Here is a 72,089-nt window from a genome sequence, read left to right as displayed (position 1 = left end):
TAAAATCTTAAAATATATATTCTAGTTGAAGTTTTTAGATTAACATATATATTTTTTAATTTAAAAAGGTACTTTTTTGACATTTTATTTTATTATAACTTTTTGCATGGTAGCATTAATAAAACATCAAATATTTTTTACTGTTTGTGACATTTCGTAAATCTTTCTTTAAAACATAGAATTAACTTAATAATTTTAGCATTGTTTAAAACTTTGTTCAAATTAGATATGCATAACATGGATTCATTTCGGATTTATTAATCTACTGTTTTGTTTAAGGATACTATTTAAGGGTACTAAGTGTTTTTAAGTTTATTTCTGTTGGGGAGCTTTTCACTGTGTTTACTTTTTATTTTTTATTTACTGAATAATATTCCATTGACAATTAAAAAAAGTTTTACTTAAAGTGTGATTTTTTTCCTTTTGAGAAATAATTTATAATTGTATTAGTACATAATAAAAATTTTTTACAACGTTAACTTATCACATTCTAAATTCAAACTCTAAATAAAAAATTATAAACAAAGGAGCTTTTGATAAAAGGTTATTATGATCGTATCGCCAGAGAATTTTATCAAAAATATATATTTTAAGTTTAAAAACGAAGTTGATTCATTAATTCGGTATTCAGTTCTTTATTTGTATTCTCCAAAAAATGAAAAAATTACTCTCCTGTGCTTAATACAAGGGTGTTGGGTGTCTGGGAAAAAAAAGGGTGGGGTTGGGAAAATTGGTTCAGATCTAATAAACGGGGTTTATAGGATCTGAACTGAAGTAAAAAAGGGGGGAAACGGGCATTAATAATGGCCGTTTTCCACAAGACGAAATATTAGCGCGAAGTGTATTTTTTCGCTATATGAAAACACCGTTTTTCATTCTCAACAAAAAAAAATGGCAGCAATAAGTTTACGCCGTATGTTTAACTAAAAACAATTATTAATCTTTTAGCATAATTTCTATTTTGAAGCATCTGGAGATTTCTTTCCATGCATTTATTTTAACATTTCTGTGTTTGTAAGTAAAATGTGATACTATTTTGTAATATAATAATATAAAGGTTTTTTATATGATAGTAAGTTTTAATAAGAAGGTAAATACTAAACTCTGATATGAACATTTTTGTTAAAAAACTTTTACTGCTAGAACGAACAGCAGGTTTAACTCTATGGGTTTTTCACAAAAAGGTTTATCTTCGTGTGGTCACTTGAAGATAAACCTTCTTATGAAGTGTAACTTTCAGAATTGAGAATGTGCAAATTTCATAGGTCATCCAGGTCATATTTTAAAAATCCGAAAAATTTTTTGGGTAAAAAATCTGGAATATATTTTCCCTTATATTCCTCCTAATTTTGCTTTTAGTTGAGTTGTTTTCAATTTTTTTGAACATTTCTAAATTTTTGTATGAGTAATGAGTGAAAAAGCTTTAAAACAAATATATCACAAAAATATATACAAAAACTTGTGTGTATGAAAATCATTTTGGATATCCGGAAATACTAAAAATTGAGAAAAATATCCGGAAAAAAATAATCCCTGAAATTTACATTTGTAAATTCTTGATTTAAGTGTTGCTCCTTATTTAATGAGTTTACTAATGCTTGCCAATGTTCAGAGTGGACTCATAGGAAATCAATAAGAACGCCAAATCAAGAACTTTGTTTCTTTGCCATAAAAACAAAGTGCTTTCGCTTTTTTTACTGCTGTCATCACGGGATATAATATTCAAAACTTGATTGGTTTTCGCCTTTGGCAATTCTCAAAAAGTCGAAATGAATCCGACATTTTATTTCGTTGCAGCAAAACGCTGTATCAGCATAGTTGCCAGAAAAGTTGTGTCTGCGCATGCTTATCGACAAAAAAATTCGCTTCGCGCGAATATTTTGTCTTGTGGAAAACGGCCTAAAAAAGAGTGGTTGGGAATTCTTTAAAGAACGCGGATTTAACAATTTAACTCTAATGTGGCTTGTAGCTTATTTTGTAATCCGAGCACTTTTGCAGTCGTATGCGCATATTAAATCAATACCCAGCAAACAAATGGTCTTATTTTTGAATGAAAAAAATGGTCTCATTTTTGAATGACGTCTTTAAGAAGTTTTAAAGACATTTTTTTACGCCACTATTTTTTTGGCGCTAGTCATAGCTATCATATATACGTCTTTAAGACATCTTCAGAAAAACTGTAAACAATTTTGAGTCTTTGTAAGACGTCTTTAGCACTTTTATTTTTTGACATAATTAAGATTTTGAATGATTCTTTAAATCGTCTTTAAAAAGACTGTTTCGGCTTCAAAATATTTTTGTCTTTTTATATAAAGTTAAGTTTTCTCCGACTTAATTTTGAAACCATTATTCCAGCAAGTTTTATATAGTATTATTATGAAAATTGAAAATCAAATAAAACTTCACCTCAATAAAAATATGTTAGATTTTATTAAAACGTTTGAAGATGAAGGTTTTAGTAAAAATGATTTAAATCCTAAATTTAATGATACTTTACTGAGTCTGAAAGTTTAAAGCCATTTCAAGCCTCAATTAGCTTTTTAAAGAGATTTTTTTGTCTAGAAAACAATTTATTTTCGAGTTGATAAGAATATTGAGTTAATAACAATTTAGTTTTGAAGCTTTATTTAAGTCATTTATATAAATTAAAAAAAGGAGAGGTCCAAGAATTAAACCTTGTGGGACTCAACAGGTTATATTAGGAAAAGTGGGTTGGTATTTATTGTTAAATGGTACAAATTGTTTTTCGATTAGATTCTGTAGTATTTGAGTTTATAAATCAAGATATGGTGATCGACCGTATCAAAAGCTTTTGATACGGTCGATCACCATATCTTTTTGATGTATATTGTGGTATATTTATTTGCCGTTATGGAGATCTAAGTTTTAGCTACAATGATTTTTTGTCTGCGTTAGCTGAAAAAATCCTACTTAGAAATGTTTGGGGTGTAACTAGGCACTATTCCAACAAGCTTTTCGAGTTTGATGTAATCAACAGCTCCTCAGTTGCATCCTTCCTGGAAACCGATTGCGTTCTACGTTTTTGAACAAAAAAATATTTCTAGGGTCCACGTTCTGGCACAAAATATTTCATATACTTTTTTTTTTGCAAAACCAAAACTACTTCATAACATTTAAAAAAATGTCTATTGTTGTATTTTTAACATTTTTACGATATCAAAGAAAAGCGATGAAAAATTTGAATAAAACAGTATTTATTTTTCAACAATTGAAGTTGTAACACTTCAACTTATAATGCACTTACACTTCAAGTTATATTTAAATAAGGTACGAAGTATTTTTTTTTTTTAAGATTGTAACTCAATGAAATTCTTATGAACTAGTTTCTTGTTTAGAAAACAAAGGCGTGTTTATGACTATTTTAAATAAATAAATGACAAATGATTTTTACTATTTTAAATGAAATTATTTTTATTAGCTACAATGGTCGACAGGGTCAAGAGGACAAGCTCTTTAGATGACTATTTTGTCAAAAGAATTAAAATACAGAACCATGCTGGTCCTATCATTTTGCCTTTCTCTTCGTTGTCATCATCCGAACAATTTAGTTGTGCATTTGTTGGCGGGGCTGAAAATAATCAAATTACAATAAAACTTGGTCCTTTTTCTCTAGAAGCTGGACTTGGTATGGAAGCTGCTAATTTTACAAGTAAAACTAACGCAGAAATTAATAAAAAAGAGTCAATATCTGCGACCTAAGATAATAGATGTGTGCCGATAGACATTGGGGCAGTTTTAACACGTCAGGTAACTGAACAAGATAAATACTGAATACTGAAATGCAATTGGTTTCCTGGTCCAAATTACAAATACCCATATTCTGTTCATTTAAAGAAGGGTAAAAATGTTAATTGCTTTTTTTCCGAGAAACATATACACAAATTTCCGTGGATAATGATGTCAGAATGCCTTTCTGAAATTTTTTGTAAGTGTTTTTTTTGTGTGCAAAAGTTTGGGGAGTACACATTTAAGTGCAATTACTCAAGCTAGTTACCTTACCTCTTAAAAGTTATTTAAAGCTTTTGGGTAGGAGTGGAGACTTATAATTACATAATTGTAATGCGTATCACAAAGTTGCTATGTTGGCAGCATCAGATTTTATCAGAACATATGAATGTCCGTCTACAGATGTACGTAATTTAATTAACAAAAGAAGACTTAAACATGCTAAAAAAATCAAGAACGATTAAAGCCTATAATTGAATCCTATAATATGAAATCCTATAGTTGAAAGCCTACAATATGAAATAATTGAACTATACGCTAAACAAGTTCAGGACTTAATAAAAACAAGAGTTTTTAAAGGAAAATTTTATAGCGTTATGTTTGATAAAACAACGGATACCAGTCATAATTCTCAAATGACAGTCGTATTAAGATATATTGATATTAATACCTAAAATCCGTGAAAATTTTAATGGTTTTGTAAACTGCCGTATTGAAGTATATTCTGATTTTACTTATGAACGTGTATTACCTGGAGAATCGCTACCAAACACAGTTGCAAACACATTGACAATATTTGGCTTTAATTTAAAGGATGGTGTTGATATAGATACTGATGGATGCAGCCTTTTGTTAGGTAAAAACTACGGAGCAGTTGCAAAATTACAGAAGATCTTTCCAAACGCAATAAAAAATATATATGACAACCATGCTTTAAACTTTTCAAATCCAAATGTTCGTCTGTGCGAGCTGTAAGAAATACAATTGGCACAATGAAAGAAGTAATATCATTTTTTAAAGTTTTACCAAAGCGAAGTAACGTTCTTAAATATATAAATAAGAAAATACTTACAAGCTTATGCGAAACGAGATGGATTGAACGGCATGATTCTGTGCTAGATCTTGTTTAATAAATATAGTAGAAACACTTGATTTGATATCTCAGTGAAATGAGCGGGATTCTTCAACAAAGGCCGCATTACTAAAAAATACTATATCTGAGCCCTTATTTGTAATAACACTTTGTTTATTAGCCAATGTGTTAAATACCACAGTCTCTTTTTGAGTAAAGATCTTCAAAAAAAATTATTGGATACGGAATATGCCAAAACTATTTTTAAACATACCATAAAGATATTAATCAAAAGACGACAGAATGAAAAAAACTTCAATGTTATGTTTATGACTGCATTAAAGTTACTAAAAGACTTAGGTTTAAAATTCAAGATTTAATGTTTATTTACTTGATAGCATACTTCTAGATAGTTCACAATTCCTGATGAAACCTTGAGCTCTTTTGAGTTAAATGTAGCAATACCTAGAAATTTATTCAATAAAACAAAGACCGAGTTAACAGTATCCATAACTAACTAGCAGAAAGCAACCCGTAATACGGGTTACGGTCGGTCTGTTAATTTATAGTTGCTGTTTTCCACAATTTAAAGTTGCGATACCTTAACTAATACCCTGTAAGAAAAACTCTTTCAAATTAAAAAATTAAACTATCTGTAAAATTAAAATAAATTAATTTACCGATTATTTAACGTTATTTGAGTAATTTACAACTGACATAGGTCATATCAGTGTATGGCCGAACCATTTTCCTAGACATTACTAAGTTCAACCCAATACGTTTTTAGTTACTGACACAAAATAATAACACTTCATCATGCCTTAAATTGACGAAAGATTAAAGCTAAATTCTGGTTATATTTTTTATAACATGAACTTTAATTAATAAGAATATGAAGTGAAGTAATTTATTTATGAGTTATTAATTTTTTGGTATCCCCTTGATACATGTTTCTTTAAAAAAGGAAATTGTCTTTAAAACGATAAATGCACACAACTAAATAAATTTATTATAAATAACTAAGCAATTGAGTACAAATACGTTTCAAACAAAAAAAAGTCGATTTACAATCAAACATGTGTATTAGGGTGGGGCGATTTTCATAGCAAAAAAAAAAGAGTTTAAAAACCAATATTACTGAGACACGAATCAATGTCTATTGATTATAAGATAAAAGTAAAAACAATTTTTTGATTTTGATGAGAGACCTTGAGGGTCCTGTTTGGAATTTAAATTCTTGACAGGTCCTAATATTTTTGAATTTTTTTTTTCTAAACCATATCAACCTTGGACTCAAAAAAAGCAGAAAAAAATGCTTGTTTCATAAATAATAATTTTATTAGAAAAATTTTTTAGTAAAAAAATACTTGCAAAAATATACCTTAAAACCCCCGTTTTGTTGAGAACGGGGGTTTTTAATGAAAAAAACAACTCTACCTTTTTTTTTTACTCTACTTTTTAATTTTAATTTTTTAATAAAAACAAATATTATTTTCAAAATCAGTATATTATTTTGCTTCTTTTAAGTATCAAGTTAATATAGTTTAGAAAAAATAAATTTAAACAATGTTAGGACCCATCAAAAATTTAGAATCCAAAGGGGAACCTCAAGAACTTATCTAAACTATAAAAAAAAAAGAGTAAGGTTCTTTTTTCACCAAAAGATATTGATTTGCTGTTCAGGCAAATCAAATTTCAAAAATTTTCAAAATCACTCTACCCTAATGTGTATTACAAATTGTAAAAAATATGTAAACTTTGATCTTTTATATTGCATTAATGCGTCATATGACAAACCTAAAATAAAAATTGTAACAGATAAGTAGACATAAAAGAAAAACAAAACAAACAAACTGGAAAACAATTTACCTGCTTTTTGGTAGCCTGTTGTCATACTTAAACTGCTGTCATGATGCAACTTGTCGGTGTTGTTTTATGACGTTATTTCACGTTGGCTTTTAGTAAACTTTAGTTATTTTTAAAAGACATTACAATAGATTTAAAATATTTTAATTAAAAAGAAAAAAAAAATGCTTCAAGGAGCCAAACTAAAAACATTAAAGATAAAAAATCAAATAGAGATATAAATAAATTGCATTTATATAGCTGAATAGTCTTGGCTTAGAGTAAATTTTAAAAGCAGTGTTTTCAATAAATTAAACTACCAATTAATTATTTTTAACAAATAGAATGTAGCATCCTATTATGATGATTGGGTAGTGAATCAATTTAACTATATTTAAGTTTAATTGGTGAAAAACAAATAAAATTTCAATTAAAAAAGACAAAAACAAACCAAATACAAACAATAGTATATTATAAAAAATAAAAAATTACAAATTAAAAAAAAAATTACAAAATATCTTCACTGATAGAAGACATTTATAACCTTTTGGTTGCTGTTTTTTCTTCGGTGTCTCCCAACACCCCGGTATGGATGAGCCCTCCATTTGAAGGATGGCTCATCCATACCGCCATTACTTCGCCACTTATTGAAGGACCTCTCCGAGAGAGGCCCTGGGTGTTGGGAGCGATATCTTTCATATTCCTCAAATGTTAACGACTCTAAAATTACAAATAGAAGGATATAATAAAATTTAAAAACATTTGCAATTTTTTTAAATCAAAATGTAAAGCATAACCTCACCATTTTCACAGGATGAAGAGGATGCTAAAAATAAATTAAAAAAAAGTAAATTAAAAAAAGTTAAACTTGTGAGAAATTTAATTTTAATAAAAATATGAGTAAAATACAAACAGTTTAAAAATGTCATATTTATAATAAATAATTCTTTCACCTATTGCACATATTTCTCCGTAAAAAATATATCAAATTTAAAACACAGCCCTACCAGTTATGCTTCCACCAGACACTAAAGACAAAAAATATACCTCAGAATAATTGATAGAATTATATTTACGTATAAATAAATATTTAACTATAATTTTTTTTACCTATTCCCCTCATTTCATCCATGAAGTTGTTAGTTTCTTTCTATTGTATAAAAATATAAAAACCTACTGTTTTACTTTTAAGTCAACAACAATATTTTAAAAAAACATTTTAGTTACTTTATAAAAAAATAAAAATCCTTTTAAATATACTACCTCTCTCTTCATTGTTGTCAACTAAACAGAAAAACAAACAAACAACTGATAGTAAATTTTCCCTTTGATAGTAGGTTATTAAATATATTAAATAGATCAAAGATCTATAATCTGCTCTAACAGTCTACAACATCATTAAACTATAACTATTTTCGACAACCTGGTGTAATTTAACATTGATATATTTTTTTTCAAATGACAAAAATTATTAAAGTACATTATATAAACATAGAACAAATGTAGTGATAGTGGATTTATTCCAAAAATAGAAAGAACCTTTAGAAAAAAGCTTACTGCTTTTAAATCTACAAAAATTTCCAACTTACAATTTTTTATCTGCATTTATATATAATAAAATATGAATTAATGAGTTACCATTATTTAAAGTTGATCCAGAAGCAACTAAAATAAATTATCAAATAAAAAGTTTATTTATATAATCTTGACGATAATGTTGAAATAAACAATATTTATTGCTTGAAAAGTTAAGTAACAAATGTAATTCAAGTATATTAAAATAAATGTACGAAGTTACCTGTTGTGGCTGGTGCAACTGAAGTTATAACTAAATAAAAAAATATTAAATAAAAAAGCTATTTTATCTATCTTATCTATTTTATCCTGATGATTATGTTTAAATAAACAATATTTATTAATTCCTTTTAAAATAAATTAAAAAACATTACTATTTGCTGTAAAATAAAATAAAAGACATTACTACCACTTGCACCAACTGATGATGCTACCACACCTAAATAACAAAATTTATTAAAATATTTAAAACATATTCAATGCTTTAAAAGAATATTCAAAAGAAGTTTTTAAATCTACAAAATCTAAGTCCTTACTGAGTTCTACCTGTCTGTCTAAAAATAAAAGTTGAGATAAAATTATATGCAATAAAATTGCTAATGCTACATTTGTACTCAAATAAAATCTAAATGATAAAACTTACTTAAGTTGCTGTCAGCTACCCTGTCTAAAAAAAAAATTTGTATTCTCATTAATCCTAATCTATAATCTATAAATAAACTTACTAATATAAACGATAAATAAACTTGAACTAATATAAACTATAAATAAACTACTATATACTATATAAACTAATATAAACTATAAATAAACTAATATAACTATGTTACTAATATAAAAACCATAAATAAACTACTATACACTATATACTTACTAAAAAGGCCTTCAGCTCCTTCTAACTGCTCTAAAAAAATGAAAAATACTTGCTTAAAATGATCTAAAAAGACTGAAGACAAAACTGAAACACTTTTATAAAAAAGAAACATTGTACTAAAAAAAATTTTTTTACCGGTCATTTTAGTTTTAACTTCTTCTAAAAAAAAACACAGAAAAATGAAAACAACGAACAACAAACAAATCTTAGTTTTTAAACAATGAACAACATCAGTTCCACTTGAAACTAAAAATTTATCAGCTCTAATCGACTGGAAGACCTTGCTTGAAAGAAACGCTTAAGTAAAGAAACGCTTTTAGAAAAGCCTAGAAAGTTCTTTATTAAAAAAGAAAGTGAAAAGACACTAACACTATTGAATTACAGTATTCATATTTAGATGATTAGATAAATTACAGCATTCATGTTTAGATTGTATTATAAAAACTATTTTACCAGACATTTTACCTCTAACTTCTTCTAAAAAATGAAAACAGGCTATAAAAATTAGAATAATAAAAACAACCAACACGGTTATTTAAATTTTTGTTTTAAACAATGAACAACATCAACTCTTCTTGAGAATAAAAGTACATCATCTCGAATTCGTTAGCTGACTTAACTTGAAAGACCGCATGGAAAAAGAAACCGCGCATAAAAAAGTCTAGAAATTTCTTAAAAACTAAGAAATAGTGTATTTTACAGAATACAGAACCGTAAATAACAATACGAACAATAGGCGAAACATTAGGCGTAACTATGCGCACTATTCATTACCGTATTCATATATAAGATATACTGAGTTTTATAAAAGGGCTGCCCAACATAAATACTGTTGATGAGAATGTCCAATTAATGAAAGTTTTTTCAGAATTTGAATTTACTATAATGTGCAACAAAAGACAAAATGATATCTTTAGTATATCCTTTTTTTAAATAAAGACATGAATTTAACAAACTACAATATAAAATTAAGCTTTCTAGTCTTCGAAAAAGTTAGCTTTTGCAAAACTATCAATAATCTTTTCGACATTTATGATGCAATCTCTAAGGATATGCATCATAGCTAAGCCATTTAATCGTTCTCGTCCAATATTGGATCTTAACCAAGTTTTAAGTCTTCTTTATTTGACCGTTATAAAACCGTTTTCCCGAAGCGTTGCTTCGGGAAAACGGTATGATGCATATCCTTAGAGATTGCATCATAAATGTCGAAAAGATTATTGATAGTTTTGCAAAAGCTAACTTTTTCGAAGACTAGAAAGCTTAATTTTATATTGTAGTTTGTTAAATTCATGTCTTTATTTAAAAAAAGGATATACTAAAGATATCATTTTGTCTTTTGTTGCACATTATAGACAGGGGATGGTTTACCTTTTGGCAGACAAGACTGCAGCCTGTGCACCATGGTTTTAGCTGGATTTTAAATAGGGTATCGAGGAAAAAAATTGTGGTATTTAGGTGTATTTAGGGCTCCAAAAATATTTTCTGCCTAAAGCCCTCGAGGATATAAATCCGTCCGTTATTACAGACTAAATATTTATTTTCAACATTTTTTTCAAGACTTTATCAAGATATTTATATACATATACATTCAATATATTTATTACTTTTCTAAAAATTTACTAAATAATCAAATAAAAGAGTGGTTTATCTGAAGAAAAAAAAGAGGTTTTTTTTGTTGTTGGTTAAATTCGCCCCCCCCTCCCCTCCCTAGTACAATGACCTGGTCCGCCACTGGTTACTTCAGTTCAAGCAAAAACTCGCGCTCTCCGCACAAGGTTTCAAAATTAAAAAAATCAAATCAAAAAACAGAAAAAATAATAAAAATTATGAAATAATTATTCATGCAAACCAAGAATGCTTATTAAACAAAAAATCCGAATTAATTTCTGAATGTAGGCACGAAAATAAGTTTCTCCTAAAAAACTATAAAAATAAATGAGCTCAAATAATAGTTACATTAAATCCCCCTTTTGAAAATTTTTTTTTTAAAAAAAGTATAAGTAATCATTTCTAAAGAATTCTTTTTATAATAGCGTCAGCAAATTCCACAAATGTGTGAAAATTTACAGAAGTTAAGACCTTTGCGACTTCCTGTAAATTAATTTTTGGAATAAATTGAAGTTTTATTAATTTTATCATTCATTTCTGATGATTTATTTTTGAGAGGGTTTCATGACGTTTCCAATACTATTCGATTCATTAGTTTCCTGAGCTTGAGAAATTCCAAGTTCAGGATTAATTTGGGTTAAAATTTTTGGGTTGAATCAAAACAATTTTGCTTTCCCGAATGATTGGGCTCACAGGGTTAATACCAGATCCGATAAAACCGCCTATTATGTGATAAGATTTGAATGTGACTTCTACAAGTTTCTTGAAAAGACTCGGAAAAATATCTTTATCTACATTTTTAAGACGCGACTCACGGTACCATGTCTTCAATATATTTTTCCAGTCATTTTTTATAACAGCAAATACACCAACGTCCAATGGTTGAAGAGTATTTGACGTATAAGGCGGTAAACATAAAAGTATAATGCCATTATCCCTCACTGCACAGGTTACGTTGTAAGTCAAGTGACTTCCATGGCCGTCAAATAATAGTAAAACTGGCTTTTCAAGGTGTTTTTTTTTCTTGACAAATGCATTTAACCATTTAAAAAAATTATAATCCTGGATCCAACCAGATTCTGTAACCCCACACAGCAGACCTGGTGGTCCTTCTTTTACCTAAGTTGATTGTAACTCTCCTTTTTTTTAATAAATAACACAAGGTGGATAACGTTCACCGTCAGCACTGGCTACAAAAAGAACACTAGACAGGAGTCTCCCGGCACTTTCTGAACGTGAATACGTTATCCTGGCACTTTTAGGAAAAAACACTTTAGCCTTAGAAATAGTCAGTATCTAGACCAGTTTTGCCTAAATTAAATCTTATTTCTGGGCGGCCATTTAAATTGTTTTCATCCAGAACATTTTGATAAATTTTAAAAAAGTCATCTACCACATATTTAGCTGTGCGGTTCTACTTTAATCAGTAATTCAGGATTTCGCCTTGCAAGTTCTTCTTTCCATCTTCTTTCAAAACTTATAATGAAGTCATGACCGGGTATGTTATTTTTAAATGGTGTCTTTCTATCCGCTAATTGTGCATAACTGTGCACAATATATTGCAAATCTTTTCTTTCAAGTGCATATCCACGTTTTGCTGTAAAAATTAAGGCATCTACTATATATTCCTCTTCTTCTTTTGTTAATACTATTCCTCTGCCAGCGCCTTGTTGGGTTAGAGGATACACGCATCATCGTCTCAAAGTTTCATACGGAATATTGTATTTTTTTCCAGCTTATCGATAACATCTTCTCTAGCCCTTTGTAGATCATTGCTATCATACTTAACAGAGTTTTTTTTCACACATGTGCGTGGCATATTCTAAAACAAAAAGTTAGTTAAGTTTTGAAGTTTACGGTAATTATATCCATTTTACCCCAAACTTTTAAATAATTAATAACAAAACAAATAATATATCTCAGTAGCCCAAATAAATAAAATATTAAAGTAATAATATGTAATATATAAGTGCCTAAAATAGATAAAAATATTTCAATAGAATAACAAATGACAATGCTTTAATGTTTTTATTTTATTTCATTGACGTTTGTATATAACCTATAAAGTTTTTAAAAGAGTCGTGGTCAGTGTTGCTAATATAATTTTGTTTTTATGTTATAGTTTTTTATATGTCTTTTATAAGTACATGTGCAACACAGTTATGATAATATTTATCTGAGTATATAATAACTAATTTTCATATAGAAAGTAAAATTTATACCCAAATTACCTCATTATGCCCAAATTACTCCGACAGACCCTACTGAAACTATTTAGCCGTGCCTGTGTTTTTATTATGATTAAAAACTTATAATACAAATATTATAATGTGGAAAGTATTTTGAAAGGGGCGAAAAGTTATACCGGTGCTCTTTCTTCTTCTGTCAATTCAACCAATCAAGTGATAACCCTTCCCAGCAAGCATTTCAACGTTGATTCAACGTCGATAACTCTTTTTCTTTTTCGAAACTACTTCCGCTTTCACTTGACTCAACGTTATCGTCTACTACGAATTCATCTGGATTTTTTTCTTTATCACTTTCGTGTCTTCATCGTCTATTTCGTGGTTGTCAGATTTCCGTTTACCTCCATTCAAACGATAAGGTGCATACTTTAGGCAAGAGGCTATAAATAATCTAGTTTCTTTGTCTGTTGCCTTAGGCTCAAAGCGCTTAATCGATTCTAAAAAATAAATGCAAAAACATTCAAATTTGGTCAAGTGAATAAAATTGCATGGAAAGGAGGAAAGAATATCTTCAATTTACATTATTTCATAAGAATACATGAAGTTTACAATTTTAATGTAAACTAATATATTTTATTTTTTGAGTTTTTATATCTATTTTTTGTAAATTCAACTAAATTCATTTATTTTTAACAGGCAGCCATTAAAAAGAAATGTAGATATATAAAAATATATAGATCAACATCTTTTCCAATTTTCAACACTTAAAATTAAAATTACAGCTACCAATTACTGTTTTGTAAACATTTAACCATTCTGGTTCCATTAATTGTGTGTAACTTTTTAGATATTTCGCTTATTTGCAAAGTTATTTGGACCAACCTCCGTAATACTATATGTTGAAATCCTGAGTTTGAAAACAGAAAGTACTTTATAAATATAACTAACATATATATATATAAATATATATATATATATATATATATATATATATATATATATATATTATATATATACATAAAATATAGTATATATATATACATAAAATATAGTATATATATATATATATTTTATATGTATATATATATATATATATATACATATATTATAGTATATATTACATATATATACATAATATATACTATATTATATATATATAATATATATACTATATTAAATGATTTACTTGAATGAATGTTGCATACAAAACAACAGCAAGTTAAAGGACAGCTAAAACTCACAAATGATATAGTAAAGAAACCTACCATTATCTTTTATTATTAAATATTCACTGTATATGACACAAAGTCAGCCATGCTATACATACAGTCTGTTCAACTGACTAGAGGCTACCTGCTAACTGTTTTAGAAAACAAATAATTTTACTTCACTTCAGATACTCCTGATAACATTACAGTCACATGACATATTCACAGCTAATCTTATAACTTATTCAACAAAATACAAAATTCCATATAATTTTGGAATATGAGTTGTGAAATATATATACAGATTATAAGTTTGTTAACTAAATATACAAGTTATTGTTACTATATTGGTGTAATTCTATTTAAATTTTCCAGATTATCAAGTTGCAATAGTTTGTTATTTTTAAAATATATGTTATCAGACTTCTAGTATTCACGTCTAGCTTATGTTACACTAGTTTTAATGACTTTCAACCAATTTTATACTAACAACTCATACCATCAAGACATTATAATACAGTAGACACACACAAGAACACTGCATTGACTGTCTACATTACATACACATCTATAAGACTCAAAACAGTTCACAACTCTCACTGACCCTCGTTAAACTGCAACAAAGCACTGCACTTATTGACACTTATGTCAAAAAAGTGACTTACAATTGTATGCAAGTTGTACTGAGCCCCACTAAGTGTCCTCTGGTCCCAGTGTCAATTCAGAAGTCTGTGGCAATTGCCCTGACAGGATACTCCAAGAATAGTCCTTTTGGGATAACAGAATGGGATACCTTAACAAAATACCCTGGTGTAGACCCAGAGTGGAACTTCTTTTGGGATGTCGGTTTTAGGCAAAAGCTGGAGGTCTTCTTGTGTTCATACTGTACCATAAGGCGCAAACCCATAAGGTACTCGAGACGTCTATGACACACTTATATCAATAATGTATGTTTACTACCCTAATAATACAGACCACATAATAACTACTTATAAAACGAATAACTCTACCCCATCACTGATACTGTCTACACTCATACTTATGCTGGACACTAACGAAAACTTAGGAGAACAACAGAAAATGACTCTTACATATCTCGACAATTGTTTATTGTTATTTTTTGTTTTTACAACATTTTACTTATCAATTTTTTATTATTTTTCTACTTTGAGGCTCTTTTTTTCCACTGGACATCTGTTCTTTTGTACTTTTATCTCACTCTGCTAAACTCTTTTTAACTTATTATTCATCTCTAAGGCGTTCACTGCTTGGTGCAGCTTCACAAAAATGCATTGCATTTACAACATAATGTTTGTCAGGAGTTTTGATTTCATTTTGTAATAAAATTGATAATTCGTTTACAAAATCAAACATAAAGCTCTCTTCAGAAGAAGGTTTGCTCTTTCAAAATGGTTGAATACTTGAAAATGAGCAAAGTATGGGCCATAAAGCGACTGAAGTACTTTTAAATAATGGCATCCCATCAACATTCACAACTAATTCAATTTTCTCCAGATCTGGAAATTTACTTTAATGTTTTAAAATATTAGTATCCAAACCATAATAAATGTAATCGCCACCACACTTATTCTGCAGAGGAATGTTACATGGAGTTTTCAATAATTGGAAGTTCCGCATGGCCATTGTTTCTCAAAATAAAAAAGAGTTGATTCGATGCAGAATAAAAAGTTTGGTTCACAACAACCCATTCCGCTAATTTTTCACGAAGATTTCCATTTACTGTTTTTTCTATGTCATCTATGTCTGATTCTGATTCTTGTGTCTTGAATCATGGAAACATTTATATCTATACGTTTCCATGATTCAAGACACAAGAATCAGAACTACCCGAGTCAAGATTGGAATCTGAGTCAAAATCTGTTTCTTCAACACCTTTAAGTTTTTCCACAATTGATTCTTCTGAAACAACTCTATAATCTGAAATAAATATTTATTGTTTATTTGTTTTTGTTGTATTATCTGTCTCAGTAAATAAATCAATTACTATTTTATTCATTTTTCTCCATTACATATTCTGTGATGACATATCAACTGAATACTTTTATTTCTATAAATAAATATATTATCAGGTTAGCCAGGAATATATTTTATATAGCGTTTTTGCTATATTGGGAATAATATTGTTATTGTTCTACTAAATATTAAAATTTTTTTTAAAAATTGTCATATATAAATTATATATATATATATATATATATATATATATATATATATATATATATATATATATAAATATAAGTAAAAATTTTACGTTCATATATTCATCAGTGCTCGATGAATGATTTCAGAGCTATATAACTTATATAGCAAACTTATATTATTAATATAAGTTTATTTTATATTATTAATATAAGTTTATTAATATAAATACAAACTTATATTATTAATATAAGTTTGTATAAGAGATTAAATAAAAATAACTACATAACTTTTTTACAACTTAAAGTTGTAAGCAGAGTCTTAAATGTAATTTACAAATGTATAGTGTCAGCCCCAAACAAAAGTATATATTGGACTATTAGAAAGAGAATGGAAAAAGAGATGGGCAAACCACAAACAATCATTTGTAAACAGAAAACTACAAAACTCAACCACCCTTTCCAAATACAAATGGAACTTAAAAGAAATCCTTAAAATAACACCCAGTTTATTTTTGTAACTAATTAGTTACAAAAAAATAAAAAAATGTATTCTTGTAATTGAAGCTGTGTAAAACAATGTTTCGTAAGAAAAAGAGAATTCTTTTCAATAATCATTAATAATATTAAAATTGAAACATTTTTACTTCCAACCAGGAGAATAAAAAACGAAAATTATAAACTAAAAAATCTTTAATTATTACCCATAAATGAAAAACATATATGTAATGTTGTAAATACTACCACTTTTAAATAAAATACAATTAAACATAGCACATTTCTGCGAGTGATTAGCCATCTTTATTTTAATAAGAAGTCTTATTTGTCTCGATATCAAAACGAAAGTAAAAAGACATGTTGATTTAACGTTGATTAAATCAACATTAGTTTATTAACAATAAATCAACGTGGAATAAACGTTGAAATTTTCTGACGTTGAGGTTTCCACCTCGATAAGACGTTGAATTAACGACTTTTTCTTCAACGTTAGTTTATCAACTACAAATCAACGTGAAATAGACGTTGAAACTTCTGACGTTAACATTTCAACCACCCTAAGACGTTGACATGACGTCGTTTGCTTGCTGGGTTGATATTTTCGATTCAAAATCCTCGATTGATAATCCATGTGCTAATTTGCAGATACGGCAATCTTAACTTTAGTGTCAACGATTTCCTTTCTGCCTTATCCAAACAAAACTTACTCGGAAATATTTGGTGAGTAACTAGACATTATTCTAACAAACTATTCGAGTTGATATTATCAAAAACTCTTTAGTTACATGTCTTTTAGATACCGAAATTAAAGGTTGCGTTTTACGCTTTTAACTAAAATATGTTCGTAAGGCACTTTTCAAAATATACCCAGCACAATTAGAAATGGGTGCCAAACCCAGCGGGCACACGACGTTAGAATAACGTTGATTGACGTTGATCGACGTTGATCGACGTTGATCGACGTTGATCGACGTTGATCGACGTTGATCGACGTTGATCGACGTTGATCGACGTTGATCGACGTTGATCGACGTTGATCGACGTTGATCAACGTTATTTCAACGTTATTCCAACGTCGTGTGCCCGTTGGGAAGAGCAATCATTCTGCAAGGTAAAAGCCTAGCTGCAGAAAGAGGTGAATGTGATTCGTTTTACTTGCAAAAATGTAAAGTCCACGGTGGAGACATTTTTATTGGCAAAGTAATTATAATACACGATAACCAACTTAGTGCGGAAAAGAATTCGTAATTTTTTTTTTCACTTAATTTCTTTTTATTAGTTTCAAATTCCTTTTTTTTACTTTATTCTCATTTCTGACTTTTATTTCGAACTTTTTTATACTAAACTCTTATTTTTTCTTTTCGTAATCTTATTTATTCTATTTCACTTTGCTCAATAATAATGCATGTCACATTTTTGTTTCAGCGCTTAAGCTGTCGAAATCATAGTTTATAGGCTTTTGACACAAAAATAGAGCGTAAATTAAGCGTGACCGTGCACACAAACTTTTTAATGGTGTTAATTGCTAAGTAATATTGTAAATAGATCAATTATTTATTTCACAGATTAGGGGAGAGTGTGTATGAAAGAGCCAGTTTTAAAATGGCGTGAAAAAAACTCAATTGTAATAACTTTTTTACTTTTTTTTTTTTTTTAATTCAATAATTACATTATTGGGTAATATTTTAAAACTAAAATAAATCGGATAACAATGCTAATAATCTATCATACACCTGTTTTAAAAAAAGAAAGAAAACAGCTCTTTCATAACATTGTGTCAATGAAAGAGCCACCTCAGTGCCATGAATAAGCCGAAACTTTTTTCGAACGACTATCAGCCGTAACTTTTTTTTGAACACTATTAAGTCTTTTAAAAATATTAAACTGTTAAATAGACTTCTCAAAATCAGATTGTACTTAAAGTTTTATAACTCTATGATAATCAATGATAAAACAAATGATAAAAACAGCTTTAATAATAGTTTTACGAATTATTCAAAATCAAAAAATTAAATGAGAATGAGAACAATGAAATAACATAATAATAAAAATACATAATAACATAATAAATACATTATAGAATATAATAAAATGAATCGAGCAATACAAAAAAAATTTTAAAAAATTATTTACACTTTTAAAAAAAAAAATGACTTTTTCAGATTTTTGACTTTTAAAAATGTTATTAAATATTATTTTAAATTTAAACGGAGCTATGTTTTAGAACTTCAGGAAAAGTCATTAAAACAACTAATTTCGATAGAATAAGCTCAATGAAGCATTACGAAAAATATATGAAGTCGTTAAAGCGCAAAACGATTATTTTTAAGTATAAAAAAAAAGTATATAAATAACTTGGCTTATTCATAGCACACACAGTCGGCTCTTTCAAAAAATTGTTTGCTTAAAACATAACCTTAAATTAAACAATTTTGACAAAAGCTTTAATCTAATATTTTTTGTGTAAATGAAGGGCAAATATATATATAAGAATGCAGCATGTTTCTTTTATCAAATAAAACATTACACTTAATCTTAAAAATAAATAAGTAAACCTACAAAAAATTACTTTTCATTTTCAAAATCTTTAGTGCTCCCTTACGACGCTATTTATTTTAGTAGAACTGTACATTTTTTGTGGGTTACAGGTATCCAGTGTTGTTACACAATGAGTTAAATACAATAAGGATCGGATGCCAGTAAGTTAGAAATAATGGTATTGGCTCCTTCTAAACCTGGCTTTTTCATGCACACTCCCCCCTATCTGTAGTGATTGTTTATAAGTGAACTTTTTTGTTTATCTATAAATGTTTCTAAATTTAACGCTTTCACTTCGTTTTTTGGCAAACTATTTTCTTATTTTTCATTCTAATTAAATATTCTTTTTTTCTGTATTTTATTATGTCTGGTTCGAGAGATTTAAATCCTTAATATTTTCAATAATATCTTGAATAAATTAAATTAAAATTAAAAAATTAAATTTTAAATTTGAATTTAAAAATTTAGATTCAAATCCTTAATAATTTAAATAAAATCTCAAATATTGTCAGAAAAAAAACTCAATTGTAATTTTAAATACTTTCTGTAGTTTAAAACAATAAATTTGTATGTCATATATAGATACATCTACTTTGTAGCAGATCCGCCACACCTGATGAAAACTGCTTAAAATTGCTTATTAAACTCTGGCGCAGGAAAATGTACACGCTACTTGTGGAACAATGGAAAATACTTATTGTGGCAGCACATTACTCAATTATATTATGAAGATTTAGACAATGGTTTAAAACTTATGCCTAAATTAACTAATGAGCACATACACATGAAATTGTGTATGTGCTCACAAAAACTCTGAAATTGTAAAAAATTCCGTTTCATAAGATAAAAGATACTAAACTTAAATTGATAGTATACTACTATGATTATATGAGTTCTTTAAAAAAATAAATATTGCCTTAATAGAAAAACATACACGGCTATAACAATGTTTCAAAGACTTTGCTCTACTCCGTCATGTTTCAAAACGCGGCTATTAATAAGGATTCTTTTTTAAAGTAAACGGAACCGAAAGAACCCTTTTAATCAATCGTTATTGCAATGTATTTATAATTAAGGCTAAAAAAATCCCTATTGTTTCACGATTCATTTGACCCGAATTTTCGGTAAACAACAATAAAAAGTTGCAGTAACGTTTGATTAAAAGGGTTCTCTCGGTTCCGTTTTAATATAAAAATGAATCCTTAATTATTCTAATAACACCCTATTTATTCGAATAAAGCCTTAAGTATTCGAATAAATTGAAGATTACCAAAAATTAGCTTAAAGTTATTTTTTAATACAAATTTTATTTTTGTTTGCAATTATGGATTTGTTGCTATCCAATGCTATTAAAGTTAAGCATTTGCCTAATAATATTAGGCAAATGCTTTTTGCATAGGAATTCCATTTCAGAGTTTCTTAAAGAAAGAAAATCTTTGTTTACAACAGGAAACTTTGAATTTAATTCTTTGAGATTATTACGAAGCTTTGCTTTGTAAGTTGTAATATTAGTAAATTTACGACTTACAAAGCTTTGTAATAATCTCAAAGCAAATCTCAAAGCAATCTCAAAGCAAAGCTTTTTAATAATCTCAAAGAATTAAATTCAAAGTTTTCTGTTGTAAAAAGTGATCTTCTTTCTTTAAGAAATTCTGAAATGGAATTCCTATGCAAAAAGAAAATGAAGATTATATTGTTTTAAAGTAGGAGTTTAAATACGTTTTTTTTTATGTTTTATTTTGTTTATAAAACAATAATTCTTGACAAATAATCTTTAGTTAAATATGGTTTTTTTAGTTATATTTAGTTTATTTATGTCATGACTTTACAGTTCAATGGAAAATGGTAAATGTCTTTACAACTCTGCTGCTTTAGTGATAAATCAGATAAAACACATGAAGTTCTTCGACTATTAACTTCTGTTGAGTTGTTTGAGAAAGCAACTTTCTATTCAAGATACCCAATAATCTTAAACCAAGTGGAATCTAAAGGTTTTTCTTCACTCTCTATAGTTTTCATGGCATGTGTTTCATTTGAGTCTTCTGATTCTTTTACAGAACTAAATGATGTAAATATATCTGAACTTATAAAAAAAGAAGCCTATAACAATTGCAGAATTAATAAATTTGCTTCTTTTCTTTGTTTAATTGCATTATCTACAATGTTAAACAAGCAAACTCGATATATTTACCCTTAATTTGGACTTGAAAGATATAAAAAGTTATTTAAAGTAATTATATACCCATGTAGTGATCATAAGACAAATAAAGAAAATCTGAGTATTTTATGGTGTACAGATTGTCGCTTCCAAAGAAAAAGATATGTGGTCACCAAATCATTTTGTCCCTATTGTGAAAAGAGAAGTTTTATGCTCAAAGAAATTTGTCAAAAGTGATTTTAAAAGAGGATCGTGTTCAGTTTTGCCAAGTGCATTCTTCTGTTACCACTAAGGTTCTTAATTTATCTTTATCTAACTTCCTAACAATCTACTTACAAAAAAAATCATTAGTTCAATCTCACATAAAGTTTTGCAAAGATAATGAAACTTAAAGTACAGATGTAAATATTTATATTACTCCTAATCCAATCTTACTTAATTGTATTCCTTGTACATCAGATCAGTCTTCAAGCCTTCCTATTTATGATGTTTCTACTTACTATGAGCACTGTAGACATCTATCTGCTTGCAAAGATGATCCAATGTTATTAGATCTAGTTTTTTAAGTATTTATTCCTTACTTGTCTTTTGTTTTTCCTGTGTCTGATGAAAAAAAGAAACAATTATTTTTACATAAAAGGCTACATAAATATTCCTGGTTAAGCTTACTCACAGATTAAATGGATGGAGCATACTGCCTTCCATTTACACTGTTGGGTAGCAGTATTCCAAACAATACCTCCATAATCAACTTTATTCAAAAACCTTTTACAATATGGGTTAATGAAACTCGTGCTTATATTGATTACAATAATAATTGTCGACTTCATCAAATGTTAATGGACTGTCTTTACGTGCTGCAATCTGCATCTAATTAAAAAAAAAATCTGATTGAAGTTGACATCAATAATCTTAGAAAAAAACTTATTATAAGTAATCGAAATAAATTAATTTCAATTATAAAGAGAATTATTTTTCTTGGCAGCAACCATATTGCTTTTCGAGGTTATCGTGATGACAGTAAGTATCATCCAGAGATCGGAGAAACATGTAAAGACAACATTGGTATAGGTAACTTTGTAGAGCTTTTAAATTTTTGTATTGAAGCAGGTGATAAAGTTCTTGAGCACCATATTCTTGTTGCTCCTAAAAATGCAACCTATATATCTAAAACCGCACAAAACGAACATATTGAATGCTGTAGAAAAACAATTAAAGAAGTTCAAATTAAGAAAATTAAAAAGTCAGAAAATTAAAAAGTTATTTGTGAAGACTTTCTACGGTTTATTGAATGTAAATCTGGTATAACTGGTCTTTGTCTTGCGCAAAATATAATTTCTGCATTTGACGATCTTGGTTTTGATATCCAAAAATGTAGAGGTCAAGCATATGATGGAACTGGGGCAATGTCTGGTAAATTATAAGGTATTTCATCTAGAATTAAACTTATTAATTCATAGGCAGTTTTTGTTCATTGTGCATGCCATAAACTTCATTTAGTTGTTAGTAAATGATACAATTTTCAGAGTGTTAGAAATGTTCTTGATCAATCAAAGATATATGATATTTTTTTAACTTAACACCTAAACGTGTCAGCTGTCTCAATAAATTCATTTTTCCTGATCAAGAAAAATTAATTAACACATGTCGAGCTAAAAGGCTTCAGAAATTTAGAGGTCTGGATGTTTTTTGATAACTACATATCCGTTTTTCATTCAATGGAAGAAATGGCATACAATAAAGATAAGAGTATAGTATTGATATTTCTTCATAAGCTTCATGTTTTTTAAATCTTACAACAAATTTTTCTTTTATTGTAAGTTTAGTTTTAATAAAAACAAATAATGTACTATTTCTATGCCATCACTGTTGTTCTCCAAACTAAAGCGTTTGATATATCACAACAGTGTATTGAAATAAATTGTTTAAAAGCTCAAATATGTATAATTATGATGTCTATCATAACAAACGGTACTTAATTTCTCTTGATCTAGCTAAGACTCTTGATGTTTCAGGATTTAAACCAAGGCTCTGTGGCAGATAAATCAATAGAGATTTTTTTTTTTTGTTTTTGTTTTTTTTTTAAAAAAAATTAAAAAAAAAAAAAAAAAAATTTTTCTTTTTTTTTCTTTTTATATTTGATAACTTTTTTAATGACAAGATTTGATAGCTATATTATTTACGGATTATTGGGAGCTTGGCGATAAGACTATTTTGTCTTCTTCTTGCCCCCGCCATGTGTATATTTTACCAATACAAGAGTTGTAATTATTTTAAATGGCAAACTTATAACTTTAAAAAAAAAAAAAAATTGAGCATGAAGAATTCAACTTTCAGCAAAGAGTTATTAGAAATATTAGTCAAAAGAATAAAGGAAAGAAGAAATCCTGATATAATAAATCTATTGATTTATTTAAACGATTCAGAGGCCTTGGACAAGCAAGGGCAAAGTACGGATGTCTTTGACACTCCACAAATGAACCGAAATGCCCTTGCAAATACTGCTGCCCAATTATTCTGTCGTCTGTTTGAGGAGAGCTACGAAGATGAAGGTAAATCGGAAGAAGAACATTAAGAAATACCCAATATTTATGAAGGACAATCTTCCTTGGCAGAACAATTGGAACAGTCTATTAAGGATGCTCTGAAGTGTCCCTTTAGTTCAAAGAGGATGAGAGTGGGCACCAGTTCCAAATCACTGTTTAAGGAAATGGCCGTTTTTGAGCTGACAAAAACTCGCACAAACAACTTAGAAATGCTGTATTGATTGATGGGTATACCAGTAACTAGTGTTGAAGCTGAACGTTCTTTTTCAGCCAGTGGTCTTTTTGTTACAAAACTCAGATCAAGCTTGAATGATAATACTCTTGATGCCTTATGCATTTTAAGAGCCGTTTTTTCTAAGAATCAGGCAAATTCCTGAAACTGTGGAAGTGACCTCCTCCAAATTGCTTGAATTTTTTATATATTGATCAGAATATAGAGAAAACCTGTTGGGGAAAAAAAAAATTTTCAAAAATGTTTCGTTCACTCGGAATCTGGGCTTAAATTTTTGAGATTTTTTTAAAAATTTTTAGAAATTTAGTTTTTGCCACCTTTGAACCCATTTTTTTGGCAAGGCAAAAAGTTACACATAGCTTTTGTAGTTAATATCAGACGTAACCCAAAAGCCCTCTCCAAAAAATATAAAAAAGTTGCGTGACACTGTGCGGTTGGCTAATTATCATAGTTCAAAAGTACAAAATCAATCACTTTTGTCAATTTTTAATCGGAGTTTATTCTAGCGGCGAAGTATTGCACACAATTTTTATTTTAGGATTTGAAATTATCAAAGGTATTGAGTCTAAAAATGCAAAGAAAGTTATGTGATACCTAAGGCCTATTAATATATTAAGGCTTGAAATTGGAAAAAAATGTTTTAGTATACTTACAAAATGAACCATTACGGCAGAGGCGCTTAGTTTTGTAAAAATGTAAACATATCCAACTGTCAATACAAAAAGGTCCTAACATAATAATAAAAAAAATTCGTGTGATTTTGTCACACGCATGATATAACATGAATTAAAAACTGAACAAAAATCTAACATCAAGATAACTATATTGCTAATTAAATAAAACATAAATTAAACATTTAAATGTTTTTCCATTTAAAAATTAGTTTTTCATTTAGTAATAGAGTCATTTACACACATTATCCACCACATCACACATAATTTCTACTCTGCTGCAGTAAGTTTCTCTAAGAATAATGATATGACTGTATTATAGCCTTCTTCGGATAATGAATAATCGCCACAACCACTGATTAGAAAAGGAGCATTTACTAAACAGATAATTTTATCAGTTTGGTTATTTATCTCCTCGGTAGTAACTGGCCAGCGAAAAGTATTCTTCTCTTGCCCGTTAATCATACAATTAACTCTAATCCCAGTTATAGATACCTAAAAGTATTAGCGCAACATTTAAAATAATATAATAAAGAGTTTATGATTTGTTTAATTTTGCTTACATTCAATAAAACTTGTAAAGTCTTATATAATGTCATTCTGAAATTATTAAAATATTTTAGAGCACTGTTTTGTAAAACAAAATAAAAACTTGAAACTAATATATACTTTGAATAATATTACCTCCACAATATATCCAATATTCCATTGTTTTTCATATGCAACAGCAACCCAATCATTCACTTTCCATACAAGACAAATTTCTTTTGCAAGATTGGCGATGTCTTCCTCATATTTATTATCATCTTCATTGTCTCCTGCCAGATTAAAGTCATCATTTTCGCCATAAACTTCTTTGTTATCGTTAACCTGACTATTTTCATTATTTTCTGTTGTCGGTTCTACCAGCTTACCTTTTCTTTTCAGGTTACTAAATCTATAACAATATCAATTGTACATATTTTTAAACATATGTAAACAAACACACAAAATTATAACTTTTACCTAAATTTTAATTTCATATTTGTAAAAGAACTATTTAACAGTCAGAAACATAATCTAATTTGCAAAAGTTTTGATAGCAACAATGCCTACCTTGAAAATAAAGATCTTATCTGTTGGCTAGTTACATATTGATCAGGCGGAAGTTCTCTCCTCAGCTGCATGTGAACCTGCTCAGGGCTCATTTTATTACCTGATTCTTCTCCACGAATAAAGTATTTATACAACAGTTCTTTCTGCTGATTTGAAAATCTAAAAGAACTTCGAACTGGTAATGCCCAACCTTGCAATACAAAAATGTTCATGCAATGTGGTTTGTCTTTTACGGAAGCACTGTTAGAGGATGAAGAAATTGGCATATTTAGTTGTGAAGTAATTTTCATCTTATGAACAAACGAGTTGCGAACTTTATCCAATGATGTTAATGATTTCGGAACTGTATGAAGACCGGATAGCATGTGTTCTTCTAACTCAGCATCGCTTTCAAATGATAAAGTACAATTCATTTCAGTGCAAAATCTTAATGAATATAATTGCCTGTCACTTCTTTTCTGTTTTTCCTTAAGTGACTTGTTACGCTTAATTGAATTATCTGTTTTGCTAAATGGCAACAACAACTTAATCGAGGGTTGAATTTTAAGATTTCCATACTCTTGTTCAATTCCCTCACCGATATTGAAATAACGCCACATCTTCATACTTTTCTCACCAAACTCAAATGAGTGATAGTTGCTAATGTTCTTAATCTTTGGTCTAGTAACTACAGTTTTATCATTGCTAATTTGAGCAACTGCTACTTTTGCATCTTTAGCGCCAAAACTATAATGCATAGCCTTGTGTATATCTTCAGCAGTCAAAAGATTATTACCAGAGTCAACGTAACTCCTTAAAATTGTCTTTACAACTGCACTCTCCCTGTCACATTGATCTTTTCCACAACAGGGTTCATTATAATCATATCTCAGCAACTTTATATCTCTCTCTTTGCATACATTGTAGATTGCTTCAGCTGAAAGATTTCCCTGATAGCAGCCGGCATTATTAGATTTGGTTAAACATTTTCTTGATATGCGGTTCATCAATTCTGAATTGGTCTAAAACTGCAGTGGCTAACGAAACAACATCACCTATTCCCTGATCACATCTATACATTGAAGTAAAGTAAGCACGTTTGAATAACTTTCCTGCTATTTTTATGAAGAATATATCCACATGTAAACTCATTCCTTTCTTGCCAAAATACTCTCTTTGGCCCTCTCTGTATCGAACCGGAAGAATTTTTTGACAAAAGTCTTTAAGCCAGAAAGCAGTTTCATCGTTTAATTGCTTAAAAGCTTCGATTTTTGCCTTTTTCTGTTGAGAATCTCTCATCAGGTGTTTTATGTAGTTGAATACATCCTTTACAGCAATTTCCAAATCATAAATAGAATCAGCATCGTCAGAATTTTGAATTGTTAGTTCTTTGATCATCTCGATAGCTTTGCACAAATCATAGCAATCGGCACATACCACTTCTGATATCTCTGTGTTGGATTGAAGATTTTTTTCAGATGGATCTGATAAGGCATGTTTTGAGCTATGAGAAGAAATGTTTGAGTCATTGACACTACAATTGGTTTGATAACTTGTTTTCAAATACCTTTTTCCTTTTTCAAGGGCAGCTTCGAGAGATTTAGAACTAAATTTTTGTGCCAATTTTTGTAATGTTTGAAAACCATTCATGCCTGAAGCAGTAACATCATCTAATTCAGCTAAGCTTTTTCGACTTGAAGGTTTTATTGCATCCAATACTTTCCACAAATTTGAATCAGATAATGGTATATAATTGTTTTCACTACAACTTTTTCGATAGAACATGATAGCGTGGCTATATTTTGTCGTCAGTATTGCATGCACTATCTTTTGTTCTTCACCGCTGTCGTATTTTAATTTGGTTATTCCATAAGCAACATCATGCAAAATACCGCTTGTAAATATAAAGTCTAAGAAATGTTCACACTTTGTTTGATCAAGACTAGATCGGACGAATACTTTCTTCTCTGGAAATGCCAACCCTTTATGAGATGCATGCCATTTTCTTGCTGTTTCTATACGATGTTTGGTACACTCAAATGTGTTCATTATAAACTTTTTGGTATACTTGGTATGGTCTAATAATGAGAGGATAACTAACTTTCCCATGGAATCACTTTGCTTATATACTTTCTGAGCACGAATAATTTCAATTGGGAGAGGGCTATTTATTTCATCAACATTTTTACTGTTAAGAAAATCTATAAGTATTTCCTCTTGTCCAGGAGCAACAGCTTCCGCAAATTTTTTCTTTAATAAGTTTTCTAGGCGAACATACTTGCGTTTTAACTTATCTTTAGTAGTATCTTCCCGATATTCGAACTTCCTTTTTAATCTAAATTTTATTGGACTTGCATTAAGAATCTCAGTTACACTCTCACGGCTTCTTAGAGATTCGTCCAAAATCTCCTGTGAAACATTAATTTCACCGGGATCAAATTCTTCATCTGGATTAGCAGGTGTCATATATGTTTGTTCTTGTTGTGTTTGTGTTTCTGTACATAAATTGGTGTTTTCGTTGACTCTAGATAAAGCAGTTTCTTGCTTTAAATGGGTAAAACACAGCCTTGCACCAACTGAAAATACTTCATTGTATCGCTTTGACATTGATATGACGACATGTATTGGTGACGCCCTTAAAGCGGGAGATTTTTTTCCTTTTATATTTAGATGGTGAGGATGAAAGCATGTTTTTGGAGGACTCCATGCTATACCAAACGTGTACCGGTGAAAAGCACGTATTTGTTCATCCTTTTCAAGGTTTCTTTTAAGTCTATTTGCAATAAGTCCATTTTCTTCCCAAATATTATTATCGTTTAATCGCATGACCTAAAAACAATTTTTTAAACAATTATTAAGTGTGTCATTTAAAGCATTGTTTATAATCTGACTCTTCACGAAAAATGTTTACAAGTTTGAAATACATTGTTGTTATTATTAAAATACAATATTGCAAGAGTGTGATTAATTTAGTGATTATTTATTAAAAGAGTGAGGAATTAATTAAAAGAGCTATTTTTTTTTGTTTAAAGAACTTTGTCTCAAAATCTTATTGCAGAGAAGTTATAAAGTATGTAATTATAAAAATTATATTACAGTCTGCGTAAATTTAAAATACATAATTACCTTTAAGTTGATGAGGTGTTTCTTAACATCAACATCTCCCAGCTGATGAATGTAGAACATTTTGTTTATAATTTTATGTTTTTTGAATGATCCACAATTTCCTTTTGAAAAGCAACAACAGTTTTCATAAAAATATTTGTTTTGTTTCATACTCAACTAAAAACAAGTTCTATTTATGCAGTACCTATTTCTCAATAGCAATGATAAAATATCTACTCTATTTATGCAAATTTTAAAGATCGTTAAAATAAAGTTAAGACATTTTTATGGTAAAGTAAACAACCGCCCACTAACTTGTTTCTCCACAATCGTGATATCAGCGATTCTTCTTCCATTCGATCACCACAAGTTATTTGGTTATGACGTAAATTTAAATAATTCATTTCTGATCATGTATTGTTTTTTATTTTTATTTATTTCAATTGTTATGATTTCTATATCATAGTCAGAAACGCTTAAATTTTTTCTTAACATTACGTGCAATGTTTTGTGTAATGCTAAATGCTAATTTTGGATGGTAGAAATTTTATTGTAAGCGAAAACCTCATCTGTGTGTCCAAAAAAATATCTCTTCGTACTTAATCATTTTTAACAATTTGTACCTTTATTTTTAACTTAATATCTAAAGATCACACGAATTTTTTTTATTATTATGTTAGGACCTTTTTGTATTGACAGTTGGATATGTTTACATTTTTACAAAACTAAGCGCCTCTGCCGTAATGGTTCATTTTGTAAGTATACTAAAACATTTTTTTCCAATTTCAAGCCTTAATATATTAATAGGCCTTAGGTATCACATAACTTTCTTTGCATTTTTAGACTCAATACCTTTGATAATTTCAAATCCTAAAAGAAAAATTGTGTGCAATACTTCGCCGCTAGAATTAACTCCGATTAAAAATTGACAAAAGTGATTGATTTTGTACTTTTGAACTATGATAATTAGCCAACCGCACAGTGTCACGCAACTTTTTTATTTTTTTTGGAGAAAGCTTTTGGGTTACGTCTGATATTAACTACAAAAGCTATGTGCAACTTTTTGCCTTGCCAAAAAAATGGGTTCAAAGGTGGCAAAAACTAAATTTCTAAAAATTTTTAAAAAAATCTCAAAAATTTAAGCCCAGATTCCGAGTGAACGAAACATTTTTGAAAATTTTTTTTTTCCCCAACAGGTTTTTTCTATATTCTGATCAATATATAAAAAATTCAAGCAATTTGGAGGAGGTCACTTCCATTGACTGCCTGATTCTTACAAAAAATGACTCTTAAGAGCTTATTTTCTGTTGAAAAAAGCTCAGCAATCAGCAGTAATTTCTGTATTGAATGCCTAACAACTGTGTTAAATTTTATATCAGTCAATCTATAGAATTTGAGTTTATTTAAACTGTTTAAGTTCTTTTTTTGTGATGTTTAACTGTAATATTTGAAAGTGGATGTATTGTCTTGAGCTTAATACGAGATTAACTTTATGTGATATAAATCTGTGTTAATTATAAGTCGGTTTGCTGCATTTCAAGCCTTTTTTTATTCCTTTGAAAAAACTTTAAATTACCAGTTTTACCGGTAATAAAAAAAGCAAACACCGGGGTTTTACCGTTACCGGTAATTATGAAAAACGGAAATAATTCCATGCCCCATCTTTTATCTCTCTAGATTTAAATTAGTAACTTCCATTTTTATATATTTTTGAATAACTTAAAAAAATAAATTATTTTTTGTTTTTTTAATCTCCTGAAAAATGTTTATTTTTTGTCTTAGGACGTTCTTGCTCTCAGGTCTTCATTTGCTTTTTTTATTCACCCGGCCATATACGTTATATATGTGCGGCCGTGGCGCAGTGGTTAGAGCGCTTGCTTTATAAGCAGGAGATCCAGGTTCGAAACGAGCTCTGGACAAATTTTCGCGTCACGGTAAGGAAGGAGGCGTGAACTTCCTGGTTAAATGCACTTCCGCGGTGCTCTGTGACAAGACCGTTAGGACTTCTTGGGGCACCTAAAATAAAAATTGAAAAATATTTAACAAACTTAAGTAATCACTTCTTATAATTTTTGAAAATAATATTAAGAAACTTAAACCAAAAATTTAAAATAGGATCCAGGTAAACATTAATCCTATATCAGCAAATAGAAAATGCAAGGTTGTATTCTGGATAATTTCAGTTATAGGAATGAAGTCTCTAAAATTATCTTCATCAGACTCAAACTGAATTCATTTTTTGGATCCTATTTCTCAAAATGGTTTGATAATATTTGGTTTTAAATCTGTTTCACCTCGACATAATACTTTACTACATGTAGATTTCAAAACGTTAAGGTAACACGAGCATTCTCGAAGCTTAGTTGCTGCGCAAACATTCTTTCCACGTGTACATTTTTCCTTACATTTATAGAATGCCTCAATTTGTTGTTGTTGCTTAGATTTCCTTTCTTTATTAGCTTTCTCCTTTTTGGCTTTGTCTTCTTTGATTGAAGAAACCGTTTCCAATATTTTTTTTCTCTCCATCGAGCCGTGAACATGGGTAACTCTAACATTTTCCTTATTTATTTTAAGCGTTACTTTGATTACTGGCAACATGAAAGGTATTTCTTCCAGTAATATTGATTTTTCAGATATCGTTTGATAAGCTTCCATGGCACTTTCGTATTTTCTTTTGGAGATAAAATTGTCGCTGCTGTTGATAATTGATTATTTTCGGTATTTTTATTAATATACAGTTCAGCTCGCAAAAACTTATCTCCCTGCATCCACTTAACACAGAGTCCTCTATTTGGAATGGCAACTTTTTTACTTGCATTTATGATTGTTTGTTTTTGTTGCAAGTATATTTATGAAACCTTTTCCGTTGATTGTCATAAACGAAGAATAAAGTACAGATTTAGCACTTCTGTACTCAGAGTGCAATTTCTGATTGATTCGATCAAGAAGCTGGGTAACGCCAGTTGTGTTAAGTAGGGTGATAAAAAGTCTAATATTTTTTCTTTTAAAAAATGTCAATACATCCCTGTCAAATCTTGAAGAGTGACCATCAGATAGGACAACAACAGGCCGTTTTATTTTTTTTTTTTCTTAAAAGTTTTTTCTTAAAAACATTTGATATGCACTTAGAAGTGTACTGTGATCCTGACTTCCACTGTCATTTGTGGAGATTAGAAGGTTTGGAATTCGTATAACTGCTTCTTTTAGAGCCATGTGGACACTAATCCCTTTTCCCTTGAATATGACATGGCACATTGCTATATCTCATTCAATAGAAAGAAAAAGATGTATAGTTACGCATTCTCTATTTTCTCTTATCATCTTTTGACGAATTTCCCCTCTCTCAGCTTACACTAAACCATTTGGAGTACCATCAACTCCATAGTTTATAAACTGGGGGTTTCATCATGATTATAAATTCTTGTGGTATCTATATCTCCCTGCCATACACTTGCTTCTAATTAATTTGCATCAATGGAAATATTGCATTCTATAAGTTCTTCCGCTAATTCGTTACATGCCATTTCTTTTGTGCAGTTAAGGGTACAATTTATGGATACAGCTCTTGTCTCTTTTTGAGAATGTGCTTTTGATACTTTGCATCTTAACGCTTTTAAAAAGACTTGCTAAGCTTCTTTGATTAGAGTGCTCGTTGAGCATTTGGTGATATCTTATAAGCAGAAATTCATAATTAACTAATCAATATTGGCGACAATACTACCTATTATTTAACCTGACATTCTGAGGTCTCTAACAAAAAAAGCAAGTCCTAAATATTTATATAAAGACAAATGAAAACTGCATTACAAACTACTAAAACTTTTTGGCAATCAAGCAGGAGTATTTTTTCAACTCTCAAAATTAAAAGCATACTAAATGCTTAAATATTTGGAGCTTGGCAGAATCTTAAAAAACATCTCACATTCTGAGATCCCTTTACATGTGTGTTGTTTTTCTAGTATTTTTTCTAGTATGCGTTATTAATTTTAGCTTTTTTTTTTAACAACTTGCTTTTACTTTAGAACATATATTTGACGTTCTAACAAGGTATTAATTAACCAATTGAAGCATAAATAAAAATTAACCAATTGAAGTATAAATAAAAATTACAAATAACTAGTATGGGTAATTTAATTGAAATTTTTTTCCCATTTTTTTAAGTTTTTTTCAATCTTTTCGTTTTTTCTTTTTTTCTTTTTTATACTAAAAGTTTCCTCTAGCACTTTAAAAAAATTTTAAACTGTCATTTTGCCATGTTAATGCAAAGAATGAAAGCAGAAATAAATACTTTTTACTGCTACCTTACTTTGCAATAAAATTATCCACTACTTCTTATGAACAAATTGCGGGTGCATAACTTTTTAACAAAGTATTTCAAAGAAATTTCTTGTGATAAATACTAATAAGAAGTTATTGAATGTCATCATATTAAATATTAATGTCTATTGCATATAATTTGTTTATTTTAATGTTTCTTATAATTTGAAATAAATTCTTTCCCTCATCTATTAATTAGAAATTAGGCTAAGACAAAAACTATAAAGGCTTTTTTTATAAACTTTTTTATTAATAATATTTTACTATTTCTTTGTTTCTTTGACTTTAGTAATTTCAAATTAAGTATAAAGTGAAGATTTGCTTTAAATTATTTAAAGTTTGAACACTAAATTAAATTTGGTAGAAATATTCTGTTTATTTTAATTAAACTTCAAGCAAAAAAACTTTGAGATAAAATTTTTATTTAACTCTTCTATAAAAGTTTTTATTCCAACTGCATTTTCTGAAGCTTCCATTAAAAATCATACAATAAACTTGTTATTGTTTTTGTCATTGTTTTTTGTTTAAATTTTATTTTAATTTCGGATAAAAAAAAAAGCTTTTACTACGTCCTCAATAACGTCCGCATAAAGAAAAAGTTAGTTGTTGATGAATTTCATGTAGCATGTTTATAAAAGTTAAAGAAATGTGAAAATGAAATGCTGTTTTCGAGCCTTAGCTATAAGTTAAGTATAAGCTTTTCTAGTAATCAGTTACACTCAGCTGAAGAATCTAGATAAAATAATTTAGATAATTAATTTATCATTAGTTTCATATTTGCTACGTTGTCAGAGAGTACAATGGTACACTTTGTTAGTTGGTTACTTGTCAATTATATTAAAGAATTCTTGAAATTCTTTAACGTAATTATAATGTTTGAAAGCCTGTTATGTTAAGTCGAGTTAATCTATTGTACTGCTAATGTATAAAAGAATGCCGTGATTCATCGTCAGAGATAAAATTTTGCTACATCTTTCATAATTTTTATTTCCAATTTTTTTAAAATTATTGGGAAAGCTATTTAATTCATTTATTTTAGAAGGATTGGTGTATCTAAGTTTAAGATGATTAATTAGTTTGTTAAATACTTATTCTGTAACTAAAAAGTAAGGTCAGATACCTTATTATTTCTCCTTAAGCTTTGGTTAACTTTTTTGTCTTATTTAAGTGAAAAAATTATTTTTTTCTTCAATCTCTTTTTACTTTTATGACATTCTATGCTATTTGATAATAAGTAGGAAAAAAAACAAGTTTCTTTTGTGTTAATGTTTTTAAAACTTGAACATCTTTTTTTTTCTTGTAAACTTTTAAATAATTTGCATGCCCTCTAATGTAGGAATTTTTTTTTAACCAGAGGGTTTCTACTTATGATAATTTATATTTTGCAATTTTGAATGCTTTTAAAGCATTATTTTCATCATTATTATTAATTAATTAAATTAATATCAAATTATTGTAAAAATTAATATTAAATGCAACCTTACAACAATAGGAGAGTGGCTTAAGCTTGGTAGAAAAAGCAAGTCTAATTACATTTAAAATGTGTTTTTAGATTTTGTCTGAGAGTAAGAGGGTTGTTATTCATCAAAATAGGAATGCCAATACTATTGCAATATTTTTTTGTAGCAAATAAATGAGTTTCGTTGTCTAACAAAAATTGACGATTTTAAGTCCAGAATTTAAATCCATAAGCCACTGCAAGCCTTAGGCTGTCAAAGAAGAGATTATATTAAAAATTGGCTCCTTGTTCTAAGCAATCAAAAAGTGAAGATTTTTCAAAACAAGAGTATAAAGTTGAGTCGACAGCAAATAGAGCCACTTAAGATGTAAAATTTTTATGAAGATTGATATTGTAGACAAGAAACAATACAGGAGCAAACATCGAACCCTATGGCACTCTTAAAGTTATTTGAATGACAATGAGTTTATATGTTTAACTAGCAGGAAGAATACGGCCATTAGATTCAAGAGTCAAATTAGAGTAAGATTTCTTTGCAATCAACTCTGCTTTATTCTGGGAAGAAGTAAAAATTAGAGCTGGAGTGATACGAACGTCAAGCAATCGATCAACCTGTTTGTTGGCAATATCAAGTAGAACGCAACTGGTGGAATCAAGAGATGATATAGATAAAAAGTTTTAGTAAACAATTCAACTTTGTTTTTAGGTGAGGTGATAAAGTCTGAACCATACAAGAAAGGTGGAATTAAAGATTTGCCCTTATTATTGATACTATAAAAGATTCACCAGAAGTCACGAGAGCCTAATTTTTGAGATGAGATACAAGATTTCATGACCTGAGAATAGCGGGCTTTGGCGCTAATAGGGGAATTCAGGTGATGAAGAAGAATAAGATATTATTTTGAGAGAGATCAAACTGTGATCAAAAGCACCTAAGGATGAATGTGGAGAAACTGAGCACTGACTAGGATGAGAAACAAGACATAAGTCGAGTAGAGAAAGTAAATGATTCGGGTTGTCTGAAAAGCGAGTTAGAAAGTTGACTATTTGAGTTATGGATTGAGAAAGGCAAAAGTTGTCGGCTTTAATGCCTGCAGAATCACTGACACTAGAGCCAAGCCATTCAGAGTGGTAAGCATTAGCGTCACCGACAACAGTTATATTAGCTGATGGATAAAGATTTTGGGCTTAGTTAATCAAAAAGAGTGCAGTCTTGAGATAAAGGAAAGCAATATAAAACAAAGAGAAAGGCGATAGAGTGATGTGGTGCTAAACGAAAGCACATGAAAGAATAGTCTGTGGATTCAAACCTAGTTTCACGACAAATATGTGAATTCTTACGAATATAAATGCCCAGGCCAAGCATGTGACTATTGGAGTCTTTACGAATTAAAGAAAGATAAAATTAACACTAAGATCGCAAGATGATACAACTGAACTCAAATTAGTCTCACAACGAGCAAGTCTAGTGAAATTTGCAAGAGATAAGACTCAACAGAAGAAAAGTTACTTCGAAGACCACGAATATTAGTGAATAAAAGGTTTAGAGAACTTGGTGATGATGATGGTTTTTTGTATTTTATAGTTTTTGGTACTTTTTTGATTTTTAAATTTGATTGAAAAACTTGACTCAAAGCATAGATTGTACTCAGAACACTGTTTAATATCCCAAGCAATTGCTTCATCATTATTAATAAACCCTAAGCTGTAACAAAGGACTCCAATTGTGGCCTTGAGAATGCGCACAAAAAGTACAAACAGGGACACCATTCATGCGCAACATGGCACTGTTAATACTTTGATATTTTTTAGCTGTTGATGGAATCAGCATCTCTGAGAGCTACCACAGAGTTCGGGAAACCTGACTACCAGATGGCCTCAGAACCATAAAACTGAGTTTTAGAGCTGTACCCTCATTAGGAGATAATAGAATGAGTTGCCTAGTCATAAAAACAGAGACGCAAGCAAAACCCATGCATTGAGTCAAGAAGATTCAGCATTCAACATCCTAAACTGGAAACAATGTATTAAAAATACATCTGCGCCAGCCTAATAGATGAAGAAGGGGTCAACGGATAGAATCTGTTTACCCCTTAATTCTTTACGAAGGAGGCCTTCTACAAGACAGTAGCCGGATGCATTTAACATCTACCCAAGATGAGTATTCTTATCGAGACACCATCTCTAGTCTTTACTCAACCAAGACTCTCAAGACAGGAGGTGTTTTAAGTCGGAGTTGCCATCTCCTAGCCTTTGCCTAAAAAGACGTATCCTACAAGGCAGTAGGATATGAAGCAGATTGTACTGGGTTACATGTTACCAGAAGCAGGATAACCTGACCTGACCGATTTTTCTAAATATATATATATATATATATAAAGAAGGATTCTTTATATATATATATATATATATATATATATATATATATATATATATATATATATATATATATATATATATATATATATATATATATATATATATATATATATATATATATATATATATAAAGAAGGATTCTTTATATATATATATATATATTTTTGAAAGATGACATCTTGTATGAGAGTATATTATATATTATTTTAAAACATCAAGAAATACAGTTTCTCTCAATACAAATAATATTATTTTATAAGAAATTTTCGCTGGGTTATAGATACCAGCATCATCAGCTTGTAAAATGTTACAATAATTTTTAATCGTTATAGTTTATATAAAATTGTTACTATTGACGTCAGCGGTTGAATGGCTTCTTTTGATTTTTAAATTTTAAAAATGGCGTCCAAAACATAGTTTTTACATATTGGCCTTCATCAAGGTTAATTCCGCCGTTTCGCGCAGAGCACATGTTGTTTTGTATTTCTAACGCCTCTCTAATTTTTCTTTCAAACTTTTTATTTTCTACTTTTAACGTTCTTGTTTTTTCCCAAATAATATTTTCTTTGCAAAAGGTTTTATGATATGCTAACGCAGATTGATTAGGCTTGTTTTCATTAATACTCTTCTGATGTTGATGCATCCGCGTACTTACCTGCATTTTTGTTTCACCTATGTAGACTTTGGAGCAGTTGCATTTTATTATATACGTTCCAGGTTGGCTGTTACTTGGTAGTTTTGTTTTGTTTTTTGATGTTAATAAAGATCTTAAATTTGGGTTTGATTTAAATACTGCTCTGTACCCTGCTTTTCGGAATATTTTTCGAAGTTTTGGTGAAAGGCCTGGTACCCAAGGTAAAGACACTACAGGAAGATTGTTGCATTCTGATGGAATTTTGTTTTTATTTTGTCTTTTTTGATGGAATTGGTGTGTAATATTCCTCAATAGCTTTTCATCGTACCCATTTTCAATAAACATGTCAATTAAAAAATTTATTTCGTTTTGCAAATGATGTTTACTACAGATGGAGTAAGCTCTGTGGAGAAAACCTTTAAATATAGCTGTTAAAATATTTGGATCGTGATTTGAATGCGGTTTAATTTGAATGTTAGTGATTGCCTCTTTTCGATATACTTTGTACTCATATTTTCCTAGTGTGTTATTTGTAATGGTTATGTCAAGAAAGTTAAGCGTTTTTGTTTCGTTTTCAACTTCAATTGTGTATTGTATTGCAGGATGTTGTTGATTTAAAATATCTTGGAACTGTTTTGCTTGTTTGATGTTAGGAAATCTTGCATGACTATCGTCAACGTATCTTAAAAATGATTTTAGATTAAGTGCCGGATTTTGTGTCAAAGCCATTTTAATTGCATTATTTTCATGGAATTGTAGAAAAGATTCCGCGAGAACAACCATGAAAGAAAGTCCGATTGGTCCTGAGTTTTCCATTACGTGAATCTCATTGTTCCAATGAAAATAACATTGATATAAGCAAAGTTCTATGAGTTGCTTTATTTCAGGTATACTTAGTTTTGTTAAGTTTTTATATGATAAATTGTTACTTAATTGTTCTAAAAGTATAACGGTGGCTTCTTTTAACGGAATTGACGGGTACAAATTTACAACATCATAAGATACTTGAATATCATTGTTGGCGACATTCCAATTTTCAGCTTTTTTTATAAAGTCAAAAGAGTTTTTTAATCGTGTCGGATTTTCATTTAAGACTGGTTGTATTATCTTAACTAAGAATTCTGAAATTCCGTGGTTTGGTGTGCCAATGGTAGAGATAATTATTCTCATAGGGTACGATTTTTCCGGTTTATGAGCTTTTATTACTCCATACATTCGAGGTGGGATAGGATCACTTGGATATATTTTTTCGTATTCCTCTTTAGAAAAACGCTGTTTTTTATTTAGTTTTGAAGGAAATCTTCTAATTTTTGCCGCGTAACTGGCAGTAGGGTCTTCACTAATAATTTTTAAATTAAAAGATTTCCTTCAAAACTAAATAAAAAACAGCGTTTTTCTAAAGAGGAATACGAAAAAATATATCCAAGTGATCCTATCCCACCTCGAATGTATGGAGTAATAAAAGCTCATAAACCGGAAAAATCGTACCCTATGAGAATAATTATCTCTACCATTGGCACACCAAACCACGGAATTTCAGAATTCTTAGTTAAGATAATACAACCAGTCTTAAATGAAAATCCGACACGATTAAAAAACTCTTTTGACTTTATAAAAAAAGCTGAAAATTGGAATGTCGCCAACAATGATATTCAAGTATCTTATGATGTTGTAAATTTGTACCCGTCAATTCCGTTAAAAGAAGCCACCGTTATACTTTTAGAACAATTAAGTAACAATTTATCATATAAAAACTTAACAAAACTAAGTATACCTGAAATAAAGCAACTCATAGAACTTTGCTTATATCAATGTTATTTTCATTGGAACAATGAGATTCACGTAATGGAAAACTCAGGACCAATCGGACTTTCTTTCATGGTTGTTCTCGCGGAATCTTTTCTACAATTCCATGAAAATAATGCAATTAAAATGGCTTTGACACAAAATCCGGCACTTAATCTAAAATCATTTTTAAGATACGTTGACAATAGTCATGCAAGATTTCCTAACATCAAACAAGCAAAACAGTTCCAAGATATTTTAAATCAACAACATCCTGCAATACAATACACAATTGAAGTTGAAAACGAAACAAAAACGCTTAACTTTCTTGACATAACCATTACAAATAACACACTAGGAAAATATGAGTACAAAGTATATCGAAAAGAGGCAATCACTAACATTCAAATTAAACCGCATTCAAATCACGATCCAAATATTTTAACAGCTATATTTAAAGGTTTTCTCCACAGAGCTTACTCCATCTGTAGTAAACATCATTTGCAAAACGAAATAAATTTTTTAATTGACATGTTTATTGAAAATGGGTACGATGAAAAGCTATTGAGGAATATTACACACCAATTCCATCAAAAAAGACAAAATAAAAACAAAATTCCATCAGAATGCAACAATCTTCCTGTAGTGTCTTTACCTTGGGTACCAGGCCTTTCACCAAAACTTCGAAAAATATTCCGAAAAGCAGGGTACAGAGCAGTATTTAAATCAAACCCAAATTTAAGATCTTTATTAACATCAAAAAACAAAACAAAACTACCAAGTAACAGCCAACCTGGAACGTATATAATAAAATGCAACTGCTCCAAAGTCTACATAGGTGAAACAAAAATGCAGGTAAGTACGCGGATGCATCAACATCAGAAGAGTATTAATGAAAACAAGCCTAATCAATCTGCGTTAGCATATCATAAAACCTTTTGCAAAGAAAATATTATTTGGGAAAAAACAAGAACGTTAAAAGTAGAAAATAAAAAGTTTGAAAGAAAAATTAGAGAGGCGTTAGAAATACAAAACAACATGTGCTCTGCGCGAAACGGCGGAATTAACCTTGATGAAGGCCAATATGTAAAAACTATGTTTTGGACGCCATTTTTAAAATTTAAAAATCAAAAGAAGCCATTCAACCGCTGACGTCAATAGTAACAATTTTATATAAACTATAACGATTAAAAATTATTGTAACATTTTACAAGCTGATGATGCTGGTATCTATAACCCAGCGAAAATTTCTTATAAAATAATATTATTTGTATTGAGAGAAACTGTATTTCTTGATGTTTTAAAATAATATATATATATATATATATATATATATATATATATATATATGTATGTATATATATATATATATATATATATATATATATATATATATATATATATATATATATGTATATATATATATATATATATATATATATATATAAAAGGATTCTTTATATATATATATATATATAAATATATATATATATATATATATATATATATATATAAAGAAGGATTCTTTATATATATATATATATATATATATATATATATATATATATATATATATATATATATATATATATATATATATATATATATATATATATATATATATATTCAATCAGAGATAGAATGCAGCCAGGAAATAAAAATGTCATTCGATTGCCATTAGTTGAACGTGATAAAATAATTATGCCACTACTTTATATAAAATCAGGGCTTCTGAAAATTTATGTTAAGGCGCTTCACAATGACTCAGAGTCGTTTATGTACTTACGTAACAAATTTCCCGATTTGAGTGACGCTAAGGTGAAAGAAGGTATATTTATAGGTCCTCAAATAAAAAAGACTTTTACTGACATCCACTTTGAAAATTTACTCGGTGGAATAGAAAAAATTGCATGGATGGCATTTAAATTCGTCGTTGCTAATTTTCTCGGAAATAACAAGTCTGTAAATTTTGAAGATGTGGTTAAAAATTGCATAAATGCCTAAAGAGATATGGGATGCAACATGCCCCTCAAAATTCATCTCCTTGACTCGCATCTTAATTTCTTTCCATAAAACCTTGGTTCTGAAAGCGACAAACATGGTGAATGCTTTCATCAAGATATAATGATAATGGAGTAGCGTTATCAAGGTCGTTGGAGTGCAACAATGTTAGTGGATTACTGCTGGATACTTCAACGCGATATACCGAACGTTCACAAGTGTAAATCCAAAGCCAAAAAATATAAACTAGATAATGTTTATAAGTATCAAACTTTATTTTAAATATAAAAAATTTTTATTTTTACTTGTCTTTATTTGAATTTAAAAATAAAAAAAAGTTTACACATAATATAACTATAGTTAAAAAAACCATTTTTAGGATTTAATTTGCTACGTTTTAAATTTATAATCACGAAGATAAATTAATTATTTAAAACAATTATAATATTTCACTTAACTTACAAAAAACAAAATATAATATTAAAATAATGATATATTAATAACTTAAATTGCTTAAAATTATATTAAATCATACATGTAAATCATTATAGTAATATATCACTTTAAAGATTTCCATGTATTATATTATATTAAAATTGATTTAGCATGCATAAATGCCTTATCTCAAAAACTGAGGGTAATAGAAAGAAATGGCTAGCATATTTGAAATCAGCATATTTAATTTTTCTGTAAAAACTACCTAGTTGACAAGATTTCTACAAAAAAAATTTATTTGTTTATTAGTGTAATTGTTTTTGCTTTTTTTGCCAGTATGTATTTATATATCTTTGCCACAGAGTAAATGATGTGGATTGTGAATCATTAACTATATAAATATCTCATAAAATAAAAAAAAATTTAAAAGTCTTATATAGACCACTAAAAGGTAATTATAATAAATTTAAAAACCAGAAATTATTTATTACCGGAGCTCATTCAAATCACGTTTACTATTATCGAGTAATTTTAGTTTGAATCTTTGAAAATTAAAAGCATTAACCACATTAGGCGTTTTATAAATATACTTTTGCAGTATATTATATTTCTCCTAATTTACAAACTAAAACCTTTTACAAAAAGACCCAGACTATAACTTTCTCTACGGAAATCTTCACCTTAGGCAAATTGATTTTGAAGTAGACGAGCATGTGGACGTTTTCTTCACCTTGGTTTTTTCATTTGGTTAAATTGTGCCTCCTGATAAGAGCTTTTGCTTAGAACATTTTTTTAGCAATTTGAGTCATTTAAAATTAAAGTTATGGACCTTTTTTTTTAAAAAAAAAATAATTTTGTCATCTAACTACTGATAGATACGCATCACAAACCATATATTTTGAGGAGCAACATTTTTTTGAAATCCATTTGCATTTCATTAAAGTATAAGTATGAAATGTGCGAATACACACTCTGTTAAAGTATAGCCTGAAAACAGGAAACCAGCCTTTTCTTTTATACAAGAAAACAAAACTAATTCTGAACAGAAGATATAACACTTTTAACAATTAGTGAATCTGCAAATTTCAAACAAAGATCTAATAAGTAAACAGTACATACCTTGTTTTTGACAAAAGTTCAACTTATTTGTTTAAAAATATTATTGCAAAAGAGAATAAGCTATCAACTGAAAAAAATCATTGTGTCTTTTATCTCAAAAGAAATTTAGAAAACTAGTTGGTTTATTTAAACATTTTAATAAGCTTTTTGCTCATCTAGTTTTGTTAAGTTAAATAACATGAAAATTCACAATCCAGTAGATAAACGTTAGATTGATAACCGAGCAGATAAAATTTCGATTAACAACCTGGTAGATAAATGTTCGATTTACACACTAAAACAAAACGTGTCTACTAGACGGAATTTGAATTTTTGAATATTGTAGTCAGCTTTCAAACTAAGCGGCTTGATCAAAGACATTATAATCAAGTTAGAGAACAAAAATACTAAAGAATTATTAATTAAAAAAACAGAAATTATTGGCGAACAAATTAATTTATTAGAGATGATACATGGTTTTCATATTTTTTGTGCAGATCTCAATATACCATTTAATCTATTATGCTAATAGCTGTTTATAACTTAACTTATTTTTTTGCTAACTTTAAAAGTGAATTGAATAGCCGTACAGTTTTAAATCTTTCTTTCAAGTTTTAAGGCATTTTAATCGGAGACGGGAAAATTTTCCCAATAATGAAAAGTTATATGCAACTTCATTCTTAGATCCAAGAGTTCGCAGTTTCAAGTTTATATCAAACACAACAGCAAATGTTTTCTTACCCTTCCTTCTGTTTATTCTTTCTTCTTTTCCATTTGTCCATGTCTGCATTAAAAGATATTTCTTGAAACGCAGATGAGCCCTGACCATGGTTAGAACAATCATTTATTTATACATATTTATTTATGCAATAAGTGAGTGCCTTTATTAGATATATATATATATATATATATATATATATATATATATATATATATATATATATATATATATATATATATATATATGTATATATATATATATATATATATATATATATATATATATTTAAATAACTTAGAATAAAACTACAATAAATACAACTTATAAACTACAATAAATCTGTTTATCTAATTAGTATTTTACTACTCTACAAAATTAACAAGGGTTAGAAAATGTTAAAGACTCTCTACGTTTTGTCATTATTAGGTAAGTAGCCAGGTATCGCAACATTGGCTAAGGTTCCGCCACCATTTTTTAAATTAATGACTATTATCGCATAAAACAGTTGAGTAACTGCTTTGCCGCCAACTGTATTTTATTGTACAATAGACTTAAACCAGATTTAGCTAAAAATATGTCTTAATACATTATAACGTTATTTTATGATTGTAGTTTCCTTTTTATTTTATTTTATTTTTTTGTCCCATTATAACTCATCAAATATTAATAGCATATGTTATTAAAAAAATTACCTACTACATAGTTTTTTTTTGTTTACTCTCTTGAAATTCTATTTATTCAATTTGTACTGAAAAAAATAAACTGTCCAGTAACATTGTTGTACACGATTATAATTTTAACCCTATTTAAACTTTTTTTACAATCCAAAAGTTTAAACTAAAAAGGTTTTGTTCTAATCAAAAGTTTAACATGGATAAATAGAGATAATATTAAGCATTTGGTTAGAACCAAAAGTACATAGAGATACAAAAACAAAATACCTAATATATACGTATGTATGTAGGTATTTATGCATGTATTTATGTGTGCATGTATGTATGTATTTAAACAAGAAGTTCACGCCGTCTTCCTTACCGTGACGCAAAAATACGTCCAGAATTCGTTTCGAACTCTGATCTCCTGCTTGTTAAGCAAGTGCTCTAACCACTGCACAGTGGGCCAGTAGGTGGACAAAATGGGAAAAATTTTAGTTGTCTAATCTTGAAAACCTATTTAATTTTAGTATCTACATATATTAGGAGAAATCTATTGATAATTTATTTATATTAAATCCCTTAGTTACCAGGACTCTAAGCATTTGAATATTAAGATAAAATAAAAAAATAAAAAATTATAAATAAGTAATTAACGGTGACATCAACGTTGTGTTATATTTCAATTACATCTACGTTTTTGAAACAAAAAATTAGTACATGTTATTCTAGAGTATTTAGAGATAAGAAAAACCAATGTGTGAAATAAATTTGTCATAGCATGTTATCTCAGTTATACTTTGAAAATCACAGATTAAAAAAAAAATTTCTTAAGAAACTTATTTTTTGCCGCACAATAACTAATAATTACCACAATTTGCCATGTGTTGTCTTATATTTATTTGAGCTATATGGTGCTTCAATCGAGTTTTAATTGATTGCTCGTCCCCTTAAATCCCCGTTCAGATTTTATGTATGTTTTAACTTGGTTGCTATGGTACTAAATTTTGCATAGCAACAACTCATTTTTACATTAACGTTGTTTTAACAGTATTTTACTTGCGCTAAATACACAATATTGGGGGTATGTATTAAAATGAGATTCAAAATTCTTATGAGGTTAACTTTTTTTGGTTACTATGGATACCTTACTTTGCATAACATAGCAACAACATATTTTCGGTAGTTGTTAGTAATTTAATTACTAACACTGACAGTAATTTAATTACTTTTAATTTTAATTACTAACACTTGTAGTAACTTAATTACTAACAAGTATTAGTAGTCCAGGCGGCATATAAATTATAACATTTTACTTTTAAATACAAAATGCTTGTTACAATAATTATTTGGATATGGTTTTGTTAAACTTAGACTTTCATAATTTTCTCCAAAAAAACAACCTTAGTATTTCAAAACAAAATATTTCTGAAGATATATTAAAATTTATTCAGCCAAAATTTGCTGATTTTAAAGACGTTGATTTTAGACATGCTGTTCAACGATTTGTTTACTTGTATAAAAAAAAGTGGAAATCTGCAAACTATACTGTGAAAAATTTTGAAAAGAAGTTTGTGAACTGGCTTAATGAATATTTAATTGTCAGAAAAAAAGACAATGAACCAACTGCAAGTAGACGTGGTCGAAAACCAGTTGCATTTGATAATAGTTCTAATAAAACTAAAAAACGGCGTGTATCTTGTTTAATTGAATCTCATTCATCCAATGAATTATTTTTTGCTGCTAATAAAAAATTTAGAGATGAATCTGTTGTTATTGCTGCCAAGAATGTTCTAAATATATCAAATACAGATAAAGTAACGAAATATTCAGCAGACGAAGCACTGGCTTTAATAATTGATGCAAGTCTGACAAAAGCTTCCTATCAATTGATTAGAAGCGGAGCCTTGGAAAAGAATATAACATCTACCCCGCTTACAATGATGTCAGAGATGCAAAATTGAAATGTTATCCTGCAAACATAACAGTGGAGGACTATTCAGCTTCAGTTCCTTTAAAAGATTTAATGACTCATACTTTGCAAAGAATCTGTGCAGTTCAGGAACCTGTGCTAAGGCACTTGATATTGAACGAAAAAGCAATAAAAACAATGACACTAACGTGTAAGGCTGGTTTTGATGGTGCTACTGGCCAAAGCATTTATAAACAAGTTTTATCAGAACCCGACATTAACAAAGATTTAAAGCGTGAAGAATCATTATTTATTACTTGTCTTGTCCCATCGGATTTGACTGGATTTAACAACAGCAACGAAAAGGTGCCTATTTGGAGAAATCAAAAGTCGTCCTCCACAGCCTATTGTAGACCCATAACATTTGCATACAAAATGGAATCCAAGGAATCTGTGATTGAAGAAGATCAGTACATTAAAAGTGAGATAGAAAGCTTGGGTATGATTTTATTAGAGGTTTGCGGATCTTCTATTGAAGTGAATTGTATTTTTGAACTTACAATGACTGATAGGAAGGTTCAAACAATATTATCTGAAAAAAATAACTCATACCAATGCTGTTCAGTGTGTGGTGTCTCTCCAAAAAATATGAATAGTCTTGATATCCTTAATATAGATTATACTAACAGAGAGTTCAAATATGGTCTTTCCAGTCTTCATGCATGGATTCGATTTTTTGAGATGTTATTGCACATTGCATATAAAAAAGAAACAAGAAAGTGGCAAGCAAGATCTAAAGAACACAAAGAAAAGGCATCTGTAGCTAACCAAAAGATTCAGACTGATTTTATGAACAAAATGGGACTTGTTGTTGATTTCCCTAAAAGTGGTGGTTCTGGAACAAGTAATGATGGCAATACCTCAAGGCGTGCTTTTGCAGCATATGAACAAACAGCTGAAATTCTGGGTATTGACCAAAACCTTATATTCAGATTTTACATTATCTTGGTAACGCTCTCTTCAGGATATGAAATAGACTGCTTAAAGTTCAAGGATTATTGTTTTGACACTTTTAGACTATATGTGTCCTTTTATCCATGGTATTACATGGCTCAATCAGTTCACAAAGTATTGATACATGGACATGACATAATTAAAAGCCTTACATTACCCATCGGATTTATGTCAGAGGAAGCTCAAGAGGCTAGAAATAAAGACTTTAAATCTTATCGCGAAAATTTCAGCCGAAAAACATCCAGAAAAGCAACAAATACTGATCTTATCAATAGACTCCTAGTTTCCAGTGATCCTGTTATTTCATCATTGCGTAAATCAACATCACACCAAACAAATCATAAAGCATTTCCTTCAGATGTTTTACAATTACTTAAACAATCTTCAAACGATATTATTGTTTTATAATTTTTTGATGTAATTTAAAATTGATAACGTTTTCTTGCACTATTTTTTGCTATTATTATTCCTAAAACATTATTTACCTAAATACTCAATTTTTATTCAATATAGGTGGGTCAAAAATCCGATAAGATATTCAAATATCAATTTACCACTTTGTAACTAAGGAAAGTATCCGGTAACTAAGCAATATAAGTATCCATAACAACTAAATTTAAAAAATTATCACTTTTGTAAGAAGTGTGATCTCATATTGGTACTCATGTCAAAGTTAGTGAATATAGCACTTATAAAATATCTGCAGATAACAAAAGTAGGTTGTTGCTAAGCAAAATAAAGGTATCCATAGCAACGAAATAAAAAAATATTACCTTCTTAAAAAGCGCAGACATCATATTAGTACTCATACTAATTTTAGTGAATATAGCTCTAATATTAAATTAGTTATGAATTTTGTCCAGTAAAAGTGCATTCTGGCCCACTGTGCACTGCGCCACGGCCGCTATTTTATAAAAGTTTTATACTGTGTTTTTTTAATTTTTATGTATTAAAGTTGAATCATTTTAATGTTATTCGTGTGACACTTCATTTAAATAATTATTAATTTATGAAATGATTTTAGTAAGAAAAATTATATTTAAATAGGGATGCATAAAAAAATACCTAAGGGTATTTTGTTAGTGTTTTTTGTTTACTCTTTGCATGTAACTTATATAAATATTTTCATATTGCTTTGGTTCCATTATTATTCATATGGTATGATATTCAAATATAAAAATCAATTAAAAATTAAAGCATTATTTCATATTACAACTTTCTTTTGCAATAAATTAAAAGTTTCCATTCAAACATTTTGTTCAAAATTTACTATTACACGACTTTATTGTGTAAAATTAGTCCTAATTAGTCGTGAGAGTCGACTAAATCAACTTAATCGATTTGGGAGACACTTACGATTATATCAACATTATTATAGTCCTAACAACACTATTTATCAATTAGTACTGATATTATTTTTATTAATTTTTATTCAAATGTTCATGTTTATTAGTAATTATGGGATCGTGGCTGCTTCTGCAAATGTTCCAATTGCATTATGATATAGTTTGTAATATAGTTGTATATTAATATTGTTTAGCTGTGGGCAATTGTAGCGGAAATGTCTAATTCTCAAGTTAAGCTCATTAAAAAACGATTTAATATCAACCTTGGCCATTACCATAAAAACCTATGGGGCTGTTATGTTTTAATAATCAGCGCTTGATTTAAATTATCTATTTAATGAATTTATTTAAAAAGATCAAAAAGATAATGTCTAGTATTCAAAGATTTTAATAGATAAACAAACAATTAAAATCACAAAAATTGCAATATAATAAAAAATACTGACAACTTATTTATTTATTAAAGCATATTTTAATTTTATTTCATAGATTTGTTACGATTTTATTGCAAAATTATTTTACATCACTTGACTAAAAATAATTAATTACGATAAATATTTTAAAAACCATGTTAGAGGCATTGAATATAATACAGAAAAACATTTTTTTTTTTAACATCTTTACTACGAATTAATTCTTTTATAGTTGGAAGACCCATTCTAGATCTGCAACCTTAACTCCAGTTGTAAACACGGTCCTAAATAACTATATTATAACTGTTTAAGTACTACATTCGCTCAAAAATATTGATTTTATTAGTTTGATATGTTCACTGTTTTCATATGACATTAAATGACTGTTTCTCTGAAAATATTGAGGAAATAATAACTAACATATAGTGATGACCTATGTATTGATAAAGATTAAATATATGATGCATATTGCAATATTGTACTAAAAGTCTCTCTTACAGCGCTGATTTTTTTTTTGAACGGTTTTCCAAAGGTATATCAGTTTTAAAAAAGAAACTTAAATACAATATTAACTATTGCAATATTACTAAAATATAATTCAATGTTATTGCAAAAGTTTGTCCTTTTTTTAGGTTCTATATAATATGAGTCTATAAAAACAGTCGTTAAAATGTATATACCTTAATTAAAAAATAATAAGAAAATTTGAAAAGATGCAAAATTGAGTGCATGTTTCAAAACACATTCATTAAAATGTCTTAAAGTCTTAACATAAACGCTTTTTAATCTCTAAAGATTTAAAAAAATGGTTTGAAGACAATAAATGGCATCGAAAACTTGTTTTTTCTAAGAAAGCAAAACAAAATCTTTAATATGCTATTGCGAAATGTAGTTTTCCTTTGCAGAACGCATCTATTTATACCCACTTGCACAGCTCTGAGAACGGCCTTTCCCATCGTCAGTATATAAGTTAAAGCCAAAATTAGTCTTTTTTTAAAGTTATAAACTAATCCAAAACATGACCAGAAGCCCCTTTTTTTAGAGAATTTTAATTTGTTTTGCGCTCTCCCGCGTAAATTACAGCACGCTAGTCATATAATGGATCCCGCAGATATTTAATGTATAAAGCTAAAAATTCCTTATCAAGTGGATTAAATAAATTTTTAATTTTTATTTTAAGTTATACAACATTATTCGTTGAAATATTAGCATTTAATTAATTAGATTCATACCCATAATGCTCTGATTTGATTTCATTTATAATAGTTATCATAAAAAACGATTTACTATAAACGTTAGTCATTACTCTCCTTGTGGAAGATTTTTTTTTTTTGAATTTTTTAAACAACTTTTGTTCTGCTAAAACCCACTGTGGCATGTGTAAAACCCACTGTGGCATGTGTAAAACCCACTGTGGCATGTGTAAAACCCACTGTGGCATGTGTAAAGCAATTTTCTAGAGCATTCTTTGAACTTTGATAAGCTTAAATAATTTAAAAACCATAGTAAAATAGGCGTCTTAATCATGCAGGTTTAAAGACAATGAAACTTGCTATGTATTCAGTTGAGATTTAAAATAAAACCGAGGTTGAATACAAATCATTTGTAATTTGTTAGAGTCTTGTAAAGGTGGTATGACAAAAAAAGAAGGAATGAAAAATAAGCAAAATGATAAAAGACTTCTGTAGTCAATTAATTTAATCATTGGTGCAAGGTAATCAAAATATTATTGGCTTATTAATACAGGTAAAAGCAACAAGATAAATATGCAAAATATCATTGTTATATTTAGATATATATATTAAACATAATCATATTATTAAACAAATTATTAGGAACTATATAACTGATATACTATTATGAGTTTATTGAGGATTTTTTTTTCTTCTTATAACGAGTTAAAAGTAATGTAACAGTAAAATTCGACACAAGAGAGAGTTAAAAATAATGACCCATGCCGAATCTTAATAAGATCAACTTTTAAAAGTTATAGAATTTAAATAAGTAAACTTGGAATAAAGTCCGTTAAAGATACCGATGTAATTAGTTATGTAATATGGAGAGTTAAAAGTTTAGAAATGAAATTTTTAGAATTGTTTAATCCAAAAATGTTTCCTAAAATCTTTTTAAAAAAAATTTATATCATTTTTACCGCGGTTATTTTTGCTTTTACGTTTTAAAAGAAAATTGTAAAACAAAAAAAAAATTATAAAATATAAAAAGAAAGTTTTATGATTTATTTTTTTTATAAATTTTTTTAAAAGAAAGAATTTAAGTATGTGGAAACTTCTTTATACTATTCGCATGTTCTTAAGTTTTTGAGTAAATATATTTGAATTTGATTGTCGTTTATTTAAGGTTAAGGTATTAAGGTTTCAAAAAAGTTTAAACGAGCAAAATTTGGAGTTTACCCCACGCTTGAAAGTAGTGTCGTAGCTAAGGTAAAATAAGAAATTGTCATTAGGATCTCAATTTTTTAAAGATTTTCCGCTAGGTATAACTAAAGAAAAAAAATAATTATTTTTCAAAAGGGCCCTAAATTTGCGGCCGCGGCGCAGTGGTTAGAGCGCTTATTAATATGCAGTAGATCCAGGTTCGAACTTTGGACATATTTTCACGTCACGGTAAGAAGGGAGGCGTGAACTTCCTGGTTAAATACACTTCCGCGGCGCTCTGTGACAAGACATGGATATACAATGATAAGAAATGTGACATGATAAGATGATAAGATACAATGATAAGATACATGATAAGATAGAATGATAAGAAATGTGACAAGACATGGACATACAATGGATAAGAAAAATAATAGTGATTTTAAGAAAAATAACGACTCTAATATCGAAACAGATGAATTAGTTATATCAATAAATATGGTTCGTAAAATCTTTCAAGAAATGTTTATAAAACAACAAAATGACATTTTAAAAATTATATCTGGAAACCTAAAGTTAACAAATGACAGAATTGACATATTATTAAAAGAAGCAAACAATTCAAAAGAAAAATGCGATTTGTTAGAAAAGGAAAATGGAAAGTTAAAAGCCGAATTTAAAATATTATGTGAACGAATGAAAATCTTGGAAAATGTAAATAAAGATATAGAAGAAAGTTTAACGGTCACATAGGACATTCAAGAAAAAAAAAGTAACGGAGCTGGAAAAAAAAATTAATAATAAAAATAGCCTTAGAGGTGAAAATATAAAGTTAAGGCAATTGGAGGACAGGCTTAGGAGAAACAATCTGCGAATTGATGGAATTACCGAAAACGAAAATGAAAATTGGGACGACACTGAAAAAAAAGTAATAAGTTTATTTGAAAACAATCTTTCTCTAAGTAATATAAATATAGAAAGAGCTCATAGAACTGGTAAAAAGGATGGTAACAAATCAAGGACAATAGTCGTTAAATTACTTCATTATAAGGACAAAGTTAAAGCGTTGCATGCTGCTAATAAGCTTAAAGGTTCCGGAATGTACATCAATGAAGATTTCTCCTTCGAAACAAATGAAATAAGAAAAAAATTAGTGGACGAAATGAAGTTACACCGAAAGAATGGTAAATATTCAATTATTATTTATGACAAACTTATTGTTAAAGAATTTAAAAATAAGCAACCCAGCTATTAAAAACTATATTCTATATTTTATTATTACTCTTATTTAAAATGGCTGACGATCCTCTTTTAAAAAACTTTGAACTTAATTCATTACTAACTAAAAAATCAATACTTTTAAAAAAACATTCTGATCCGGATATCAATTTTTTTAACAACGATTTAATAAAAAATATTAACCCATTATATTATAACGTAAATTCAAAAAATATAATTGAAGGAATGGAGAACGACTCGTTCTCTATTCTTCATGTTAATATTAGAAGTCTACAAAAAAATTTTGATTCATTAAAACAATTTTTGTATAAAGTTAATATGAATTTTCAAATTATTTGTCTCAGCGAGACATGGTGTGATGATAAAAATATCGAGAACAATTATAATTTCCATTTACCAAATTATAAAGTGATTCACCAAATTAGGACCTCGGGCAAGGTAGGCGGGGGTTTGTGTATTTTTATTAAAAACTCACTATTGTACAAAGTTAATTCAGATTTAAGTTCAACCACTAATGATTATGAGTCATTGTGCATTGAACTCGTTAATAAAACCTCCAAAAATATAATAATCCATGCTTTATACAGACCACCTTCAGGTTCTATTAAAGTGTTTGAAGACCACATTAGAAACGTCATTAAAAATAATTATATTAAAAAAAAAACTGTTTACATGGTTGGTGACCTGAACCTCAATATTTTGGATTATGAATCAAATAAAAACATTAAACAATTTTTTAACGTCATTTTTGAAAATACCTACATTCCTGTCATCAATAAACCTACACGCATAACCAACAAAAGTGAAACTTCGATAGATCAAATTATCACCAATGACTTCATAAATATAAAGATAAAAACAGGAATATTTAAAACAGATATTTCTGATCATTTTCCCATATTCATCGTTGTTCAAAAATATAGTAAAAGTGACTGCCAAAAAAATAAAAAAATAAAAACAAAAATAATAAACGACTCTTCAGTTAACCATTTTCATGACCTTTTATCAAGTGTTAAATGGGATGACTTGTTATTGAATCTAAACGCTGATAAAGCCTACGATATATTTATATCAGAATATTATAAATATTATAACAAAGCATTTCCTAAAATTACAAAATTAGTTAAATCAAAAACGTTATCAAATCCTTGGATGACTAAGGGTATCCTTAAATCTTCTAAAATAAAACAAAGATTATATAATAAATTTCTTAAAAAAAAAACCCTACGTAATGAAAGCAATTATAAAATCTACAAACGACTCTTTGAGTCAATTATAAAAAGATCAAAAAAAAACTACTATTCAGATCAACTAAAAAAGCATTCAAATGATCCTCAAGGTACTTGGCGCATAATTAACGAAGTTATTGGTAAAAATAATCCAGAGAGAAATAATTTTCCAAAAATTCTTAAATTCAAAGACAACTATGTTATAGAAAAAGAATAAGTGGCTGAAGCACTTAATAAATTTTTTATTAATATTGGTCCGTCTTTAGCATCAAAAATTGAATCCTCTAAGATCTTCTTTGATGCATACTTAGTCTCTAATAAAACTAATATTATGCCTAATCATAATCTAACTGAAGAAGAATTACTATGCGCAGTCTCTTCGAATAAGCTCAAAAAAAGTATAGGCGTCGACAATATGTCGACGCCTATACTTTTTTGAGTATAGGCGTGGTAACATCATTATAAATTCAATAAAACTGATTACAATCCCGCTTTTGTGTATCTTCAACTTATCTTTAAAAGAGGGAGTTTTTCCAGAAAAAATAAAAATTGCGAGGGTGGTCCCTATTTTCAAATCAGGCGATCCTAGTGACGTTACTAATTATAGGCCGATCTCTGTTCTTACATGTATTTCAAAAGTTCTTGAACGAATTATGTATAATAGACTCTATTCTTTCTTAATCCAAAAAAATATTTTATACAATAAACAATTTGGTTTTAAATCTGGTCATTCTACTGATCACGCATCTTACATCTTGTCCACGATATATTTAAAGGTTTCAATGAAAAAAAATATACTTTAGGTGTCATAGATCTAAGTAAAGCCTTTGATACTGTCGATCATTTAATTCTTTTGTCCAAACTCGAGTTCTATGGCATCAAAAATTCTAACTTGGCTTGGTTTAAAAGTTACTTGTCTAATAGGAAGCAATATATTTCTTACGATGGTGGTAAAACGGATAATATGATTATTACATGCGGTGTTCCCCAGGGATCAGTTCTAGGGCCCCTTTTGTTTCTAATTTATGTCAATGACTTATATAAATTTTCCAATATTTTAAACACAACTTTATTCGCCGATGATACGAATTTGTTTTATTCTCATGAAGACATTAATATTTTATTTTTAACAGTTAACAAAGAACTTGATAACCTAACCCAATGGTTTAAAGCCAATAAATTATCTTTAAACATTACTAAAACTAAATACACATTATTCCATCGTGTTCATAAAAAAGAAAATATTCCACTTAAACTTCCAAATCTTTTTATTGATAAAAATATAATAAAAAGGGAAATATCGTCAAAGTTTTTGGGCGTAATACTCGATGAAAATGTTACATGGAGAGAACATATAAGTGTTGTTGAGAATAAGGTTTCTAAAAATATTGGTATACTGTATAAAGCTAAACAGGTCTTAAACCAATCTTGTCTTAAATACATATACTTTTCATTTATACACTGTTACCTAAACTATGCTAACATTGCTTGGTGCAGCACCAATGTTACAAAGCTAAGTAAACTTCTATGTAAACAAAAACACGCCATTAGGATTATTACAAATGAAAATCGCTTCTCTCATTCAAAAACACTTTTTAGTAAACTTAATATTCTAAATGTTTATAATTTAAATCTCTATCATGTTCTTATATTTATGTTTAAACTTGAAAAAAAAATGGCACCATATTTATTCAACTCTTTATTTAAAAAAATAAATCACATATACAGCACAAGATTTTCAAATAATAACTATACTCAATCCAAAACCTACTATTCTGCCACTAAATACTCAATGACAAACCGAGGACCTAAACTCTGGAATACACTTTTAAATAATGATCTTAAACCACTTTCTTCGCTTAACCAATTTAAAACTAAACTTAAGCAAAATCTTTTACTAAACGACAATGAACTAAATTTCTTCTGAAGCGTTTAAAATGAGAGTACTATTATTAATGATTTAGTATTAATAATTGTTTATTACTAAGATTGTCTATTCTAATACATAAATATGATAAATAATCTTGTCTCTAGTCTTGTTTCTGTTTATTTTTTTTATTTTTTTTTTGTTTGTTTTTTCTTCTTTATTGTTGGTCTTTTTAGTAAGTAAAGTAAACTTAAGCATTAATAAAAAAAAATAATTTATAGCATATGTAACTTTTAAAGTTTTTATTAGCATTGTAATTTACGGTATATTTATTACGGGGCTTAGTGAAAAGGCAACTATAGTCTTCTTTTTGCCCCTGTCATATATTGTTTTTTATTCATGAACATTGTTATTGTAAATACTATTAACGACGAAATATATAACTAAAAAAAAAAAATCTAAAAAAAAAAAGACCGTTAGGTGTGCTTAGGGCACCTAAAAACCAAAAACAAAAAAAAAAAACTTGCAAATAGACGTCCTAAATTCGTTGCCCCTTCTCCGCCGTTTCTGGGGTTGTAAGTAAGACTGGAATAATAAAATAAAACTTGTTAGACGCTTCAACATTACTAAAAAGTCAAGAAACATTTCATATAATAATATATTTTTATTAAAAGATAAATGCTTTATTTAAAAAGAATATAATTGTAGTTTGTTTTTTTATTTATAAATAAGTTATTGACGTTTTTATTTTGTCCGATAACTTCCGCATCACCCGTTATTTATACCCACTAGCACAGTTCTGAGAACGACCTTTCCTATTATTAGTATAAAAGTTAAAGCCAAAATTAGTCTTTTTTTTAAAGTTATAAACAAATCCTAAACGTGACCAAAAGCCCCTTTTTTTAGAGAATTTTAATTTGTTTTGCGCTCTCTCAAATTACAGCACGTTAGTCACATTATGGATCCCGCAGATATTTAATGTATGAAGCTAAAACTTCCTTATCAAGTTGATTAAATAAATTTTTAATTTTTATTTTAAGTTATACAACATTTTTCGTTGAAATATTAGCATTTAATTAATTAGATTCATACCCATAATGCTCTGATTTGATTTCATTAATAATAGTTATTATAAAAAATCATTTACTATAAACATTAGTCATTACTCTCCTTGTGAAAGACTTTTTTTTTTTTTTGAATTTTTTAAAAAACTTTTGTTCTGTTAAACTAAAACCCACTGTGGCATGTGTAAAGCAGGAATTTTCTAGAGCATTCTTTGAACTTTGGTAAGATTAACTAATTTAAAAGTTATAGTAAAATAGGCGTCTTAATCATGCAGGTTTAAAGACAATGAAACTTCCTATGTAATCAGTTGAGATTTAAAATAAAACCGAGGTTGAATACAAATCATTTGTAGTTTGTTAGTGTCTTGTAAAGGTGGTATGACAGAAAAAGAAGGAATGAAAAATAAGCAAAATGATAAAAGACATCTGTAGTCAATTAATATAATCATTGGTACAAGTTAATCAAAATATTATTGGCTTATTTAATACAGGTAAAAGCAACAAGCTAAATATGCAAAATATCATTGTTATTGAATTTTACATTTAAATATATATATTAAACATAATCATATTATTAAACAAATTATTAGTAACTATATAACTGATATACTATTATAAGATAATTGAGGGGTTTTTTTTCTTCTTATAATCTTTAAAAAGAAATTTTATATCATTTTTACCACAGTTATTTTGGCTTTTACATTAAAAAGAAAATTGTTAAAGAAAAAAAAGTTATAAAATATAAAAGGAAAGTTTTATGATTTATTTTTTTTATAAATTTTTTTTAAAAGAAAGAATTTAAGTATATGGAAACTTCTTTATACTATTCGTAAGTTTTTAAGTTTTTGAGTAAATATATTTGAATTTGATTGTCGTTTATTTATTAAGTATTAAGGTTTTAAAAAAGTTTAAACGAGCAAAATTTGGAATTTAACACACGCTTGCAAGTAGTGTCGTAGCGGTGCTCTGTGACAAGACCGTTAGGTCTTCTTGGGGCACCTAAATAACAAAACAACAAAAAAAACTTTCAAAAGGACGTCCTAAATTCGTTGCCTCTTCTCCGCAGTCTCTGGGGTTGTAAGTAAGACTGGAATAATAAAATAAAACTTGTTAGGCGCTTCAACATTGCGAAAAGGTCAGAAAACATTTTATTTGCTTTTTTTAACATAAGTTACTATTACAGTTAAATAATTTATAAGAATCATTACAGATTTAAAATAAATTAAATGTTTATCTGTTTTACATTTTATCTTTTAAGAACATATAGAATAAAAAACTTTAAATTTTATCAGCATTTATTAAGATGAGCTCATCGTCATGATTTTTGATAATCAGCTTAGGTCATTTGCCATTAAAGTTTTTTGACTTTATCGGCACAACTGTTTTGTGTTTTTTAACTTTATCAACACAATTGTTTTGTTTCGAGTGAAAACTAAAATTTCCTTTTATATGTTACAAGTACACTTTTTCTTTTTGTTTACAGTACAACGGTCTACATGTAGATAATCTGTCACTTTATTTTTAGAAAAAGATTCTAACAAAAATAATAATATGCATAAATACGTGTTAAACTATTTTAATATCCAAGGCAAGGGTGAGGTAGCTAGACTTTTGTTTCATTGTAAAGGTGTGGAGTTTGAAGACAATAAAATCAGTTTCGAAGATTGGCCCTCACAGAAGAGCAATCGTAAGATAATTTACACCTAATGTGCGTGTGTGTTTATGCGTGTGCAACCTTTATTATTTTCTTTTTGATAATTTTCTAATCTTCATCAAAATTTAGACGCAAGATTTCCTTTGGGACAAGTGCCAACATTAGAAATTGATGGGCATGTTGTTTGTCAATCTGCTGCTATAAACGTATATTTGGCAGAAACATTTGGTCTTAACGGAGCAAATGCTTCTGAAAGATTAGTCATTAATCAAGTATGTGAGACTCTGAATGATTTTTTGAATGATTATGTTGGTGTTTATAGAAACAACACATTAGACAGCGAGCAAAAGGTAGAATTTTTATTTATAACTAAAATAAATTTTATAAAACTTAATTTTAACTTATACTTTGATTAATATTTACATCGTTTAAATTTTTCTTTGCGCTCTCAAGAAACAAGCTTGTGCAGATATATTTACAAACGATGCAGCTAAGTTAAAGTTATCTTTCCTTGAGAGCTTACTGAAGCGTAATAATGACGGTCATGGTTATTTTGTTGGTGATTCGGTAAGGTTTATAACTTTACCTCTTTTTTATTATTTGTTTGATGCTGTGGTTATCATATACAGCAATTATTATTACATAGAGAATTATATACTGTTTTTATTATATACAGTATGTAATGCACAATTTTATTTAATATATGCAACAACAAAAAAAACTATTATTAGATTGTTTAAATAATAAAATGACATCTCTTAAGTTTGTAAAAGGCAATATAATAAAAGATAAACTTATTATTAAAGTTTTTCCTCTTTTTTTATGTTTAAGATTACTCTTGGAGATTTGGTATTCTTCCATATTACAGGAATGGTCGATAAATCATTTTTAAATGATTATCCTTTGTTAACAGAGCTGAATAATCGAGTAAGACATAGCGCTGAACTAAAGTCATATTTGGATTCTCGAACACATCCCCCAATGCCTTAAAGCATTTATAAAAATTTTGAAATTGAACTTTTTGGGCTTAACTTAAATTGTAATTTTTTTTCTATTTTTTGCGCCAATTAAGATTTCTTACGTAATAGATAGTAAAATAAAGATCTTCACAAAAATTGTTTTTCTTTTGTCAAGACGAGTAACTTAACTACAATAAGCGCGAGAGTGTTACAAACTATGATTAGGCATAATGGCTTTTTCATGCATTGGGAAAAATAAGATTTGCTTAATCTAATCTCGGTACTAAGTGCGTATTTTTAATCACTTTAACTAATGAAAATTTAATTATGCAAAAAGTAGTATGAAACTAAGTGGTCAATCCGCCTAATCTGATCTGGATCTAGATTAGGTAGTTGCACCAAAAAAGTTAATTAATCCAATACCAATAAATGTGTAATTAAATGAAAGAGAATGAAAAATGCTTTCCAACAACACCAATTTTATGATGCTGGCATTATTGGTTCAAAAGTTATTGAGATTTTTAGTTTGTCCGAAGTGCCTCGACATCCTTTGGACTTAATATAGAGAAATAAAAAAAAAGTGAAGCAATTTTCTTTCAAATTTTTTTTTTTTTTGTTCTTTATTACAATATTTAACACAATATTTACAAACATATCAATAAGAAAAATTACATGCAAAGAAATGTCTGTGCAACTTTTAACAAAATTCAAATAATGGTGTTTAAATATAGTTTCTCACATAAACTTTAAATCAATATTGTATAAAAGTAAAATATAAATGAGTGATGACAAAACTGGGTACATCTAAAAGTATATACATATATTTTCAATTGAGAAAATTACTTTTTTTAGTTTTCTTTTGAACATATAATAATTCCATTCATGAAAAATCAACATTTTTTTTCAACAAAGTTATTTGGTTCCATAAAAAAGCTCCACGAAAAGAAATGCAAAATTTACCAGTTTGTTTGAAATTTTGGTTGTTTAATAAAATTATCATTTCTTAAAGAATATTTATTTTTTTCTTTTAAAGAATATAAATCAAAAAAGGAAGCTGGAGATGAGTTGGTTTTACATTTAAACATAAAACAAAGAACATTATAAACATTTACTTGATATATATTAAAAACATTCATGTTAAATAAGAGTGGCCTTGAGTGAGTAAAACGATTTTTGAAATTTATAAGACGTGCAATATGCTTCTGCTGACAATAAAGTGGCTTTAATTTACTTTTATGGGTACTACCCCATGCAATATTGGCATAATTAATATGACAGTGTATAAAAGAGTAATATAGTTGAGTTAATGAATGTTTGTTTAAAACACTTCTTGCTTTATATAAAACTCCAATGCTTTTTGCAATTTTTTTGCATAAATGTCCGATGTGATTCTTCCATGATAGATTTTCATCTACAATGATACCTAAGAAATTTGTGAAAATTACTCTTTTTATTTGAATATTATCAATATGAAGAAGAGGCATATTACTTGAAAGTAAATGTTTTTTAATTTATGGATGAAAGAAAATCCATTTAGTTTTATCAATGTTGAGTGAAAGTTTATTAGACTTGAACCAGTCTGATATTTTTGATAGTTCAATGTTCATATCATAAAAAAGTTTATTGATGTTATTATTAGATAGGAATAGGTTTGTATCATCAGCAAACATTATAGTTGGTAATTTTGAGACTTCATGGAGATCGTTAACATAAATCAGAAATAATAAGGGCCCTAATAAAGATCCCTGTTGAACACCACAGGTTATATTTAGATAATCTTGTGAAGAAGATCCGCCGACAAAGGTAAATTGTTTGCGATGTTTTAAATAGCTTTTTAGTAGTTTTAACGCATTACCGGTGATACCATAATGTTCAAGTTTTTTAAACATCGATCGGGGAAAATTAAAAATTAAAAACGTATTCTTTAAAAAGATTACGTTTTATGGTATCTCGTGAACCTATGACTATATTACAACATGTAAATATTTACAAATGTAAATATTTCAGAAAGTATTGTGAATACATTAACAAAAGTATATTCCAAAATGAGCAGTTTCAAAAGAGGAATTTATTTGTACTAGTTGCAATGAAAAATGAAATAAAGAAATTATTATTCATAAATTATGCAAATTACAAAAAAACGTTTGATGATTTTTTTTAAATAAATATGAATATTTCATAAGTTTTTAAGATTACATATAGGTAAAAAAAACACATCAAAATGAACAGTTTCAAGAGATGAATTTGAATTTATAAGTAGCAAAAAAACATGAAAATTTTTTTCTTACATAAACAATAACAGTTAACTAAACTTCAAAAAATAGTTTGCCAAGTATCATGTCAGCAATAATTGACTCAATAGACATGTAAAATCCTCTGATAAGTCCTCAGATGCTTCAATCCGTCTTGTTTTAATGTTATCGTCTATCCCTATACTTTCAAGCACTCCTGCTTTTCGGATCTGTGATCCTCTAGTGATAGAAAATTGTATTAGGTTTCTTTGAATATCTTCTGGTTTGGATTCAATCCACTGAAGAGTGTGATTCAGTTTTGCTTTAACTTTTGAATCTAGATATCCAATAGTGGCATTGGGGGCTGATAGTGTGTCCTTCAATATTTTCTCAGTAGGGTTAGATAGAGGCCCAGATATATAATTGTGCAATTGTCTATGAATAACACACTCAACAGAACTCAGAAGAGTTGATGTTATTTTGTTGAGGAGCGTTATATCAGTTGTTTTTAGCAATAACTTGTACACCTCGTCAAACACTAATTTTTGCCCAAAAATATCTAGATCTGTTGACAACAAATCATTGGAACTTTGCTTCATCTGGGTGATTCTTTAATGACAAATCTGGAACATGGGTACCTAAATTTAATGAAGTGTAAAAATAAATGAAAAAGGGTACACAATATTCTTAAGCTAAAATAATATCAAGCAAAAAAGATAGAAAGACAACAATTAACTGTGATCAAATTTACTAAAAATAAGTTTTAACTACTATTATTTTAAAATAAAAATAAAAATACCAGTTCAAGATTAGATTTCTGCAATACATTGCCATAAACTAGTTTCATCCACGGGCCTGTAATTACTTTTCCAATCAATCCTAGAGCTTGCAGCTGAAAGATAATGCCATCTTTACCGATGTCCCCAAAAAGAGCTTTACTCACAACATTTTTGATGTGTCTGAAAGTAAATATTTCAAAATGTTAACTTGATTTTTAATTAAATTTTTGAAGCTCTATCAATGATTTTTAAAAATAAAACTCTTACTTTTGAAGAAATGACTTTAGCAGCTGTAGTTGGAATATAGCAACTCCAGCCATGTGAAAAATTACATGTACCCTGTTTCCAACATAGCGCAGAAAGGTTCCTGGAGCAACTCCATGTTCTCTCAAGAAAGACTTGAATGTTGCTGGTTCACCTTTGAAGCTATATCTAAAAATAGTTTTCAATTTGTTTTACTTTTAGAAATAAATAAATAAATAAATATATACATATATACATATATATATATATATATATATATATATATATATATATATATATATATATATATATATATATATATATATATTTATATATACATATATATATATATATATATATATATATATATATATATATATATATATATATATATATATATATATATATATATATATATATTATGTGTTATATTTTTTTATAGTACCATACATCATATTTGTTATTTAAAAAGGTTAGCAAAACAAAGAATATATAAATTAGGTATAGTTACCTAAGTTTTAAAAGGTTGTACAGAAAAGACACTACAGATCCTTCTTTTCCAGTGGCAGTTTTAATTTTCAGCTCTTTGTCTACATCAATGAGAGCTTTTTTAGACGCTGTAGCTATTCCGTCCAATGGATGCACATTGCAATGAAGTTCTAGAAGTTCAACATTAATATCCTGTTTTAGCAATTCAATAACACAATGATTCGCAGGTGCCCTATCTGAAAGACAACTTTTAATTTTGGACAAAAAGATTTCTTTAACTGTTACTCTAGACACCTGTGTAAAATGAGCATAAGTATCAGCTACTTCTTTCAATGCTGTTAATATGTGTGTGGCATAATCAAATGCTTTACCCCCTGGTAGTCTCATGGTAGAAATGCTAAGTGACTACTTTTGTGGGTAAACACTTACATAGAATTCGTTGAGATGTTTGTCCGCCACTGTAGTGGCATCAAATGTCAAAGTCGCAACGTCACAAGTATGAAGAGCCTCTCCTGTCTGAATAAGAGATATCACTCCTAGCTCAAAAGCCATTCTGGCAACATTTGATTTGTGCGGAACTGAAGACAGTTCTGTCCCAGTCAAAATCTGACGCACATGGGTTAGAACATCACTTATATTTGCGATAGGTACTTGGCTAACTAAGGACCTGTAGACACATTTCCTCAATGCTGGACCATATGCTCGTCCTACCATGGTTTCAACCACACTTTTGTCTTGTGGCTCTTAGATCAAACTTAAGAGGTAATGGTTTTGTTCTGTGAGTTGACAACATTCCTTTTTTACTTTCACCAACTCCATTTTAACTCAAGTTCAATGCTTTTAATGTGTTTATCTCTTTCTTTTGCTTCAGATCTGTTTTTTTTCTAATAAGTTATTTAACTGAGTTCTTAGCTTACTGTTTGATATCTTCAGCTTCCTTATTGAATTAATGTACTCTTTATGATCCAGAAATTTCAAAACTATCTGGTTGTCTTTAGCGTAAAGATACTTTTGTTTCCACATTGTCAATGAAGCAGATTTTCTGTTTTCCTTCTGAGTCAAATTACGATTTGTAAATTTTAGATTTTTATATATTTTTAGTTTATCTCTCAAAAATTGAACAGTTTCTCTAGAGTGGCGAAGAGATTGTTTTTTTGCAAAACATGACGGGCAACCTTTTCGGTTGCTGAAGCCTGTTGTACATGATATGCCATCTGCCGCAGCATGTTGAGTTTCATTTGCATCAGCAAAAGCTGTTTTGAGATCTAAGGTTGTGTCAACTATTCCTGTATCAGTAGTATCTGTCATAAAGGCTGTATTAAGATCTATACTGGTCATTGCTTTAGTAGACTCATCCTCTATTGGCTGATACCTGAAAGGCATATCACAATAATTAACTATTTCAAACCAGTATCAATCAGAAACTTTTTTGAATTTTAAAAAACCATCTTCTGTTTTTTAATGGCAGTCTTTAGCTTAACAACATCAGCCTTTGGCAAATATTCAGTTAAAATCTTTGTAGACTCTGCAAGAGTTTTTTTACTTTGATATTTTAGATATAAAATACACCCATTCTTAATAGGTATGTTGATTAGGGAAAAATTTTCTCCAATGAAACTCCATAAATCCTGGGTTGTTTTTCTCATTTTGAATTTGTGGACCTAAAAACGGAAAAAAAAGAAAGAATTAGATCCATAATATAATAATATATATATAGTCACAGATTCTAGAGTCTAGAATAGATCAATCAACAATTAAAAGTTCTAAGACTATGTCACTACTGACTAACCTAGTCACTTAAGTTCACTGAATAAACTTATAAAGTAATAAAGTCTAAGTCACTAAGTCTAATTTTCCAATCTAGATCTAGAATAATCTACATTCTAGATTTAATAACTTACAATTATAAGTTCACATTTTAACAGATAGAAATAGATCTGGTTCTAGAGTAATCTAGAGTCTAGACTAGTATCATGGCTCCTTAGTTTTACTTTTTTTTAAAAAACGATCTCATTATCGATAATTGGTAGTCGGCCGACAATGGCAACATGTAGATTTGTGCTAAAAAACTTTATATTGTTGACTAAACTGATTGTAATACAATTTTAAACTAACATACAAAAACGAATTTGCTAGGTGTATGGTTAAAAATTAGATATGTACGGTCAATAGATAAATTTTATTTAAAAAAACAAAACTTACCTTATTTCAAAGGGAAAAAACACCAAACGGATACACAAAAATAAAAATTTACTAATGCTTAGAGATCCTTCTTGTTGGTAAAATGAAACAAAAAATGTGATTGAAAGTGGCTGATCTATCAAACAATGCTTGTAGCACTGATGTGCCAAAAAAGCATTTTGTAAAAACGGAACAAAAAATCGACGCAGATGTCGACGGTACTTCAGGATCCAATATAGCGGACTATGCGAGTCACTAATATAGATAAAACGTGTGGAAATTAATTGTGCAACTTGAAACAATTAAATAAACAAGTCGATAAATTGCATTAGGATTTCGAAGTTAGCATTGTTAAGTTCTTTAAGTGCCTCATTTATAATGTCTGACATTTATTATAATGTACGAATGGCTTCAGAGCAAAACGATGTAGTTTTATGAAATGAAATTTGCAAGAAGTTGTCTTATGAAGTAAATTCTTTATGTTTTCTGTATAAAGAAAACCTGCATTCATCTTAAGCAAAATTTCTGTTTAGAAACAAACATCAAATGCTCGAAATTGGATAAACTTGTACCCATTCAGAAAGCTATTAACCGTTTAAAATGCTTTATTTACTTTATGTCATTATGCAATAAAGTAACAAATTATTTTCAGTGAAGATAGTTTGTTGCTTTATCAGCAGTTTTATAAATTTACAAAAAGTAAACAATAATTTTTTTCTTTTTTTGTTATATTATAAAAACATATGCTTGGCTTAGTGAATTACAAACTGCTAGTTTTGTGATAGAAGGCCAGAATTCACTTTTACTGGAAAAAAAACTAATAGCTCGTTATATAATAAAGATTAAAGACCATTTTTGCACAGTTTACTAATTTAAGTATTACAGTTTCAATAGTGACATTAGTTTTATTATTAGGTTGCAGTGGGTACCTTAACTGCTTAGCAACCACTTATTTTATTAACCAAAATCAATAATAACTGGACAAACAAAATAACTACTAAATTACTTATTTGATTACCTCATAATTATAAGGTTGATTATTTTTTATAACTCAAATGTAGTGGCACAATTCGATATTTTTATTTTGTTAATAAGGACACCTGAAATGCCTAGCAACAGTTCAGGTTGTAAACAGTTTTTTTTCATAACTTTTCACAAAAACCAGTCTTAAATATTTAAAAAATTTAAGTATTTAAGAGGGATATATTGATTATGTTGGTACTGTAACAGGAAATGAATGTGATTTTAAAAGTTGCATCACTTCTGGATCGAATTGTTTTTTTTTGCTTATTTTTCTATAACTACTAATAAGTGGATCTGAGGAACAAAGAAGCCTTCTTAAAACACCCATGTCAGTTGTTGTTTTTTGTGAACATTTGCGTGAAAAATGCTCTCGAAATTTATTAATAATTGGATCTGAGGAACATAAGCATAAATCAAATCCAGTAATGCTACGTACTATTTGAGCATTCTCAAAAAACCTTCTCCCAGTATTTCTATCATTCGATGTAACTGAACCACCCACTTAGGAACATCTACAACAAGTTCAAGTTGTTCTTTGATTTGTTCTTGTATTGTTTTCTTTTCATGTATACATTTCACGCAACGTATCCAACCTTGTAAAGTTGATAGACCATACTTTAAACTAGGTCGTAACTATCTTCAGATAGTAAATGCGTCTTAGTAAGAAGGGCAGTGTTATTCATTTGAGTAGGCATAGCACCACACACTGAACAATATTGACTTGAACTTGTTACATCAGACAAAGCAGTGGCTCTACAACTCCTTTGTAACTCCTTTATAACTTCGACGGTTTCTTTTTTAAAACTAAACCGTACAGGCCGACAGTACATATTGGATGATGGTTTTGGATTAAGCCAAACAACATTCTTTTGTGAACCATCAAATCCAATTAACTCTAAAGAAACAATACAAGTAAGAAATAAACTCTCTTCTTGTTAAAGATTCCTTAGGTTATTATCATTTGATGATTGCTTGTAAATTGATTAACCTGTAAATCCATCCAAACCAATTTTATGGTGAAGTGTAAAAAATTTTATTTTAGGCTTCTGAACTAACCAGTCTATTTGCAGACTAACTAGTCGAGCAGCAGTATGGTCAAGCAAACATTGTAGATCAACAGAAGCTGAGAAATCAGTTATATTTATACTGTCTCTATTATAAATGGCTACGGATACACAAAAATAAAAATTTACTGATGCTTAGAGATCCTTCTTGTTGGTAAAATGAAACAAACAATGTGACTGAAAGTGGCTATTCAAACAAACAATGCTTGAAGCACTGACGTGCCAAAAAAGCATTTTATAAAAACAGAACAGAAAATGGACGCAGATGTCGACGGTATTTTAGGATCCAATATAGCGGACTATGCGAGTCACTAATCTAGATAAAACGTGTGGAAATTAATTGTGCAACTTAAAACAATTTAATAAACAAGTCGATAAATTGCATAAGGATTTCGAAGTTAGCATTGTTAAGTTCTTTAAGCGCCTCATTTATAATGTCTGACATTTATTATAATGTACGAATGGCTTCAGAGCAAAACAATGTAACTTTATGAAATGAAATTTGCAAGAAGTTGTCTTATGAAGTAAATTCTTTATGTTTTCTGTATAAAGAAAACCTGCATTCATCTTAAGCAAAATTTCTGTTCAGAAACAAACATCAAATGCTCGAAATTGAATAAACTTGCACCCATTCAGAAAGCTATTAACCGTTTAAAATGCTTTATTTACTTTATGTCATTATGCAATAAAGTAACAAATTATTTTCAGTGAAGATAGTTTGTTGCTTTATCAGCGGTTTTATAAATTTACAAAAAGTAAACAATAATTTTTTTCTTTTTTTGTTATATTATAAAAACTTATAATATAAAAAAAAAAGTTATATTATAAATTAGTGAATTACAAACTGCTAGCATATTTTTGTGATAATGCACAGAATGCACAGAATGCACAGAATGTCAGATGCACAGAATGTACAGAATTCACTTTTACTGGACAAAACTAATAGCTCGTTATATAATAAAGATTAAAGACCATTTTTGCACAGTTTACTAATTTAAGTATAACGGTTTCAGTGGTGACATTAGTTTTATTATTAGGTTGCAGTGGGTACCTAAACTGCTTCGCAACCACTTATTTTATTAACCAAAATCAATAACAACTGGACAAACAAAATAACTACTAAATTACTTATTTGATTACCTCATAATTATAAGGTTGATTACTTTTTATAACTCAAATGTATTGGCACAATTCGATATTTTTATTTTGTTAATAGGGACACCTGAAATGCCTAGCAACAGCTCAGGTTGTAAACAGTTTTTTTTTCATAACTTTTCACAAAAACCAGTCTTAAATATTCAAAAAATTTAAGTATTTAAGAGGGATATATTGATTATGTTGGTACTGTTACAGGAAATGAAGGTGATTTTAAAAGTTGCATCACTTCTAGATCGAATGGTTTTTTTTGCTTATTTTTCTATAACTACTAATAAGTGGATCTGAGGAACAAAGAAGCCTTCTTTGTTCCTTAGATCCACTTATTAGTAGTTATAGGGCCCAGGGATATAGCACTAGCAATATAATTTCATAAGGAAATAGCAAATGTTTTTAAAACTTTAAAAAGTTTTAAAAAAGATATACTTACTGAGCACCATTCACTTTTTTAGATAATATATTTAGATGATGCAATTTTCTATATGTTATTAAAAGAAAATTTTTACTTACCTTGCTAATTAAACCAGTAAATTTTTGATGTTGGAATAAAACATCGCATTAACATACAATTCTGTTGAGGTAAGAACCAATAAAACACCAACTAACAAATACTTTTCAACAATAGCTAACAATACTAAACTATAGAGGCAGTTACAAGATTTGATCTAAATTTAATTCAAATAATACAAATGAAACATTTTCAAACAAACTTGACAATCCTTCAGAACTTTTTTTTTTAATAAATAAAGGTAACTTCCAGGTAACACATTTTGAATAACTGAACTTCAGTTAATCATAATGTGTTACCTATAATAATATATAAATGAACTTCAGTTATTCATAATGTGTTACCTGCGAATTACATTTATTTATTAAAAAAAAAAAATTCTAAAGGGTTGTGAAGTTTGTTTGTAATGTTTTATTTGTATTATTTGAATTTATATATGTTAAAAAGTATTTGTTAGTTGGTGTTTTATTGGTTTTTATTTCAACAGAATTGTATGTTGATGCGACGTTTTATTCCGTTCCGAAATTTTAAGTGCAAAAGTTTTAAACACGTAATTTGAGAGTTGTGTTTTTTATTGGTTCAGTTACTGAACCAATAAAAAACACAACTCTTAGACGGTGCTTATTACTTCTAAATTTTGGCATCAACCATCAACTGTATAATTTAAATAAAATAAGGCTGATTAATAAAAAGTATATATAACTGACAGTTGTTGCTAGGCATCAAGCTTCAGGCAACATCAATCAGTTGTATTTTTTCTGGAAATAGTGTTGCTTATATTAAAATTGACATCATGCAAAATCTATATTAAAAAATATATGTTTACATATATAAACATCACTACAGAAATATAACAAAATTATGCTAGCAGATTGTAATTTACTAAAACAAGCCTATGTTTTTGTAATAATACTATAAAAACGTTTGCTTGTCTTAGTAAATTACAAACTTCTGGCACAGTTTTGTAATATTGCTGTCGTGATGTTTATATATATATATATATATATATATATATATATATATATATTTATTATCAATTTTTATTATATATATATATATATATATAAAAAAACATTGTAATTATTTTTTAATTTAATAATTTTTTGTGTGTTATGTAAGCATTAAATAGTTAATATTTTTAAAACCTCTTTTTTTTTTTTTTTGCATAGGTAAATAAAATCAAGTATTATCTTTCAAATAAGCTATTGCAACACTATTTTGTTTTTAAGTTATGTCAAATCAAATGATTTCTAATGACTGTGTATTTAAAGTACTTTTTTAAGTTAAATTTTCCCTAATATAGTCGAATACTTTTGAGGTCCAAGTAGGTCAAGCAATTTGAGACTTAAAATACGTTGTCCAAGGTATATATTATCCGTATGAGTTTGATTTATACTCTATGGATGTCCGCCTAGTTTCTATTAATGATTTTTATAAGTTAAATGACGTATCAGATGTTATGTGGCAAAAACATATATAAAATGCTTTTGTCACATAAAATCTGATACGTCTTCATAACTTCTATTAATGAATTTAACTTGTAAAATTCATTAACAGAGGTAATGCTGCAGAGTATATATCAAATTTATATAAATAATGTACATGTTGGATATATTTAGAAAAAAATACATATGCATTTTATTCTAAATAATTATTTTATAATTGGGTCTCAGCGAGACTATACTACTGTTACAAACTTGTTTTATAATTTATGCATCTTAAAATACCTATTTATAATATTTTGTAAAGGTGTACATGTAATCTATATTTTTAGATAATATTTTAAATTTCATGTTTTAATTTAGTTAAAAATGAAATATATTGAAATTTATTCATACATAATAAAAATAAATTCAAGCTAGGTGATCCTAATATTTTGAATGCAGTTGTAAATGGCATGAACTGCAAATAATGACAATCTTCGACAAAGGTATAAATAGTTGTAAATGGCATGAACTGCAAATAATGACAATCTTCGACAAAGGTATAAATAGTTGTAAATGGCATGAACTGCAAATAATGACAATCTTCGACAAAGGTATTAATATTTGTAAATGGCATGAACTGCAAATAATGACAATCTTCGACAAAGGTATAAATAGTTGTAAATGGCATGAACTGCAAACAATCTTCGACAAAGGTGGCATATGCGTAAAAGCTCAAAAGTTCGATTCGAACAGAAATCGATTCGAACAGAATAACAAAGAATGACTAAAAAATGAACTGAATCTTCCTACTACTTGTATTGATCAGAATAACTCTGCTCTTATTCCAACTGTAATACCTGGCAGACCCAAAGTGAATTTTAATATTTGAAGTACCAAATCAAAGAAAAGAAGATCGGCGCCGGTAGTTGCATCTTTTTTATCCTCATCCACTATTGTTTGTATCAGGTTGTAGTTTGTGTGAAGATGATAAAGAGAAAGAAGCTAAAACTGTTTTGAAATTAGCAGATTATAATAAGCCAAATTTTACTTTAGTTCCTTATACACCAGAAAACGCTCTAGCTCTGATACTTGATTGTGTACTATCTAAGGATTCATATCAGCAAATTTGTTTGGGCACAATTGAAGCAGGCTGTAAACTGCATCCCCCTTAAAATGCTGTTCGATATTCAAAAGAGCAATATTTGCCAAATAATAGAGACAGTATAAATATAACTGATTTCTCAGCTTCTGTTGATCTACAATGTTTGCTTGACCATACTGCTGCTCGACTAGTTAGTCTGCAAAAAGACTGGTTAGTTCAGAAGCCTAAAATAAA

The 72,089-nt window shown here is 28.5% G+C and overlaps 4 protein-coding genes across 10 annotated transcripts; 2 read left to right on the top strand and 2 right to left on the bottom strand.

Annotated features, from left to right (window-relative positions):
- Positions 1-6,341: 6,341 nt before the first annotated feature.
- LOC136084534 (uncharacterized) lies at positions 6,342-17,176 on the bottom strand. Of its 6 annotated transcripts, none has more exons than XR_010640613.1 (10): positions 13,697-13,858; positions 13,090-13,407; positions 9,114-9,143; positions 8,649-8,678; positions 8,463-8,492; positions 7,775-8,329; positions 7,467-7,692; positions 7,209-7,384; positions 6,689-6,785; positions 6,342-6,616 (listed from the first exon to the last, which is right to left on the bottom strand). XR_010640613.1 is itself a non-coding variant. In XM_065804646.1 (10 exons), exons 4-9 carry the CDS (start codon positions 7,937-7,939, stop codon positions 6,753-6,755), a joined length of 306 nt encoding a protein of 101 aa, XP_065660718.1. In that variant the 5' UTR covers positions 7,940-8,329; positions 8,463-9,143; positions 9,249-13,407; positions 13,697-13,858; the 3' UTR covers positions 6,342-6,616; positions 6,689-6,752. The 6 variants fall into 6 exon arrangements, 1 of the variants encoding a protein (XP_065660718.1); XM_065804646.1 differs by having other exon boundaries at positions 7,467-7,490; positions 7,672-7,692; positions 7,775-7,814; ... (1 more) ...; positions 8,463-9,143; positions 9,249-13,407; XR_010640609.1 differs by adding an exon at positions 9,249-12,546 and having other exon boundaries at positions 8,463-9,143.
- A 20,436-nt stretch (positions 17,177-37,612) lies between these two features.
- LOC136085239 (uncharacterized) lies at positions 37,613-39,103 on the bottom strand. The gene has a single exon (XM_065806528.1). The coding sequence runs from the start codon at positions 39,101-39,103 to the stop codon at positions 37,613-37,615; it is 1,491 nt and encodes a 496-aa protein (XP_065662600.1).
- A 231-nt stretch (positions 39,104-39,334) lies between these two features.
- On the top strand, positions 39,335-40,825 carry LOC136085238 (uncharacterized). Its single transcript, XM_065806527.1, has one exon. It carries the CDS (start codon positions 39,335-39,337, stop codon positions 40,823-40,825), a length of 1,491 nt encoding a protein of 496 aa, XP_065662599.1.
- A 10,048-nt stretch (positions 40,826-50,873) lies between these two features.
- LOC100214004 (glutathione S-transferase) lies at positions 50,874-59,809 on the top strand. 2 transcript variants are annotated; one of them, XM_065804644.1, is made up of 5 exons: positions 50,874-50,980; positions 58,566-58,727; positions 58,824-59,044; positions 59,148-59,261; positions 59,526-59,809. In XM_065804644.1, exons 2-5 carry the CDS (start codon positions 58,592-58,594, stop codon positions 59,682-59,684), a joined length of 630 nt encoding a protein of 209 aa, XP_065660716.1. In that variant the 5' UTR covers positions 50,874-50,980; positions 58,566-58,591; the 3' UTR covers positions 59,685-59,809. The 2 variants fall into 2 exon arrangements, with proteins under 2 accessions (XP_065660716.1, XP_065660717.1); XM_065804645.1 differs by lacking the exon at positions 50,874-50,980 and adding an exon at positions 57,395-57,531.
- Positions 59,810-72,089: the final 12,280 nt, after the last annotated feature.

Source organism: Hydra vulgaris, chromosome 09 (genome assembly GCF_038396675.1).
Source record: "Hydra vulgaris chromosome 09, alternate assembly HydraT2T_AEP".
Taxonomy (NCBI): Eukaryota; Metazoa; Cnidaria; class Hydrozoa; order Anthoathecata; family Hydridae; genus Hydra; species Hydra vulgaris.
The sequence above is the reverse complement of the archived record's forward strand: the minus strand, read 5'-3'. Positions and strand labels throughout refer to the sequence as shown.

Coding starts and splice junctions, on each gene's coding strand:
- LOC136084534 (XM_065804646.1), bottom strand. Junction 7,491..7,671: donor GTCTGGTGGAAGCATAACTG/GTAGGGCTGTGT, acceptor ATTTATTTTTAG/CATCCTCTTCATCCTGTGAA. Junction 6,786..7,208: donor GAAAAAACAGCAACCAAAAG/GTTATAAATGTC, acceptor AAATAACTAAAG/TTTACTAAAAGCCAACGTGA.
- LOC136085239 (XM_065806528.1), bottom strand. CDS start 39,103: ATGTATGGAGTAATAAAAGCTCATAAACCGGAAAAATCGTACCCTATG.
- LOC136085238 (XM_065806527.1), top strand. CDS start 39,335: ATGTATGGAGTAATAAAAGCTCATAAACCGGAAAAATCGTACCCTATG.
- LOC100214004 (XM_065804644.1), top strand. CDS start 58,592: ATGCATAAATACGTGTTAAACTATTTTAATATCCAAGGCAAGGGTGAG. Junction 58,728..58,823: donor GCCCTCACAGAAGAGCAATC/GTAAGATAATTT, acceptor ATCAAAATTTAG/ACGCAAGATTTCCTTTGGGA. Junction 59,045..59,147: donor CATTAGACAGCGAGCAAAAG/GTAGAATTTTTA, acceptor TGCGCTCTCAAG/AAACAAGCTTGTGCAGATAT.